At 32.1% G+C, this 59,856-nt stretch overlaps 8 protein-coding genes across 10 annotated transcripts; 4 read left to right on the forward strand and 4 right to left on the reverse strand.

Annotated features, from left to right (window-relative positions):
• Window positions 1-5,693: 5,693 nt before the first annotated feature.
• Window positions 5,694-6,842, reverse strand: LOC137815106 (abscisic acid receptor PYL4-like). The gene has a single exon (XM_068618147.1). The coding sequence runs from the start codon at window positions 6,556-6,558 to the stop codon at window positions 5,938-5,940; it is 621 nt and encodes a 206-aa protein (XP_068474248.1). The 5' UTR covers window positions 6,559-6,842; the 3' UTR covers window positions 5,694-5,937.
• Window positions 6,843-10,609: 3,767 nt separating this feature from the next.
• LOC137816117 (SNF2 domain-containing protein CLASSY 1-like) lies at window positions 10,610-15,559 on the reverse strand. The gene is made up of 5 exons (XM_068619208.1): window positions 15,508-15,559; window positions 15,036-15,289; window positions 13,563-14,738; window positions 13,100-13,255; window positions 10,610-12,543 (listed from the first exon to the last, which is right to left on the reverse strand). The coding sequence occupies exons 1-5, from the start codon at window positions 15,557-15,559 to the stop codon at window positions 10,648-10,650; spliced, it is 3,534 nt and encodes a 1,177-aa protein (XP_068475309.1). The 3' UTR covers window positions 10,610-10,647.
• A 2,237-nt stretch (window positions 15,560-17,796) lies between these two features.
• Window positions 17,797-20,882, forward strand: LOC137815109 (cation/H(+) antiporter 15-like). The gene is made up of 3 exons (XM_068618153.1): window positions 17,797-18,246; window positions 18,554-19,552; window positions 19,636-20,882. Exons 1-3 carry the CDS (start codon window positions 18,007-18,009, stop codon window positions 20,866-20,868), a joined length of 2,472 nt encoding a protein of 823 aa, XP_068474254.1. The 5' UTR covers window positions 17,797-18,006; the 3' UTR covers window positions 20,869-20,882.
• Window positions 20,883-22,953: 2,071 nt separating this feature from the next.
• Window positions 22,954-25,998, forward strand: LOC137816261 (cation/H(+) antiporter 15-like). The gene is made up of 3 exons (XM_068619339.1): window positions 22,954-23,187; window positions 23,474-24,340; window positions 24,715-25,998. Exons 1-3 carry the CDS (start codon window positions 22,954-22,956, stop codon window positions 25,885-25,887), a joined length of 2,274 nt encoding a protein of 757 aa, XP_068475440.1. The 3' UTR covers window positions 25,888-25,998.
• A 2,349-nt stretch (window positions 25,999-28,347) lies between these two features.
• On the reverse strand, window positions 28,348-31,907 carry LOC137815110 (laccase-12-like). Its single transcript, XM_068618154.1, has 7 exons — window positions 31,756-31,907; window positions 31,514-31,665; window positions 31,162-31,406; window positions 30,930-31,058; window positions 29,938-30,479; window positions 28,913-29,354; window positions 28,348-28,777 (listed from the first exon to the last, which is right to left on the reverse strand). The coding sequence occupies exons 1-7, from the start codon at window positions 31,855-31,857 to the stop codon at window positions 28,647-28,649; spliced, it is 1,743 nt and encodes a 580-aa protein (XP_068474255.1). The 5' UTR covers window positions 31,858-31,907; the 3' UTR covers window positions 28,348-28,646.
• Window positions 31,908-37,288: 5,381 nt separating this feature from the next.
• LOC137815111 (probable leucine-rich repeat receptor-like protein kinase IMK3) lies at window positions 37,289-40,365 on the reverse strand. The gene is made up of 2 exons (XM_068618155.1): window positions 38,205-40,365; window positions 37,289-38,094 (listed from the first exon to the last, which is right to left on the reverse strand). Exons 1-2 carry the CDS (start codon window positions 40,156-40,158, stop codon window positions 37,493-37,495), a joined length of 2,556 nt encoding a protein of 851 aa, XP_068474256.1. The 5' UTR covers window positions 40,159-40,365; the 3' UTR covers window positions 37,289-37,492.
• A 7,121-nt stretch (window positions 40,366-47,486) lies between these two features.
• On the forward strand, window positions 47,487-50,070 carry LOC137815112 (uncharacterized). The gene is made up of 2 exons (XM_068618156.1): window positions 47,487-48,597; window positions 49,345-50,070. The coding sequence occupies exons 1-2, from the start codon at window positions 47,705-47,707 to the stop codon at window positions 49,982-49,984; spliced, it is 1,533 nt and encodes a 510-aa protein (XP_068474257.1). The 5' UTR covers window positions 47,487-47,704; the 3' UTR covers window positions 49,985-50,070.
• A 788-nt stretch (window positions 50,071-50,858) lies between these two features.
• LOC137815113 (uncharacterized) lies at window positions 50,859-58,068 on the forward strand. 3 transcript variants are annotated; one of them, XM_068618158.1, is made up of 9 exons: window positions 50,859-51,131; window positions 52,224-52,436; window positions 54,047-54,123; window positions 54,310-54,363; window positions 54,817-55,074; window positions 55,178-55,240; window positions 55,760-55,828; window positions 55,908-55,953; window positions 57,836-58,068. In XM_068618158.1, the coding sequence occupies exons 1-9, from the start codon at window positions 51,098-51,100 to the stop codon at window positions 57,889-57,891; spliced, it is 870 nt and encodes a 289-aa protein (XP_068474259.1). In that variant the 5' UTR covers window positions 50,859-51,097; the 3' UTR covers window positions 57,892-58,068. The 3 variants fall into 3 exon arrangements, with proteins under 3 accessions (XP_068474259.1, XP_068474258.1, XP_068474260.1); XM_068618157.1 differs by having other exon boundaries at window positions 50,907-51,131; window positions 54,038-54,123; XM_068618159.1 differs by having other exon boundaries at window positions 50,907-51,131; window positions 54,056-54,123.
• The last annotated feature ends 1,788 nt before the right edge of the window (window positions 58,069-59,856 follow it).

The raw sequence follows: 59,856 nt of genomic DNA on the forward strand, positions 1-59,856 counted from the left end.
TAGGCTTAAAGTCCATTATTTCGTAATATGGTATCAGAGCCATTTCGAGCCTATCCTAGCGAGTAATTGTTGGGCTTATCAGGCCACCCGCTATCGGGCCGCTATCGGACCATCCAAAATATATAGTCCCACGCACGAGCTTCTATCTATCACTCTCGGCGTGAGGGGGTGTGTTGGAGAGAGCCTTTCATAGTATATAAGTGGGTGCAAACCTCACTCTATTGAGCCGGTTTTATGGGGTTGAGTTAGGCTTAAAGTCTACTCTTTCGTAATAGTACTAGTGACATTTGTTCGTCACATTTTAGTTAAAACACTTTTTTTTATAAGAATTTTAAAAAATTCAATTTATTTTATTTATTTTTTGTTGATAAAAGAAAAAAAATCGTCTAATTCATTTGTTTATATATTATCTACAGAAAATCATGAAATGAAAACCAATTTTTAGAGACCAAAATAATTAGTTGCAATAGTAACTAAATTAGAGACCATTTTAGAAACTAAACAAAAAAATTGGTTTCTAAATTAGTTTATATTATTGTTAAGTAGTTTCTAAATTGGTATCTAATTAGCAAGCAAGGTTTTAACTAACAATTATTTAGTTTCTAAATTTGGTCTCTCAAACCTTGGTTGCTAATTAAATACCAATTTAGAAACTATTTAACAATAATAGAAACTAATTTAGAAACCAAAATTTTGTTTAGTTTCTAAAATGTCTCTAATTAATTATTTTGGTCTCTAAAAATTAGTTTCTATTTCATGATTTTCTTGTAGTGCTAGTTAGTTAATGTCTGATCTTATTTGTTAGTTAATTTTTTCATATACCTTCTTTGCCTCTTGTTCTCTCTCTTTTGTTGATAAAATATTAAGTAAGTGAGAATTTATGTATAAAGCAAATGGAAAGAGATTTAAGTACAAATTTCATAAATGACCTATCATATTACATGAGAGGTTATTCTCTCGTTATTAGTCGTAACCAACATTTCTACTTGAATTGCCCTAAGATACCTAAAAAGGCATGAAAATTAGTGGAAGATGTTGGTATATGGAAATAGTTAATAAGCACGTTCTCTTGATAAAGCTGAAATGTGGCTGAAGTAAAACCAACGAATTAAAAAAAAAAGACATCACAGGAATAAAACTGTAACTTTTGACCTCAGAATCTTTTGAATAGAACATAGTCTAAAAGAGACACAATGAAGGGTGAAAGCCGAAAGAGGAATCTTTTCATCAGTAAATGAAACAGTTCATAACATTGGAGATTTGACCAAGTCTTAGGGTAATAAAATGTGTAAAAAAGAGTGATTGATGGTGTTGTAGCAGAAAGGTACATAGAAGGAATAATGTTTTAGAATTCCCACTTGCAACCCAAGTTGCAATTCCTTCCATCCCTTCCAACCTACAACTTACACTTCTATAATCATATCAATGAGAGAGGATAATACCTCTGCTATGCTAAACAACAACAACTTGACATGCATTCTGTCAAACAACTTGAGTTCATCCATGCCAACTTGCACTTCACACCTTCATTCTACAATTTCTTAATATTATATACGTCCATTCCTATCTTCATAAATCACTTCTTTCATTTATTTAAAACTACGACATTGATTTGAGATCATTTGGAATCATTTTATCTATACAAATTTGTGATGAAATGCATGAAAAAGTTTTGAAAAATAAAATAAAATGTGAAAAAAATAGAGAATGATGGATGAGTGACTGTTTGATAAATTACTAATTTACTTTTTTATAATTTTTATTAAAAATTAATAAATAACATTTTTAAATAGTTAATATCTTAAAGAATTAATTTCTTTTTTTTATATATACACCATATCATATTAAGTCAATGTGGGATATCCAACACAGCCCCTCACGCCGAGACTACCAACTCATTTGTGGAACTATAAACTTTTAAGTTTAACTCAATCTCATAAAACCGGTTCATAGAGTTAGGATTGAGGTTTGCATTCACTTATATATAATGAATTGTCTTCATCTCTAGTCGATGTGAGATCTCCAACAATTTTTTAAAAAATATTATATTTTAAAAATGTATTTTAGGATAAAAAATATATAGAAAGAAAGGATAAAAGAAGTTTGATAGCAAGTTGTAAATGCCCATGCCCACCGTTTCACACCGATTTCCACGCTCACAAAAGATTAAATCATAGCTTCTCTTTCTTTCCTCATTTGATTAGGCTAATTTATTTTTAATTAGTATAATTTAGGAAAATGTTCGGTTGGTGTTTACACCCATAAAGAAAAAAAAATGAGTTTGTACTATTAAAATGTCAAAAATATAAAATAAATTGTATATTCAAGGTTTTTAGAATAATAATAATAATATATCGAAATCAATTTTTTTATATAATTACATTACAATTTTAATATTTTTTTATATCATTTAATTAAAATTTTATTTTTTATTATATATATTTATTTTTAAACTGAGTGGTAAAACAGTTTATCTTGCTTCTGATAAAGTATGTCACTGTAACTTAACCTGCAGTCTTTCCCAGAAAACAGTAACGCAGTGAGTGTAACAGTGATAAGTTTGAATAATTCGCGTTAACCATGACACAAATACACGTTAACATGACATACTTATAGAAAAATTATGAGAATGCTTTTTTATTTCTTTAAAATTTAAAAACTGTGAGATTGATAATTATAAAATTTAACTGAGTATACGAGATAATAATTAATTTAAAATATAGTTGAAATTATGATATGCATAAAAAAATCAATAATATATGTAGAAGAAGGTGACCTAAGACAAAAACAACAACTCAGTCTATTAACTAAACTAAATACTTTATTTTAGAGACATCTTTCTTACTTACAATAAAAATATACAAGATAAACAAAAGATGAAAATAAACGAGTGAATTTAAATTGAAGTGATAAATTTTTGAAGATGTATATATTTTTTTTTATTAGTGTTAATATATTTAATTTTCTATTTTAAACTATTGGACTTTGTTTGTTTAGCCCAACTTTTCTGTTCTGTTTCAGCTAGGTCTTGATATTTTTCTTATATATACATCATGTATTTTACTCTCTGATATACAAGTGAATAAAAGTTTCTTTTATATTTATTTTTCTCTACGGTTAGGGTTCATCAAAACCTCTCTTCCTTCGTTACGATTACGTGATACACTACATTAAAACATCACATCAGACAAGTGAGTGCAAACCTCAACTCTATAAGCCGGTTTTATGAGATTAAGTTAGACTTAAAGTCCATTTTATAATAATCAATAATAATAAATAAATTAAATATTTAGATTCCTCCCGTCCATATACGAAATTTATATACACCGGTTACAGAAGAAAAATGTTAGTTTTATATCGAGTATTTAAAAAATATATATAAACAAAATTGTTTGTTATAAAAATAGTGAGAGATGAAAGCCAAAAATTTGAAAAGTTTGTATGAACTAAAACACTATCCGTTTTATAATATAATAATATGTCCACGCCTGCATTTTATTATAATCTTGGTATTTGATTTTTAATTAACATTTTTAATAAGTACGTATTTTGTTGACTTTAAAAATGAAAGTATACACGGTTTCTTAAAGCACAAGTCCCATTGCTGGAGAAGTTAATTAAATTCAATAAGGGCATATTTATTCTTAAAATGTTTAATAAGTCAAAACTATGATACGGTTTACATTAAATGAAAATAAATACATTGTCCACTTGAAATAAATTCAATTTGCATGTGAGTTTTATTATAAAAAAAGATTAAAAAAAAAGCTAAATTCAAATGGTGGGTGGTTGGTAGCCATTTTAAAGTAGAAAAAATAAAGCTTTGAGGCAAAGATGATCATGGTGGATTTGATGGGTTTATAAACATTGTGTTAAAACAATAATAGAGTTCTCTTCAAATTGATAAGAACACTAACTTCACACTTTACCTCCTCACTTTGTTGGTGAACTATATTTCAGCAAACTTTTCAGTGACTTATATCCATAGTCTTCTTTAGCTCTTTATATTCTAATGTATTCATTCTCACTAATGGCAAATGCTTCACTTTTTAATATAATAGATTTTTGAAATTTATTACGGTGAATATTTGTTAAACTTAATTTAATTCACTATATGACTATGTTATTAGGCTGATATCTAGTTAATTGATGTTTTTTTTTTGATTTATCATTTTGTTGTTTGTTGGATGTTTATCGGAACTTTGTTAATTTTTTGTTGAATTTTTTTTGTACTGTTAAAAAGAGGCTAAGATTTTTTTAAATATATTTATATAAAGATTAGACCATTCTTGAAGTATTTTATATTAATTTTTTTTTTATAAAAAAAATTAGACTGTGTTATTAGACTATTTATAAATGTAATTTTATATAAATAAGTGCAAAGGAGCAAAATCAAAATTTATAAAATTAACTTAAATTTAAAGTTCACTTCTTACTTACTAATTACTAATGTACGCACTACAATCTAAATAAGAATTAAGATTAAAAAATATATATTTGTGATAAATAAAAACTAGAAAAAAGATATTTTTACAAATCATAAATAATAATAATAATAACTCTTTTACATGTTTTATTATGTGATCCTTCTTAGCAATATATTTTCAATACTCTTTTTGATATTTTTTTTTTAAACTCATGCAAAAGTCAAATCCAGAAATAAATAAACAAATAGTATTCGAAATATTATATTACTATAAATCTTTCATATATATTATACCTTTCGTACATTTCTTTTAAACTTTGGTGATCACTAGGGGTCGATTTGGGTGCCAACATTTACATTGGAGGCAATTATTTTATTCTCCTAATCACTTTTTTTTTTTTAGATACATAGTAGTTTACTTTCAGTTAACTTATTAAATAAGTTTTTTAATTACTTGGAATTTCTGAAACAGAAAAAAAAAATTGAGTCTTGTATCATGTAATTTAAAAAAAAAGAAATAAATCGTAATTTTCTTGTTTTGAATAAAAATATAGTGTTGAAATGTGTCAGTAGTCTGTGTAGGACCTGTCGGAATCCCCAGTCTTGGTTTAACCTGTGTCAGCTACGCTCATCAATTTTGCATACACGGACAAAATATATCTAATAAACACCAAAACAAACTATCTGAAAGCATATAAAAAAAACAAATAATCAGGTACATTAATAATCAGGTTTCCATTTATAATATTTGCAGTAACAATGAATTGTTTTAATTTTTGTTTGATGTGAGATTTATAATAATATTAAAATTAAAATATACTTGTATATATAAATATTTATCTTATGTATTTTTCTCTTGTATAAGTATTAATGTTATAAAGTGAACTTTAAATTTAACTCAATTCCATAAAATCGATTCATAAGATAAGGTTTACACTTATTTATATATAATGAAATGTCATAATCTCTAATCGATGTGGGATCTTCAACACATCCCTCATGTCGAGAGTGACAACTCATGTGACAACATATTATGAATGGTTCGATAACGGTCTAATAACGAATCACATGATAAGTCCAATAAACACACATTAGAATATATTCGAAAATAACTATGATTAAGAGATGGAGGGACCGGATATTATGCATTCTTTATCCCAAATCAAGCATATCCCATTCCTTTAATGCCCCATTCAGGTTACAAGCTAGCATTCAACAATTAGTGTTAGTGATACATAGATATATGAGAACACGGGGAAGAAATCTAGCGTAAAATGAGAAAATTAAGCAAAGAAGAAGTAGATGATGTGATCATTGATGTGAACCATTGTGCATATACAATATATTTTGATTGATTCAGCCATTGGCGTCCGAAAAACCCTACTGATCTACCCATCCATGCATGAAGCATGTGAATTCCAAATACGGGTTTGAATCAAAGTTCCAACCCGAATACGAAACAAAAAATGGGAAGAAAACAAAATAAAAGAGAGAGATGAAATGAATGGTGATCAACAGTTATGGTGTTGAGAGATTGGGGTCCTATTTTCAGCGATCTGAGCCAGCGACTGCAAATTACAACGCACGATGGTCTCCACGAACACGCACGTTTCCTCCTTCGTGTTACCCTGCGGAACGTCCACCACGTACGACTCCATAACAACCGTCCCGTTCCCGCTCGCGTGGAGCGTCGTCACCGACCGGTAATTCCTCAGCCGGTGCTCGCCGCCCACCACGCTGAAGCTCATCACGTGCCGCTCCTCGTCCAGGATCTCCAGACGCTCGGTGCTCCACTCCGCGGGGAGTCCCGACACCACCCGCACCTCGCGGACGGCGCCCACGCTAATGCCGTCGCCGGTGATGACGTGGCAGCTCTTCACGAAGTTTTTGTACCCCTGCGGGTGGTCGAAGCGCCGCACCACCGCCCACACGGCGGAGACGGGCGCGCTGATCGCCTGGATCACCACGGAGCAGCACTGGTTCTGCCCCGCCACGTGGGCGTGGTGCCGCGCCACCGCGTCGAGGAGAGAGGGAGGCGGCGGTTGAGAGTGTTTGTGGCAGTTTAGGCCGTTGGCGATGGCGGCGGAGGAGGCGGTGCGATTGAAGGTATCGAAGTGAAGGGAAGAAGGCATGGGTTGTTATTGTTATTATTATTATTTAATTCATAAGAATAATAATAATAATTAGAAAAGGGGAAAATATCTGTGGCAGTGTGTGATGAGTGAAGGAAAGGATATATACAGAGGGAAAGGGAGAAGAGGGGTTAGTGTTAATAATTTTGTAGTACAAGTTGGTATTTGGAAATGAGTGTTGTTATTTTCTCTTTTGTTTTGGAGATGGGAATGAGTAGAGAGAGGGTTGTTGTTATTATTGTTTGTGATTATTCTCTTAAACTCTGCATGCAAGTGGATCATCAACTTGTATTTCTATTCTATAACTTCGACTTCCCTTTTTCTTTATTTCAAACTCCAACCATCCCTCTTTTTATTCTATTCTTTTTTTCTAAACAACTATCATTATTTAATTCCTCTCTCCATCCATATGCTACTTTTTTTCTTTCTTCTTATATTTTCTTACAATTCAATACCTCCTTTAAACACAAATAATCTATATCATACATAAATAGTTTCAGATTCAAATTAGTTAATATATAATCACATGATTGCTTCAAATAAACCATGTATTGATTTTGGTAGTCTATCCATTAGACATCCATTTTTCAAAAAAATTAATGTTCAACTTAGAAGATAATAATGTATAAAGTATTTTATTCACTTCTTTATTCTCATTTTTAATTCACTATCTTGTTGGTTAATTAATTTTTCATTTAAATGATTATGATTAACAATATACTATATTTTTCTTCTTTCAATCTCTTTATCATAGACTTTAATATTTAGGAGACTGCGTCGGAATGTGAGGGTGGTAAAAATCCAATCGAATGGATATAACTTTAATTTCATAAAAAATAATTGGTCCAATCGAAACTAGTAACTACAATTAATGACTTTCATAAATTTTATGGGTGGCATATAGATTAATCCTACCTTTTTTTTTATCCTAATTCCGAAAAGTATAATTCCACAAGAGTCAAAGGAATATAGGTCAATTTCCTAGTAGGTAACATCTATAATATTTTTCTCTAAACTACTAGCAAATAGGTTGAATAAAATATTACCAAAAGTTATAGATAAAACACAATTAGCACTCATTGAAGGAAGAAACATGCTTGATAGTGTACTAGTTGCAAATGAGATAGTAAATAACATAAAAGCTAGAAAAAAATGTGTTTAATTATGAAAGTGGATTTTGAAAAAGCCTAAACTTCAATATGATGGAACTTCATATATTATATGCTAGAAAAAATAGGCTTTTGTAAGAGATGAACCTCCTAGGTTAGAAATTGCTTAAGTTCAACATCCATTTCAATATTAGTTCATGGAAGTCCCACACAAGAGTTTAGCCACTCAAAAGGAAATAGACAAGGCGATACATTGACACATTTTCATTTCATAATGGAAAAGGGCTAGCAAACATCACAAAAATGACTAAAATGTTTGGATACCCAAAATGGATGAAAATAGGAAAAGAAAACTTAAAAATAGAAATTACAATATATTGTTTACTATTTTCATATATTATGCAAAATATCATAACATTGAAAGTTCTATCAAAATGTTTTGAAATAACATCTGACGTGAACTTTTCACTAATACAAAATATCAAAACCACAACTCCATATAAAGATGGTTAGTAGAAAACTGTCGTAAAAAAGTTGTGTTTTAATGATAATTTTAAAAGAAATCTTTGTTAAAAACTGTTTTTGGAGAAATATAAAAATGATTGCGGAAAGGTATAAAGAAACTGTTTTAAATTATTTTTTTATTGATAAAAAATATAAAGTTATCAAAATTCTAAAGTAAGGTGAAACTCTCTAAATATATTTATCTAGACTGAAAGGTATCAAAACACACTTTTATTGCAGCAACTATAAATTAAACCTTTTGGTTAGAAAAGTGATAAAAACATGCATAATAATTGAAATGTGCAGCTTTAAATCTTTCATTAAATATAATAAGTTTTCAAACAGAAGAGAGTTTTAAACTAAAAATAAACAGAGATGAGAAGGAAAGATAAACACCATTTAAAATTATAGCAAGAAATACATAAATTGGGCAATGAACGTCACCTGAAATATTCCGTTGATATGCATAATAATATAATAATATGATTATAGTTAGTAGCAATTGAATGAAATGGATAAAGCTATTATAACCAAATCGCTTTGCCTAACACAAAAGAGACAGGCCAAAAGTGGTTTTAGAAATTGTCCCATAATAAAATTATTAGAAGCACGTGAAGGGTAATGCAGAACTGAAATTTAAATATCCTTAATTACTTCACCTAATAATCCATAATCCATCCAATTATAATAATATGTTTGTGTTTTATTGTAATCTCCAAATTCTTATTATTTTTAATCAACATTAGGTGAAAAAAAAAATTGGTCAATCATCGTAGTTTTGGATTTTTCTAATGTAAATGTTAAAGTTAAAGATATGCTCTAATCTATCTCCAACACACCCCTCACGCTCGTGCGTGTGTAACTCTGATACCATATTACGAAATGGACTTTAAGTCTAACTCAACCTCATACCCCTCACGCTCGTGCGTGTGTAACTCTGATACCATATTACGAAATGGACTTTAAGTCTAACTCAACCTCATAAAACCGATTCATTAAGTTGAGGTTTGCACCCACTTATATAGTATGAAATTTTTTTATCTCTAGTTAGGATCTCCAACAAACACTAAAGATAAAAATATTTATAATATAAAAAAATTAGAGAAAACACCGTATTTTTTAAAGAAAAAATACATTAAATTATAACTATTATTTTCTTAAAAATTATTTATTATAAATTTAGAAATTGTTAAATTTAATGGGAGTCAAACATGAAAACCAGTAACAAACCTGTGTATTTCTCCACAGTTTCATTCATATATTTTATTTGCTAAATGTCATTTTTTTTATCTTCTTACCTTTGGTTTTGGTTAACTCTTCCAACTTTTCCAATGATTCCTTCTCTAATGAACTTTCTTTTTGGTCCTCCTTTCATATCTTTTCCCCACAATGCTCACCAACTTCATTTTCTTTCTCTTCTTAACCTAATAATTAACCTTCATCCTTTCAAAATTAACAGAAAGCACAAGGCCAAAACAATAAAATAATCTCCCATGATAACACCTACTACTTTCATCTTTATTCATTAAACGCTTTTAACTAACCAACAAAAATTTTAAGAAAATAATTGAAACTTGTCGTATAACTTTTTCATTTTTTTTATATAATTATATAACTTGTGGAAATAAAATTAATAATTACATAGTTTATCTTTATAATTTATAGTTAGTCATCTTACTCAATCTTAATAAGCCCAAAAAAAGAATCTTTTATATATATTTTTTTTCTGAAAAACTATCAGATAGTAATGATATTTTTAATGAAAAATTGAATAAAAACAAGTTGAAAAAAAGTCTATAAATTAAAATAATTATAAAATTTCTTATATTGAAACATATGTTAGAGACTCATTTTATCAACGATAAAAAATAATACATAACAAAATATTTGGATACTCTATCTATATACAAAATTTAATAAAATAATAGTAATAAAATGTTTGAATACTCCAAATCTATATATAAAATTCAAGTTATATATATATATAAAGATAATAAACTTAAAAAAATATAAAACTAAAAATAAGTTAGAAACTATTTTATAAATTAAAAAAATATTATATCTATATTAATTTTATTATTAATAAAAATTTATAAAATAATTTTTAAATTAGTCTTTAATATTAATTAGTCTTTAATATTAATTATTAAGATTTTAATTATTAACTACTTTAAATTTTAAATTAAAAATGACTATTTAAAAATAATATCTAACTAATGATTAATTATTTTTATTTTAAAATTAGTTAATATTTAATTATTTTATTTGTTATAAATTAGTGTCAATTAATATTTTTAATTATAGAATATATTTTGTAATGAATTTTATTATCATATTGAATAAATAATTAAAAAATATTTCTTAGTAGAAATTATATAAGAACATGTTAGAATTTGGAAAGGTCAGCATTTTATTATTCTAATACTTGTTCACAAGATAAAGATAGTAAAAACAGGGTATTCATATTTACGTAAGTTCAGTTTGTGGAAGCCTTTTCATTCTTGAGTATCATGTGAATTGATTTGGATTTGTCCTCTTCAACCATTTCCCTCAGTATGTCATCTTCAATCATCTTTGCTTGTGAATGTGAAGTGTTCTCCTGAAATGCCTCACTGAAAATCATGCTAGAAACCCACTCTTTCCAAGTGGTTCTTCTGTACTTATCTTCCTCTAATGTGCCTCTTGCCAAAAGCTGATATGCATAAACCATCTTTTGCTGACCAGGACGAAAGGCCCTTGCAATAGCTTGCTTTGTCTTCGATGGATTCCACTCTGAGTCCAGAAAAATCACTCTTGAAGCTGATGTCAAACTAATACCTTCACCACAAGCTTTGATTGAAGCAAGGAGCACCTTTGATGCTCCTCTAGGTTCTTCAAACTTATCTATCACTTTTCCACGTTCAAAGAGGTCTTGTTCCCCATTAAGCAACAAAATTTCTCTACCCTTTTCCCATTTGAACACCATCTCAAATAACTCTACCAATAACTTCACAGGTGCATGATTGTGACAGAATATAAGTACTTTCTCCTTCTCCATAACATGGAGAACAAGGCTCATAACAAATTTTACTTTTGACCCTGCCTTCAAGTCTAACTTGCATTTCTCTAGCTGCTGCAGTTGGTCCAAAGCCATAAACTTATTTGCATATGAGGCTGTTTTAACCAGCCATGGATGTATTGATCCAAGGGTTATCAAAAGCTCTAACTCCAGAGGGTACCCTGTGCACTCAGCCATTCTCTTGTGCAGTTTCATCAAAACTTCACTCTGCAGGTCAGTTGTATTCATTAGCAACGTAAACATTTTCAAGCCAGGAACACTGTTAAAACTTGCACTTTCATAAATATCTATGAAACCATTTGTGATTTCTCTCAACATGTTTAGACCTTGCATCCTCTCATGTCGATTACTTGAGTCAATCTTCTTGGTAATGTTGTCTAAGAACAATTTTCTAGCTTGAGACTCTAGCAAATGACGTGACTTCTCTGTTGTTTTGCCTTTTCTTCTGCCATTCGTGTCTAACTCTTTCAGCACTTCGTAAATAAACTTTGGTCTTGCCAAACAAAGTGTGTTAAAGTATTCACTGAAGTTGTTCTGAAACAATGTACCAGAAAGTAGTATTCTTATATCTGTTTGTACTTTCATCAACACTTTCCTCAACCTTGATTTAGTGCTTCTAGGATTGTGACCTTCATCAAGTATCAGGATCCCGGATCTTTCCCTCAATGCTTTAGCCATATACTTTCTGGGTGTAAACTCTGAACCCTCTCTCATTAATGCTAAAAATGAGGTATAACTCATGACCAGAACACCTGGGTGTGTTTGCCACTTTTTTATCTTGTCCAAGCAGTTCAAAATATGCTTGACATTTTTATTTGGATTTCGAAAATGAGGAAGAACAGTTGAATTTTGCATATCATCTTTCTGAGGTTCACTGCGCCCATGAATCAGATACACTGGCACAGAAATATCCCATTTGATGAATTCTTTGTGCCAAGTGTGAAGAGTGGTTGTTGGAGCAAGGACAAGAGGCTTCATCCCTGGGAATAGCTTTAAATAGCTAATGAGAAATGCAATGATGAGAAAAGTTTTACCAGATCCAGGAGAATGAGATATGACACAACCCCCTCTTCTTTTGGATTCTGCATCCATTAGTGTTGGATCCATAGACCCACTAATATTTTGCCAAAGAAATTCGAAAGCTTTCTTTTGGTGGACATGCATCTTTTCTCTAAGTTCAGGGATCAACTTCCAAACGTTGTCATGTTCCATAGAAATTAGTTCATCACGACTTGATAACTGATGGAAATCATCATCTTTATCATCCTCTTTTCCACTGCATTGCTTCTCCTCTTGTTGCCTCACTTGATAATACTTTTTCATCTGTAAATGTTTTGAACAAATCATGAGGTTATACTGGTTTTGACTATATACATGCCTTGCATCACAAACTGCAACAACAAAGGGATAACTGCTACCACATAACAACATTATACATAGTGGGAAAATAAAACAACTACTTAACTTTCTAAAAATAAGCAACAAACAAAACACTTAAAATAAACCTCACAATTCCTCCCTGAATGATATTAGATTATCAGTTTAGACCAATTCAGTTTCAGAACATATTCCTACAATTCCCAAATGCTACACTCACAAAAGCTGCTACCAAATGTTAGGAAGACTAAAACATAGAAAGAAGGAAATTAGCTATAATATTAAACAATATTGGTTTGGCTATATATATATATGCCTTACATCACAAACTGCAAAGACAAAAGGATAACTGCTGTCACATAAGAGCACTGTACATAGTGGAGAAATAAAACAACTCAATACTTAGCTTTCTAAAAATAAGCCACTTAAAATAAACCTGACATTTTGAAATCATCATTAAAGAAAAAAAAAACATACATTTCAAGTTTTGAACTTGACTTACAAAGGGTGGCGTGACATATTTTATCTCGGTTTTCACAAAGCCACATTTGAAGCAATATATTCCAATTTCTTCATACAGTCTGTAGTCATGTTGACAAGTGTGATTAGATTCTTCCGAATTCTCAGCAAAATTGGCACCAATTGAACCCTGATGTGAATGTTAAACCGATCAACCTAAGAATATAAGGTAAAAAAACCAGACTATACAGAGACAAATCAAAGGACTAAATTCAGTTGCAATTTCTTAAGTATAATTGGTGATGTTTTCTTATTAGAAAACAAATTTTATCTCAATAATATGTGTTGACATTTAATGAAAACTTTTATTACACAAATTAGTGGGTGAATTCCAACTCTAATTATAGAATAACATGAATAGTACTTCTTCAGAAACTGCATTTAAGTTGTGTTAAAGAAATGCAACATAGAAAAGGGAAACAATTGTTATAAATTACTTCTTCAATATGAGATGATGTCAATGCCATTTCCATTTCTCTCCACAGCATATCCATCTCAGAGATTTGTTCCTCTTCCTCTCTTTGAGGTATTTCTGCTTCCTTCTTTTTCTCCAATTTCGTTATTTCCTTCCACAGGTCCATTACAGTTGGTTCTTCTTTTGTAGGAGTTCTATTAATATCCTTTAAGTATGAATCAATTATTTCCTTGTAGTCAGTTGCATTTAAGCTTCTATAATTTCTGTTGGACTTTAAATTGGAATTTAAGTCTTCCCATCCAGGATCAGAATCTAAAAATCTCTTCCTCTTATGCTTATGGTTGCTGTAATTTGCATTACTACTAGTACCTTTGTCATTGAGGTCATGATGCTCAAGGGCTAATGAATCTCTCTCTTCAAGAAGAGGAACACTAGCAAGTCGAGTTTGATTTTCATTTTGGTTGGCCTCACCAGACTTTAATTCCTTTTTTCTCCTCCTACTGTACACTAAAATCTGCCGGCAAGAACACACATCATCATCATCTTTCCTTTTCATGATCTTGTATGGCCAAGTTCGAACATTGCCAACCTTTATTTCAGAAACATTACCACAACCTAAGTAACGTTCAGGTTGTATGTTCATACGTTTGGATCGTCTTAAGCCCTCAACATCATAAGATGGTGACACTTCATCATAATGGGAATCATGTGTATTGGTGTCAGATACATCAACTTGAGTAACAATGGGCTTCATCGTGCCATCGTTCACTTCAAAATTAGCAACACGCATACTAGAATGCATGTTTAATGAAGAGCCGGTGGCATCACTACCTAAAATTTGATACACAATCTTGTTTTCCACAGATCTTGCATAGAATGAAACCTTCTTTAAAGCAGATGTAACAACTAACCATGAAAGGTCAGATAAAAATTTTCCTAGTACCAATTTAGTATGCAATACTTGGGAGCAATCTTCAGATGATTCCCATCGATAGTGTTGGTCTTCACAAGTATTACGTTCAAGCTTTTGGAGGATGGCAATTTCATTTATTCCAATTACCTTAACCTCCTTACTGAGAGTTCTTATCTCTCTACCAAGTGAACCTTGATTAACATAGAGGTTTACATAATACAGACATGAGCACCCTGAATTATGGTGTTTTCTCTGTATAGAATTTATTTTAGCATCAAGCCACACCTACAAGTAAATTGATAAAGAGAAACTAGATTAGACTTTTAATGTCCTCAAGACTATATTGTAATTCTTAAATTAAAGACCAGAATGAACTCAGTTATACTGGTGCTAAAATCATTCCCTCATAACTGCATACAAATACCAATCCTTTAGATCAACAAAACAGGAGAGAAAATGATAATTTTCAGTCAATTTCAATCAATAATAAAATTGTGTAAAAAAGTGCATTTAAAAATATATTCCTGACATATTGAAGAATCTAATTTAACAGAGATCCAAAACTAAAAAACCTTAACTTACATTGTCAGCACAAAATCTATCAGAATTAGTATCACCACTCTGAGAGGCTGAGAGAACACAAATGTCAATCCCACGTCTTAAAAAGTTGGAGCAATCAGATAAAGTGGCTTTCCTTGATCTTATTCTAAGGTCTGACAAAAGGCCCTTCTCCGTGGTCCTATGGTGATTATCTATGCATTGCAGACTCGTAGTTCCTGCCTCAATTTTTATGAACTCTACAGCTTGCCATGAACCAGACAACAATGTCTCAAAGGCTGTTAAAAATTATCAAAGGCTGTTACAAATAAAAGGAAAGAACTAGTAGTAAAAAATTCACTGTGAATTAAAGATGTTCTTCACCAGGATCAGGGAATTTACAACCTGTCCATTATCATAAAATCCATTCTCTAATAATCTATTGATATTTATTTCCCCTGTATTATTTATCATGCATGGTGATAATGGATTAACAAAAACATAAGGAAATACTTACGATAAGCATGGAATGGATGCTTTGATTGCCGTGAATTTCTTCTTATATGCATCATTCAGTTTAAGTTGACAGACTTGCCTGAACTCACTAATTCTTGATATAGAAGGATGAATATATATAATGAATATTTTTGAAAGATACAATGCAATAACCCTGTCAAGAAAACCAAACAAAATTTAAGATTTTACTCATCTAAACATGTTTCTGCAAAGTCTGAAAACATGGTGACTATATTACATATTGGTTTGTTTTTAGTAAATCAATTACTTCATGGTGACTATTATGATTTTAGTGTGTGTCAGTAACAAAAAAGAAAAAACCTTTACAGTCATCAAACAAGTGTGTCGTTCAACAGACATAAAAAACATTAATTCTGATTTAAGATTTTTTTTTTGTAAAGTATACATGAAATAGCATTGATAAAAAGAAAAACTATTGTTTTTAAGAAACTTGTGTTCATGGTGAATTCAAAATCCATTAGTATGTTTCTACAACATGTGAAAAAAGTGTGAAAAACTTCAAATGTTAACATGAATTCCAAACTTCAAATGCATAATCTAACATGATCTACCATGTAGCCTACCAGATTATTCCACCAAACTCCTATAAACATGTTGCACACACTAAACTGGAGTTAAACATACCTGAAATAAGCTTTTAAAAGATACTCTTAAAACTAAAGCTGCAACAAAGAATGCTCCCCAAAGAGAAGAGAGAAACATAAAAACTGTAATGTCCATATTCACTTGAGAGAGATTATGCACATTTGGAATTAAAATGCAAAATCAGATACTCCCAGAAAAATCAAATCAAATTAATAAGATAAATCAAATAATGAATGTTGAAAATATACTAATATTACCGCTCTTATAAATTTCATACCTGCTGTTATAAAAATTATATGACAATATTCATTTCTGACACAGTATGTTAGTTTTTTTTAAGAATTAAAATATTAGCTCTTTAAAGTATTAGTATTTTAAACAATTAGTCCCTAATTCTTTGTTGTCAATGAGAATATTACACTCTAACAGTAAGTAAAGATATGTGATCCGATTCTGTAATAATTATTTAAACAAAAAAGCAATATTGTACCAAAGTACAAACAAAATGTAATAATATTATATAAATTACTATTATATATGTCATATATTTCAAACTTATTTTTCACTAAAAATACGTCATCCCCCTTTTAATTAGTGTATTTTTATTCACTTTTTTCCTTATACCTTTTTTAATCTTTACAAAAAAAAAATTTATAAGTCCTTTGAGACATAATATTACTAATTTTGATATGCTATTATACTGAAAATGCATCACATCAGCACATTGGCGGTTTTACAAAAAAGTTGACGATAATAATTAAAAACGAAACTTGAAATGTTGAAATGATTTCCGAAAAAACACTTATAGGATTAAAATATAAGAATCACATAAAATTGAAGAGAAAAATTATGTCTTTTTTTCATTATGTTAAAACAAAAATCTGTTTTTTTTGCAACATTTTTTTTTGGTGTTGATGTGTAGCACATACACATACGAAACAAAAATACGTATAATCTCTAAAATGTAGGACACGGAGACACGATTTTATATATTATATAATTATGAATTATATAAATTGACAATAAAGATTTATGTGCACAAATGTGTTCCAGATTATTTTTTGGAGCAGAAAAATATTTTTCATGACTGGTTCAAAAAGATTTGTTTCTTATTTTTATAATCATAATAAAAATTTATACAATAAGTTTGAGATTTTAAAAAATTAATGTATTTTTCCTTTTTAAAATTGTGTTAGAAACGTACTAGAATTGTCAGAAATCTAACAAATACTTTTTGAATTAGACACTTCATGGATATGTGTCCTACAAGTGTCATACGAGTGTCAGTGTTCAATACAAGTATCCGACATCAACACATCATTTAAGATAAGTGTTCGAGCTTCATACCTTATACTCACAGACAAAAGGTTCTGCTCAATGGGATTGCATCACGGGAATATTTCATGCATACACCTATAGACATTAAAGTAATAAAATAACGTAGTTAAAAGTTGACTTACTGTTGATTTCGTAGGAGAATAATTTTAGTGGTAGATAAGTGGAAACTCTGAATCCATATATAGATAATATATTTTGCTAAAATAGAACTTTTTGAAGTAACATTGGTGGCTATGATATGTATAAGTTTAGTTTCGCCATGCATATGGCTACAATTAATCATATTTGGGCAAAAATATCAACATGCAATGCTATTATTATACTTTAGTGTTCTTCAACATGCAATGTGTAGGTCGATTTCCAAGCGCAAGTCTGAAGCCAGATTTTACGACATCTCCATTTCCCTATACCATCTGCATTAGTTTTTTCTCTGCTGCAGCAATTGTTGTTCACAGTTGCATTTTCTGTCCTTCTTGGGTTGCCTCATCGTGGAAACACGAACACATGAATCAGGAAATACTAATTCATTGGTTGCATATGTATATAGACATAGATAATGGAGAATCCAGCAAGCAATGTAACAATCACCAGTTATTGGGATCCGCATGCACATTGGGAAGTTTGTCTCCAAAAAGATAGATTTGTGGGGTCTTATGGCATTTTCATTGGGGATCGCCCATTCTCTTTTGTACTTCCTGTGACGTTGTTCCAACTCTTCACCTTCAACTTAATCTCTAGAACCATCTACTTTCTTCTCAGGCCTATAAGAACACCCAGATTCATCTGCAACCTTCTGGTAAGCTTCAACAATTTCCCTTCCAAATGATTTTTTTTTTTCTAGCAAGATATAATAAATCTAGCCCACACTAAAAAAGACTTGAAATTCAAAGATCAACCCGTCACCATAACACCATATCAGTAACTATTAATTAAATATATGTATACCAGGGGTTGTAGGCACAGAGAATAAAAAACATGTTAAAGACCTTTAACCAGATTTAAGATCAAACTTTAACAACTCGTTCTATACCTTAAAATCTCGTTAATAATCCAAATATTACACAGAAATTTTAAGCTCTTGGAAACGTGTGTTAAACGTGCAGGGTGGGATTATTTTGGGCCCCACATTTCTGGGACGCAACAAGGCGTATTGGAGAACTCTATTCCCAGAAAGACAATCAGCGGTGCTAGTGTTTTCAGCGTTAACAGGAACCCTATATTTCCTGTTCTTAGTGGCACTGAAAATGGACGTTCTGATGACTATTAGAGCCGCAAAAAGCACGTGGCGACTCGGAGTAATACCCCTCCTCGCTTCATTTGGAGTCATCATTGCATTCTTACGCGTCTTCTATACCCGTCCAGAGTTATCTGCTACACAAGATTTCGTTGCAAGCCTCTCAATAACCGTTGCAATGGCCATCAGCAACTTCCCCGTCATCTCTGATGCATTGATCGAACTCAATCTCATAGCCACAGAGCTCGGTCAGATCGCTCTCTCCTCCTCCATGATCAACGACATCATACTATGGCTCCTCATCATTTTCCACAGCTTCGCCTACGAATCTGATCTCAAAATTACGATGAACCTGTTGGGAAACTGGTCCCTATTCATGTGTTTCATGTATTTCGTGATGCGACCCACCATGAAGCTGATTTCAAGGATAACTCCGGTGGGGAAACCGGTGAACGAGGTGTACGTTGTGTTCATTCTTCTGATGGTACTGGTGATGTCGGCTGTGGGAGACATGATGGGAGTATCGTGTCTGATGGGGCCACTGGTTTTGGGGTTGGTGATACCGAGTGGACCACCCTTGGGCACAACACTTGTGGAGAAGAGTGAGGTTCTGGTCGCCCATGTTCTGCTACCCTTCTTCTTCATGTACGTCGGAATGAAAACGGATTTGTCTGCGCTCAGGGACTGGCGCTTGTTTTTGACTCTGCAGAGTGTCTTCTTCGCCGGAGACTTGGCCAAGTTGTTGACGTGTATTTTGGTTTCTCTAATGTACAACATTAAGCCTAGATATGGCACTTTGCTTGGCCTCACCTTGAACATCAAGGGAATAACTCAACTCATAGGTTTTGTTAGACTCATGAAAGTCCAGGTATATTCATATTCTTGGAGTTGTAATGTGGTTGGAAAAAAAATGATATATCTGAATTTGTGTTTTGATGAGGTTTTTTGTAGGTGTTGGATAATGAAACATTCAGTCAACTGGTGTTCTGTGTGGCGCTTATCACCGCGATCGTTACACCATTGATTAACTTACTGTACAAGCATCGACCTCGAATCCTACAGACAGCAAACTTATACAAAGGCCATGTGAGAACCATCCAAAGCACTCCAAGAAACACAGAGTTTCGCATCATTTGTTGCGTCCACAACGAAGACAATGTTCGTGGCGTCACTGCTTTGATAGAGGTGTGCAGCCCCGTGCTAGAGAGCCCCATAGCCATTTACGCCGTACACCTCATCGAGCTTCTAGGAAAAAGCACACCCATTCTCATTCCCATAAACAATGGACTAAAATCTCTCTCCGTTAACTATCCCAACACCAACCACATCATGCGAGCCTTCCAAAACTACTCCAACAACTCAAGTGGACCCGTCACGGTTTGCCCCTACGTCAACGTGGCATCCTACAAGAGCATGCACGATGCCATCATTACCCTCGCAGAAGAAAAGATGGTGCCTTTCATCCTCATCCCCTTCCCCGAAAACGACAACGTTAATCACGTGGGACACGTGGCAGCATCCATCCGCAAAATGACCGCGAGCTTTCAAGCGCATGTTCCGTGCACGTTGGGGATTCTGGTGGACAAGCACTCGCGGCTGGGCACGTTCAACAGCGACGTGGTTTTCAACGTGGCGGTGTTCTTCATAGGTGGGGCCGACGACAGGGAAGCGTTGGCGTTGGGGATGCGGATGTTGGAGCGCGAGAAAACGAGGGTGTCGCTGTTCCGGTTCGTGGTGAACAACAGAGAGTACGGTAACAAAATTGTTCTGACGAAAGAGGAACGTGAAGAGGAAGAGGAGGATATGCTGATGGACGAGGGGTTGATCGATGAGTTCAAGGGCATGAAATATGGGAGTGGTAATGTTTCTTGGTACGAGATTTTCGTGGAGGATGGGGTGGCGGTGTTGGACGCAGTGCATAGTTTGGAGGGAAACTATGACCTTGTGATGGTTGGAAGAAGGCACAACGATGGGTCTCTGGATTCAGAGGAAATGGCAACGTTCATAGAGAATGCTGCTGTGTTGGGAATATTGGGTGATATGCTCTCTTCAACGGAGTTTTGCATAGGGATGATTCCCGTTCTGGTGACACAGTGTGGAGGGGTCAAGCTAACTAGCAGTAACAAGCTCGATAAAATATCTTCAACTAATTTATCTCTAAAGAGTTTTTCTGACACTAAATAAGACTACATTTTGGATTCCTGTGCATAAATTATTTTAGGCATTAGAATTAGCAACTCAATTTTTCTGCAAAACCCTAGATATGTATCTCATTCTTTTTTCTATTTAGCAGAAGGAATGTTTGTTTATATTTATAGGAGATTATATTTCAGCACCCCTCCTATGGTTTTCAACCTTTAAACACAGTAGTACTCACTGCTCATATTCGATTGGAAAATAATCATCCATGCATTTTAGTAATATTTGAATTTAATAGCTATGAAGCACGACACGATATGGATACCAACATGAAAATACTTATAATTTCTAAAATGTAAGACACGAAGACACGGATTTATATATTATATAATTTTGAATTATATAAATTGAAAATAAATATTTATGTGCAAAAGTATGTTTCATATTCTTTTGGAAGCAGAAAGATATTTTTCATTACTGGTTCAACAGAATTTGTTCCTTATTTTTATAATCATAATAAAAATTTATACAATAAATTTGAGTTTTTAGAAAATTATTGTATTTATACATTTTAAAATTGTGTTAGAACCGTGTTAGAATTTTAAAAAATCCAACAAATATTTTTTGAATTGAACACTTCATCGATAAGTGTCATACGAGTGTCGATACCGATACGTGTGTCCGACACGGATACACCTATTTAAGAGAAGTAGCCTCATATTAATAATTAATAATTATATATACGTAAACATTGTATTTTTAAATTGATATTTTTATTAGTGTATACATCATTAAGAAGTTGTATTTTTGCATATTGAACCTTGAAAGAGTCTTAATACTATATTTTTTTTAAAAAAATGAGAAACTTGAATAGAGATTTTATTAAAAGAGGATATAAAATGAATAAAATAAACAGTAGAAAAACGATGTTAAAAATAATTAATATAATTACCAACTGCTTTTCTTTCATTATTTTTTTTAATTGTTGTTTTGCATAATCATTAATATATCTTGAGATAGAAATGAGAAAAGAAAGGGCTTTTTCTTTTGAAGAAATTTATCTATAATCCGGCCTCTTTACCTTAGAGTTTATTGAATGAATGAATCTGAAACACTAGAAACAGAGAATATATGAAAGAAGTACAAACAGGAAAAAAGCATAACAACTTAACAGAAAGAATAAAAGCCCATAAAGCCCAAATGATCGGCCTACAAGCCCATAACAACAAAACTAAAAGGTTATCAAAATTTTATCAAAAATATTTTTATTATTATAATAGATTGTCAAAATATTTTTATTATAATAGGTTCTGAAGTAGATCAATTTTTTTATTATTATAATAGGTTTTCAAAGTAAATGTAAATGTGATTTACTTTCTCAGTGTCAAATAATATTTTCCAAATAATAGTATAAGATATTTATGTTACATGTAATTAGATATTTATAAGTCACAAATAAGGAAATATCATATCAATCAAACATTTATTTTTGAGAAATTACAAGACTAAATTTTAATGCTTGGATTTTCATATTTTAATTTATATTTTGTCACCAAAATAATTCTCCAATAATAAGTCAGTTAATGATCAGTTAATTCTCCATTAACCATTAGCTGTTTACCGTGTGCCTTAGCTCTGTGACAGCACAACTTTCTTTACACGCCGAAATGCCATGAAACTCTTTTTTGACTAAACTGGTCAAGAAAAAAAAAAGTCTCTTGACTAAAGTTATATGCATGATAAATTTTTGAAAAAATATATTTTAAAATCCTTTTAAAAAAATTAACAACCATTCTAATAATATAATAACACATATTAATATTTAAGTTAAAAAATAAAAATATAATTAAAATACTAAAGTTTTTTTTTTATATTAAAGTAATTGAATGTGAAATGATTGTCTGTAATAACTAACACCATACCCGCAGCTCATAGTTCCCTAGATTTTCCAAGTCAATGTCTAAATATAAGTGTTTCATCTGCCAATCTAATTACAACATTTCAAAAGTTTATATATATGTTTTTCTCCTCTCTCTAATCTGCATCTCACGTGTTTGCGAAAACGCAAACACATGAGAAAAAAACCCTTTGTTTTTCTTGTCAACCAATTGGTTGGTAAACATAAATACAATGAAGGACAGTTCCATAACCACTGTGTATAATGACAGTAGAGCTGGTCATTTGGTGGTTTGTGTGAAGAATGATAGAACTGTAGGCTCTTTTGGCGTGTGGATTGGCGATAATCCATTGGATTTTGTGATTCCTATCACATTGTGTCAACTCATCGTACATGTTTTACTCTCAAAAGCGTTGCATTATGTCCTCAAGACAATTCATATACCCAAATTCATCTGCTCTATCGTCGTAAGTTTCTCCTACTTTTCTTTGCTAAATTTTAGTTACTGCTCATCAATGTTCATTCAAATAAATTATACATTCATGCGTGAGTTCAAATGCCACCTTTAACCCTGAATATATATGGAAAATGATAGTTTCACCAACTTAGAATTGTATAAATTTTTTGATGTAATAGGTTTAGAAATAAATAAAAGGTAAGTTTAGAATTAAATGATATAAAAATATAATGTACATGCATGCATGATGTTTGCGTGGTGGATTGATAGAGATTGACAAGAAAAAAAGTTTACAGGCGGGAGTTTTGTTGGGGCCAACATTCTTGGGGCGCAATGAAGCATTACTGGGGGCTTTGTTCCCGCTAAGACAAGCTTTGGTTATGAACACGTTGTCCAAAATAGGGACAGTTTATTGTGTGTTCCTCACAAGTCTGAAAATGGATGTAACGACAACATTAAAAGCAGCGAAACGATGTTGGCGATTCGGCGTGTTTCCCTTCTTCGCTTCCTTCTTTGTCACAGCGACCCTGTTCTCTCTGTATTCGCCCCATGCCGCTGACACAGACAAAAGTGAAATGTCGATATACAGCTTCCCCAACGTCTTCACCTTGAGCAGTTTCGCTGTCATCTCAGACACCCTCATGGAACTCAACCTAGTGGCCACGGAATTGGGGCAAATCGCTTTGTCTTCGGCCATGATCACCGAGATACTGCAATGGCTTACGATGGAGCTCCAGTTCAACACAGACATGAGCATAGAAGTTATACTTGTGTTCTTGGCAGGTGCATGCGTGTTCGGTGTGTTGTGTGTTGTTATTGTGAGACCACTGGTGAACGTTGCTGTTGAAAAAACTCTACCCGGGAAGCCAATGAAGGAAGCGTACGTTGTGATGCTTCTTCTGGGGCCACTTATTATGTCAGCTATTAGTGACAGCTTGGGGGTATTCTTCATTATGGGACCTCTTTTCTATGGTTTTATTCTGCCCAATGGACCCCCAGTGGCTACAACGATTATAGAGAGGAGTGAATTGATAGTCTCTGAGTTTTTTATGCCTTTCTTCTACATGTTTATTGGAAAAGGAACAGATTTGACTGGAATTCATGACCATTGGGAGGTGGTTCTAACAGTTTTGGCAATCTTGATTTTGGGATGCGTGGTCAAGGTGGTTGCATGTGCACTTATTTCTCCCTCCTACAAAATTAAGCCCAAACATGGCGTCGTGCTTGGCCTCATATTGAACGTCAAGGGTATAGTGGAACTCATCTTTTTCAATAGAATGAACAAACTCGGGGTAATATATTTTCTCTTCTTCTTATTGCCTTCAGTTTACTTCTTTTTTATCAGCAAGAGTCCATGAGTATCTAAATTACTTAATCCCAAAAGATCAATGCAACCTAAAACCTGACTAGTGTTATGTTACTAAAACTGACTCAGATCATGAATACAATAGATAATCCTTTATATATCTAACAGGAACTTCTTAAAGGCAATGAACATTAGCAGGATAAATGTAATGCATGAGGTTGGTTTTTGCAGGTAATTGATACAGAAGTATACAGTGTGGCGGTGATATATGTGGTGTTAATCACATCACTTTGCGTACCCTCGATCAAATTATTGTACAGGCACTGTCGCGTAAAGTCAAGCGTACAAGAAGGGCGTGTGAGAACAATCCAAAACATCAAACCAAACACAGACTTCAAAATCGTTTCGTGCCTCCACACGGATCAACACGTGCACAGCATGATTGCCCTAACAGAGGCATGCAACCCAACCACAGAAAGCCCCATCTACCTCCACGTCATCCATCTCATCGAGCTCTCCGGAAAAAGCACACCCATTCTTCTTCCCATGAACAAGAACAACAGAAAATCTTTGTCCGTCAACTACCCCAACACCAACCGCATTTTGCGTGCATACGAGAACTACTCCGAAAACTCAAGTGGTCCTGTGAATGTTCTTTCCTACGTCAACGTTGCCCCGTACAAAAGCATGCACGAAGCGGTTTGCAACCTCGCGGAAGATAACTCGGTGCATCTCCTCGTTATTCCGTTTCACGAAAATGATCAGAGTCTAGGAAGCCACGTGACCAGCACGTTCCGCGAGCTCAACGCAAATTTTGCTGCTAACTCGAAGGGCACGTTGGGGATTCTTGTGGATAGATTCTCGGTGCTGAGTACGAGTATCTCCGAGTTTTCCTTTCATGTGGGTATCTTCTTCATCGGTGGAAAAGACGATAGAGAAGCATTGGCGTTGGGAATTCGAATGGTGGAACGCGGCAACACGCGCGCGACCTTGTTCCGGTTTGTGATATATGGAGGTGTGGAAGACGAAGAGGATATGTTGGAGAAGACATTGGACGAGAGTTTAATAGATGAGTTTGTGGCGAAGAAGGATTATGGTAGTGATGTGGATAACGTTGTTTACAACGAGGTTGTGGTGGAAGATTCCATAAAAGTGTTGGAAGGTATTAGGGAAATAGAGAAGGAGTATGACCTAGTGATGGTGGGGAAGAGACATAGCATGGGGGATTTCAGGGAAGAAGAAATGTCAGTTTTGATGGATAATTGGGATGAGTTGGGAATTTTGGGGGATATGTTAGCATCGAATGAGTTTTGTGAAGGAAAAACTCCTGTGTTGGTGATGCAATGCGGTGAGAAGAAGGTAAAACAATTACAAAAGCTAGGCCCTCATCACTTCTTCACTTAGATAAATCTTTCACAAATGATACTTTGATAACATGAGAGATGAGAATTGTATACAAATTTTTGATTTTTTGATGTTTTGATGTTTTAAATATAAATATATATAATTGCAATGTGGTGGTGTAAAAAAATAATTTTTCAATATATTATTATCCTAAATCTTTCTTTGTTTGCAATTTTCTTTCTCATGGTTTCAGACAGATAATTCAACCATACAAGGACTTTCTATCTCTATCCTTTCCTCTTTCCTATCTCCTGTAAATTATATAGTGTCGATTTTAAAAATAACGTTTAGATATTTGATTATTTTTTTAATGATGAATTTTGAATAGTGAATTTTGTTTATGTAATTTAACAAAGCAAATCAAAATTCAAATAAATTATGGTAAGTATGTTAAATTGTATATTTTTTTTCCTAAAATAATGGTTAAGGGTAAATAATATTTTAAAACGTAAAAGAATTGAAATAATCATTACAATGAAGAATATTATGCATATTAAAATGATTTATTTCATTAATTAAAATTATTGATGTAATTTATTGAATTTAAAAATTAATTTAACACATGTATGTATTTATTGTTTTGCTATGTAAATTAAAAATGAAACAAAAAATTAAGATAAGTTGTAGTACAATGTAAATTAATTAACTCAAGATTGAAGGAAAGTAAAATGCTTATATATATATATATATATATATATATATATATATATATCACCTTCATTGTTTATATAGATCATTATTAAAATTATATAATTAATCTAGTCTAAACCCAATTTTTTAAGAAAATATTCAAAATTTATCATCTAAAAAACAACTATGTACATCTTAAAAATAATTAAATACCTAATTTTTAAATAATAATACTATTATACTTAAAATATATAAAAAAAATATAAGTTTTAACTAATAATATATATATTTATTAATAATTAATTTACTCAAAAAATATTAAAAAAATAGTCATTAAAATGATGACTTCTTAAAAAAGACATGGTAATTATTGAAATAACGACTCCTTGTATTAAAATGGTTATAATTTACTTAAAAATTCGTAATTTTTAAAAATTTTACCCCAAGTCAATAAATTGGTGCTAAAATGTTATTATTTTTCATAACAAGAAAAAATGTGATGTAAATGAATTTATTTTAGGGATATGAATGTTTATTCATTTCATATTAAACTTCAAATTATGATATGTAGTTTTTCTTTTAAAAAAATTCCTTTTAACAATTTTTTAAGGCTTAATAACTCCTTGTTATACATTATTACTGTGCACCAGATTGGATTGTAATGTTTGTGATGTACAGTGAACTGCTTGCCATTATATATTCCTTTTGACCTTAGGAAGATCCATAACACTCCAACCATCATATTAAACATCAAAATGAAGAATGTTTGGCAACACAACCTATATAATTTCATTCCTAGTTTCTTGTTTCAACACTTAGAAAACACAGCTTCATATTTGTAACAAAACGGGCTAAAGGCCCAAAGCAAAATCAACACCTGATGGACCCTTGTCAGCCCGAGTTCACATAAAAACGAGGAACCAGGATTGGTTCACAAATATCATATGTATTACCATCATTTAATAATCGTACATATTATTATTTTATTTTAAGATTTTATTTATTCTTATTATTTAAACATATTTTTTTATTATTAAAAGGTATTGTGAAAAAAAAGTGAGTGTAAGTTGATAATTTGCCAAAAAATAACTAAAGAGAAAAATAAAAAGGATGACCGTCTTTCTTGTTTCACTCTATATACTAGTTTAGGCACGTTATTAAAGATAATGATATATTAATAATTTACATTTTTTATATCATTTAATTATAAATTTACCTCTTTTATTATATATTTTTATATTTAAATTTATTGCATCAAGATTTGTGTATAACTTATCAATCCATCATTTTCCGTTGTTAAAAGTGTGAACATGAAAGAGAATTAAAAGAGAAAAAAATTTGTTGACACTGTAACATTAAATAACATACTTTTGACACTACATATAATAATATTTTTAAAATAAAAAATAAAATATTAATTTATTAAAGTGTGAAATGTATGTTTTTATTGTGGAGAATCAACACCTTTATGCGAGAGTATATGTTTTTAGGACAATATACATGGACAACTCTAATTTTTTATACAACCACGTTACAACTCTCAATACTATTATTTTAATACTTTTTATATCATTTAATTACAAATTTATCTTTTATTATATATATTTATTTCTAAATCTATCACATTATATACCATTTCAAAAGTTGTTAACGGATCATTTCCATGTTTTTATCCGAGAGTATATGTTGACATTGATGAGAGCTTTTAATGACTGATACACTATACTGTGTTAGTTGATGTGAACATTTATGAGTTTAGTCATTAAAATTTCAATAGCTGGGTAGCTTTTTTAAACTGAGTAGTTTCAATAAAGAGCAAAAGGCAAAGACTTGTAACAAAAAAAATTCCAGAGCTTATATTATCTTCAAAACTAGCAATCTGGTTGTAACATGAAGTATTGACTAGCGGGGCCTGTGACTATTCAGATGCTATATGCGTTGAAACCGCATCACCACCATCTCTCCCCCTAAGTTCCAACCCAAAAGAACGTTCCATAAATGCAAAACAAAGTAATGAAAACAAAACAAAAAAAGCCTCCCCAAATGCAGGGAAACATTATCCAAACTTTGAAAGTAACAAAAACTGGTATCACTCGGTTCTTTAACAGATGATTATTTTGAAAATGATCCTAACAAAGAGGCAGATCCAGTGGAGGAGGCTCTATGGATTGCAATTTCCCAACACCGTTCTCCACTAACAACACCGTCGCCAAACCCCACCCTATGTGGACGTCCAAGTGACAGTGCATAAGCCACGCACCTACAATTGTAATAAATACACACATTATTACAATTCATTCCTCTTTTTTCTTCATCTTCTTGCATAATTCAAACTATAAAAATCATGTTTTGATTGTTAGTACTATAAATATGCTATTTTGTCGAGTTTACGTACCTGGATTATCAGCAACAAATCGAATAACTGCCCATCCATTTACAGGCACAGCCACTGTGTTCCTCAAAGGAGGATCAACAAGGTTGAATTTGGCCCTATCTTTCTTGGGGTCGAAGTTGCCGAACCCCTCTGCAACAATGTAGAAATCATAGCCATGAAGATGGATAGGGTGGTTCTCAGGAGTAACAATGCTAGTATCCTGCAACACAATCTCAACCCTTGACCCGAACTTCAACTTGTGAGCCTTAGTCCCAGGAATAGGTTGCCACAACGAACGGCTCACGTTGCCGGTGTAGTCGAACTTCACCGGCGGCTTCCCCGGAAAATCGGTGGTGAACACTCCCGGGGTTCTGTGGTAGTGAGCCTGCAAGATAGAAACGTTGTTGGGGAGCACGAAAGACACGTTGTTCATGCTTGCAGTGAACCTCGTCCCATTGGGTCCCTGCCATAGAAAGTGCTACAAAAATTAATACCATGTTTAGATTTCACTTATGTTCATGTTTAACATCTTCTAGGTTATGAATGGTTAGAATGTTGGAGTATTATGATATCTTTTCTTTAGTTCAATTGAATGTTTAATATTAGATTATTTCTAAATTTTCTTTTGTTTGTTTCTTTAGTTCTGATTGGATTCTGATTCCTTTAATTTGTCTTTTCACTTTAGTTTGTTTATGGTTGTGATTTTTTACAGGATTAATTTTAAGTAGTCGACTGTAAGGCATTGTGTTGTAAAGTCGATTTATTTATAAGGATTGACTCTGAAATAATTTATATATATATATATATTATTTCTTAGTGATAAAAAATGTAAACATGTTAAAAAACTTATCTTTTTTAAGATAATAGATGTTACATGTAGTGACAATTTTTTATACATAAACTCTTATGTAATGCATATAAGTTTCTAAAGATAAGCGATTAGAAGCACCTTACAAAATTATAAGAAAAGTTAGTTTTACAGATTTCAAGAAAAACTGTTTTTGTTTTATGGCATTGATAAGTGAATTAGGTTAATAGTGCAATACCTGACACCTATTTGCTTTGAAGTTTTTGGGGCACTTGTTGAGTCCTAAGCCCACAGTGAAGAAAAGGCTTTGATCGATTTCAGCGGGGACCTCCACTTTTCTGGGGCTTCTGAAGCTTTTGCTGAAAGCAGTGACGGTGTTTGTGTCGTTGTAAGCAGGGAGTGGAGGCATTATGGGTTTCGTTTTGTTCTTCACACCTTTAGAATGATGATGTTTAGAATGGTTGCCATGGTGAAGTGATTTGTATTCCAATATTGCGGTGGTGGTGGTGTTGTCAAACGCAGCGTTTTGAGCAGATTGGTATGCACGCGCCGCCATGTAGTAGCGAGATGGTGGTTGGTCGCCGGTAATGAGGACATCGGTGGTTTGGCCGGGTCCCAACATGAGGACTTTGGTGGTGAAGGGTTTGAGGTAGGAGGCATCGGCGCCAACCACCGTAAGTTTGTGGTTTGCGACGGTAAAGAAGAGAGGCTGATTGAGTGCAGCATTGATGACACGTAGAAGGTTTGTTTCTCCACCATGAATTGGAACAATGCTAGTATCTGTATTTCCAGTCATATAAGAGGGCAAAAAAAGTCACATTCCTAAAACCAAAGAATAAAACAATGTAATGCATTGTATTTGATTTTGAGTAAAATATAAAAAAAGTCATATTATCTTTTAACTTTTGGTTGATCAAATTAGAGTTTTTGAACCATTTTAATTTAAAAATCTTGTGTCTTTGTTTTTGGTTGGGGGAGACACTTTGTCGTTGAACGAGAACAAAAAGTAAAAAGGGCATCAAGTAGAGGTTGTACCAAAAGAACCATATTGTTGACTTGGTTCTTAAATAATAGACATCTTTAATAATTTCATATCATACGTCATTGTCTTAAAAGGCTTATCTTTTGGTTCCTGTTTTAACTGTTAAATCTTTTGAAAAGTGAAATTATTAAACAAGACAAGACATGTGACATGTTGAATGTAATCAAACATTAAGAAGTGAATAGAACCTTTGGTAGAGCACTTGTAAAGATCACCAGGTTGACCATTGATGGTGTAAGCATCAGACACGTTAGGAGCTCCTCCAGTTCTTCTAGCCTCCCTCACCACATCAATAGGGTTTGCGTCCCACCATTCCCCTGATCACCATCATCACTTTCACCCTTCAATCTTTGCCCCAAAGCAAAACAACAGCAAAAAAACACCACAATCTCTGTAAATTTAAAAGGGAGAATTGATTACCAAGAAGAATGGGTGTCTCGTGGTTTGGCTTGGGGAAAGGGTAGAGTTCTCCTTCCCTAGGGCGAATGATTAAAGCACCATAAACGGTGGCTCTCAGCCATGAGCTATGAGCGTGCCACCAAAGTGTGCCTTCTTGTCCTTGAACAGTAAAACGGTAGGTGTAACTTCCTCCAGGACGAATGGGGCACTGAGTCACAAATTCTGGTCCATCTGCCCATCCTGTTCTCATTTGCCTAACACCGTGCCTGAAAACACAACCACCAACAAAAACCACTCTCAATAATGCATGTTCCTTGCCAGAAAGAGAAACGAGAGAATAAATATATTAAGAAGTGGTAGCATGATATGATACCAATGAATTGTGACATTGTAACGAGCTTTGTTGGTGACTTTGACGACTAAAGTGTCTCCATTGTTGATTTCCAAGGTTGGGCCGGGGAATTGGCCATTCACAGTGATGGCATTGTGTGTTTTGCACAGCCTCTTCACTGGAGTTGCTTCAACCTAATCCATGACAACCAGCAAGGCAACTATTATATATATATATATATCTTACGAGAAAGTAGTAAAAAGAAAGTAAGAGAGCACACATACAAGAAACTCATGCGCGTGAATTTTGGCATATGCTGAAGACATGAATGGTGAAGTGAAGAGAAGGAAAATGGCTAAGAAGATGGAGTGGAGAATAGGTTCCATGTTTGGAGAGCTTAGAGTGAATATGAATGGTGTAAGCTAAGAGTGAAGGAGGTGGTTTTATAGGGTGGATTAGAGGGTAGAGAAAGAGATAAAGTTGAAATGATTAATTAGGTTAACTTGGTGGAGATCAGAATCCAAAGGGAAACTAAACTTGGTTCAAACCTATAGGAGTTGTTGTTGCACCCGCTACTTCATTAATTATGCTTACTTCACAAGTTAGAGGTTTTCTGAAACATAATTATATCCAGATCTTTGTTCCCAAATAAGATGGGTTAACTACAACTTTCTCTAAGCAAAACCCATATAACTGTTTTCAAAAATGTCTCACTATCATCTAATTCCTGCTATGAATTCAAGTTGCCAATTTTGTAATATATATTTGACTTATTACAAAAACAGGAATTTTAACAAACTCCATTTTACTAAATAATTATAATTATTACATATGATTAGGTTATGTTACATACTCATAATCTCAATCAAATTTCATTATAAAGAATCAAAATTTGTAATCTATAAAAAAAATAATAAGACTCACTAATTGGTAAAGACTATAGTGATCTTAAACTATATAATAATTTCTCCCTTTTACCATCCATCCATTCCATTCTTCGTAAAAGTATAACCTTTCAAAAAGGCCAAAACAAAAAGCATTTTTACTTTTTTTTCTTTGCTCTGTTGATCGATCAAATTCTTGCAAATTACCTGCAGATAACTACATATAGTTTAGTGTAAACTGCCTAAAGTGCACTTTCTTTTCATCTAAAGAATGCTTGCGATTTGTTTTATTGCTCAAGAAATTGGTTAAGTAACAAATACTCAATTACATATCCAAATTTACATTATTATTATTATTATTATTATTATTATTATTATTATCATTATCATTATTATAATTATTATTATTATCATTATTATGCGATTGTGGGATAAAGCACCTAATTATTATATTTTAAACACTTTTAAATGTACATAAATAAAGTTATCAATTTTTAAAATATTTAACAACATATTAATAAAATTATATTAACATTAAAACACATTATTAAATATATTTTTTTAGTTAAACACATATTATTTCTAAAATTTAAAATCTACTTAGATATATTATGATCTTTCCCCTAGTAATATTAATGATGGTGTACCTATAAGAAAAGTAGGGAATAAAAACATACTTAATATTTTATTAAATTAAACTTATTTTTTTCTATATTTATAATAAATAGTTTGAAAAATAACTTAGTTTATAAATTACACTTATTTCTTTATTTTAAATCATATCTTGTTATTCACCAATTTTTATACCTTTTAGGGTACTGGTTTTGATGGATATAAAATAAAAGAAGTATATATAACTAACTAAAGTGATTTGAGTGCCTCTTCTAACAAGAACTTAGTTAGAAATAATTATGAAAAATGTATCTGAAGCCTTAATTGATAAATTAGGTGAGCAGTCACCCAACATGATCTGCCAAGAATAACACGCACAAGAATGTCATACTCAAAAAGAATGTACACTTCGTTTTTATTTTTGAGGAACATTGCCGTATACTGTCACATCTTCAACTAATCTCATAGCTCACAGTTTTTCAAATGTTTGACAATTCGCAGGAGAATTTGGTTTGTTACAGTTGATCATCTGTTTGTGGTTTCACTCCCTCAAATCATTCTTCATACCATGCATATGGATAACACCAATTCATACTTTCACACTTACAATACTTTAATACATTAGTTTTCTGAAGAATATAAAAGCTTAATATCTTAAACTGTGAATCAACTTTATTTCATATATAAGGGATACAAAATAAGTATTTTTGACATACATTTGAGTGCTGAAATTATATGAATTGTTTTGTCAAAAAAATAATATCAGAAAAAGACCATGATTTCTCACAATGTTTCTGCATATATATTGTATAGGTTCATAATGGTTCGGGGTGATAAAATTGGTTTTAAATTGTTATATACATAATTAAACTATAGAATTGATTTTAGTTACATGTTATAAATATACAGAGAAGATGGCTTTTGAAATAGTGTACACATTACAAGCTAATTGTTTATATTTGATATGGATGAGAGTTGGTAAAGATACAAGAATGAAAGTGTAGACAACGGTTTTTTTTAAAGATGTTTATTTTTTTAAAAGAATATGCATAACTAACAACGTGTTTGATGTAATAAGGTTAAAGTATTTTGTGTCTTTAACTCTTTGATTTGTCTATTCTTGATTTTGTTTATGTCAATGTTAGTTTGATGAAATTTGATCTCAGTAGTTTGGAAGATTTTGTGTTATTTGATAGTTTTGAATTTGTTTATAAGAGTTTTATTCTTGTTGCTGATAAAAAAAAATGTTAATATATTTCTAAAATATTTAACATTTATTTATTAATTTTTTTTTTTTTTGAAGATTTCACATCGACCAAAGATTAGAGTCTTTCAAAGTATATAAGTGGATGCAAATCTCACTTTATTGAGTCGATTTTGTAAGGTTGAATTAGGCTTAAAATTCATTCTGTAACATTGTTTTTTAATTAAAGAAAAGAAGGAAATAGAGGTAGTGTGTGTGTGGAGGGTGGTGAGTGTGTGAGGATGTTGTAGAGTAAAGGGTGGTGGAAAGGAGAGAAAGTTGGACTGGTTGATATTTAGTGTTCCTATGGCATCATGTAATATAAAATATATAAATCTTAAATTGCAAGGAATGATGTATAATCTGAATGTTGTGTGAAAAATGGCATAAAATGGGTTGATTGATGAATGATGGGAACAGGTATAGAAATCTTTTAGTTTTTGGTTGGTTGTGCGACAAACCGTTAGAGCGAGAGAAGAAAAGATGAGGGTGATTCGTAGACTTTTGAAGATAAAGAGATGGAGAGACCAAATTGAGATTTGATAGGTGAACAACAAATCATGATACTTCATTATACAAGTTGGTAGAGTTTTTTACTGACTCGTCACATTAAGAAAGGCAAAAATAGGAACTACACCTTCTGTCCTTTGCGATAACGTACCCACGTCCAAATTGTAAATATATGCCTCGTGTTATGTATAATTTCTCTCTTCTTTTTCATGGTTACTTATAAAATGGGTACCAAATTTGTTGATTATCTGGGAACCTACACCACATTTTCACCCATCATATTCTTCTCTTCCAAAGTGGGACCTTCTTAAACACTAGGCTAGTTTAATTAATTTTTTTTATAACAAGTCATCTCTTTTTAGGATCCAGACTCATCTAACTAGTTTTTGAATCTTTGTTACCTTTAGTTAGGACACGTATATGTCTGTCAATCTCATCATGAAAAATATCTGGATTGTATTGGTAAGCGAGATTTAGAGACATAGGAATAATTACATTTAAAGTAGAGTGATTGACTATTATGAAATTTTCTCTTTGACACAATTAAAGATTTGGTCTTTGATCACATCAAAAACTCTCTTTTATGGGCTTCTCCTTCTCAAATTGGAGCCTAGAATCTTATACAAGGTTTAGTTTGGTTAGATGCTTTTTTTGTCTTTGAGGAGAACTAACTCTTGTGGTAGCATTGTATGTTAGATTGTTTATGGTTTATACGGTGTATAAGGGTTGAACCACTCCTTAAATAGATTACATTTATTTATTTTTCTTTTATTTTTCTTTGTCGATAAAAAAAAAAAAATAGATGAAGGTATGATAGGTAGCTAGGTATGATAGGTAGTTAGGTTTGAGTGATAGTGTTCACTTAGAGGGTGAATAGAGGAGGTGGTGTGTCGCTATAATGGTGTAGAAACTTTTGGTGAGCCATTTGAGTTTCCATAGTGGGTTTCAGTGATAGTCTTCACAATGGTCGAAAGTCACTATAATGGTTTACAAAGTTTTGGTACCACAAAGGACCAAAAGGTTGCCTAATTAATTGGTACCACAAAGGGTTGCAAAGTGAACTAGGCCTTCACCCAGCTTTGCCATATAGACTCAACTCAACACCTTTCTAATTTATATATACCAATAGCCAAGTCAATTAAGCTAAACAAAAATCTTAACTACTACAAGTTAAATTCAAATCTGGTTACTAAACATTAGTTATAATAAAAACTAAAATTTGTTTGGACGAATTTTAACGCTTTAACAATATAACCCTACAAAAAAAAGTTAGATCGGAAAATAATCCTAAACAATCCATAATACAATCTGGATCGGGCCAAATAAATTATTATATAAATTGAGTCGAATATTTTTTTCGATCTATTTAGCTTGTCATTTAATTGAGCTTAATTAGGTTAGACTGATTAGATTGACTCGTGGGTTTATAAGTAATTTAATTTTACAAAACAGTAATTATGTTTTTAGAAAAAAATATTTTAAAACATAGTCTCATGATTTGTCTCTTATCACTGTATATTCTTTTATCTTCGTATTATCGATGGCATCTTTAGAAGTGTTTGTAAGTGAATTTGGTTGGTACTATAAGGCTCTCATTTTTTTATTTTGTTTTTGCTAAAAGTATTCTTCATTTTATAGTGCCATTGTTTTGACCTATCAATTGGGTTTAACCCACCCTAGTCCACATGGATCGGGGCCAAAAAAAAAATGTCCCTATGACCAAAAAGTCCATATAAAAAAAGTCCATAGGACTAAAATATCACCAAGAGTCTCATAGATGAGTTTTTAAAGTAAAAAGTTTATTTAAAAAATTAAATGAAAAAATACTTTAAAAAATCTTTTAGATCTGAAAAATATTTTATAGAATTTACATTTTGAAATATATTAATACGTTTTATGGGATTGAGTTAGACTTAAAGTACACTTCGTAATAGATTGTATAATATGGTATATTTTTTTAGAATTGAAAATACCTTTCGGGATGAACAATCTAAAATGTATTAAGGCATTATAGGTCACATATTTTGGTATGTATTTTCATATTTGAAATGTATTTTTTTATTAGGGTAATAGATTGTAATATGTTTCTAGAATGCATTTTTTATTTTATATTCTAAATTTTGTATAAAAAAATTGTATTGTAAAAATGTAGAATCCAAAATATAAAACAAAAATATATAACAAAATTTATAATTCAAAATATAATTCGGTACTGAGCAGTAGACAATTTATTTTCCTTCCTATCATATATATTGTGACGAAGAATTGTTTAAATCAAAGGTGCTTAAAAATGTAAAAAGATTAGTTCCTTATAAAATATAATAGTGAATTAAATTATGACTACGATTAAATTACTTAAAATGGGACAAGAAACAAACAAAAAATGTGCTTTTAACGTCGTAATTATTGGAGATGTTCGAAGTTGTATCTCCAATCACTTGGTATAGTTTTAAAACATGTCGCTGTGTATATAAGAAATGAACATTGAAATATTCGAAAAAAACAGCAGTTACGTTTCTATATAACGCATTTATGGGCAGGGGATAGAAAATAGCAGCTGAGAGAATCTTGCAGAAGAAACAATGATGCTCTCTATTACGTGCCTTGGGAGGAAACATAATTACACACAACTTGGGGCAGAGGGAAGCCACCTTATTGTAGTATGTAGTACGTGCAAACTCCACCATTTTCAAACGGCCAAAATTAATATAAGAATGAAAGAATTGTAGAACATTTAATATTGAAGGCAAAAAAATGAATGCAAAATTTGTCCTATATTATAGAATCATCCCCAGGACTTGCTGTCACTGATCTCTCTGCTCTAATCTCTTCCAGCTGCTGCAGCACTTGATGAACTTCTGGTCGTGCTGATGGAGAAGGATCAACACAGTGCAAAGCGAGCTTCAATGTATTTAGCAACTCATCGCCAACTGTTGAAGCATCTCTCATTAAGTCTGCATCAAAAACCTCATTTGTCCACTCCTCTTTCACAATAGAGGCAACCCACTGAGGTAAATCTACTCCATTCATAGACACCCCAGGTGACTTCCTCGTTAGGAGTTCTAACAAGATCACACCTAGACTATAGATATCGGTTTTGGAGTTGGCTTTCTTCAGCTTTGAGAGTTCTGGTGCCCTGTATCCCAATGCTCCTGCAGTAGCTATCACGTTGGTGTTAGCAGCAGCTGTCATCAGCCTAGAAAGACCAAAATCTGCTATTTTAGCATTTGTATTCTCGTCAAGCAATACATTGCTGGATGTGAGGTTTCCATGTATAATGTTCTCCTGGGAATGGAGGTACAACAATCCACGAGCCATGTCCTGTGCTATTTTCATCCTTGTTTGCCAATCAATGGATGTTTCAGTTCCACTACCTGCAAATGTTTGACTTATTGTAAGCTATATCAATGAAAAAAATATGATCATAATAAGAGAAAAACACACAAAAAATGTAGTTTTCCCCTATTTGAAATACCAAACTTACCGTGTAGGAAAGAAGCAACACTTCCTTTAGGCATGTAATCAAAAACCAGAAGCTTCTCCCCTTTGGGTCCCAAGTAATACGCCCTCAGAGCCAAAACATTGGGGTGTCTAATTTTTCCTAGAACACTGACTTCTGATTCAAATTCTCTCGGACCTTTAGCAATCTTTTCCCTCAATCTCTTTACTGCAACTTGACTTCCATCCTCCAATATAGCCTTATACACAGTTCCATAGGTGCTCTTTCCCATTATCTCAGCTGTTGCACACAATAAATCGTCAGCTGTAAAAGCTATCGGTCCATCAAAATGGACTAGTTTCCCTCCAGCCTCCCCACCTGCTTCAATATCACCAGCAGCAACAGGAGGGATTCCTTTTTCTGTCCTCATTGTGCCAGTTCTCCCTGCACCTCTGCCCTTCTCGGTCTTTGATGTTGATCTCTTTCTGATCAGACAGAAGAGAAGGACGCAACAAAGTACGATGAGGACTATGAGAAGAAGTCCTGCTACAATGAGAATAATGTCTTTGGTACTTAGCTTCCTATGATGGTGGTGTTTTGACATTTCATGAGGTGGAGCAATGACTCCTTCTGATGGAGCTTGTGAAGGACATGGTGTTGAGGGGCTGTATCCACATAGTTGAATATTTCCCACAAATGAGCTTGAGTTGAATTTCCTGGCAAGTAGAAGGGGAACAGAACCTGAGAGGCTGTTGTAAGAAACATTGAAGAGATCAAGACTACGTTGACTGTTAAAGGAGACTGGAATTTCTCCACTGAGATTATTCAGTGAAAAATCAAGCTGCCGAAGAGTGGAAATGCTTGCAATACTTGAAGGAATATGCCCTGTAAATTGGTTTCTACTCAAAATTAGAACAGAAAGATTGTGCAAACTCCCTAAAGTTCCAGGGATTTGATTTTCAATGAGGTTGTTCTCAACATTCAGAAGTGTAAGCGAGGATAAATTAGAGAGGGTAGCGGGCAAGCTCCCATTCAAGGCATTATTTGAAATGTCTAGTGTCTTAAGCTGAGAAAGAGTTCCTATTTCATTCGGTATAGCTCCACTAAACCTATTATTACTAAGGGAAATTTCATTCAGTTCTCTTAAGCCACCCAAAGAAGAAGGAACGTTTCCAGTGAAAAAGTTATGATCTAGGATCAAATTTCGAAGCCTAAAGAACTCATCATTCTTGGAACTCCCACCACCCCAAGAGTTAGGAAGGGGACCAGATAGATTATTATGTTGAAGAGAAAGGAATGTGAGGGAAAGTGAGTGAGTTAGGCTAGCTGGTAAGGGACCAGAAAAGGAGTTAAAACTCAAGTTAAGCCAATAAAGTTTGGTGGAATTGGCAAGACTATAAGGGATTGGTCCTGTGAGGAAGTTGTTGCTGAGGTCAAGAGACTGAAGCAAAGGGCAGTAACCTAAGGAAGAAGGGATGGAACCTGTTAGCCTATTGTTGAATAACTGAACACCTCTAAGGTTAGGAAGAAGTCCAAAAGTGGAAGGGATTGAACCACCAATTTGATTATCATGAAGACTGAGCTTCCTAAGACCTTGAAGCTGGCCAATTTTATCAGTGATACGCCCCTTCAATCCCTTCCACGGAAGCTGGATCACAATAACCTCTCCCTTAGCACACTTGATACCAACCCAACCTCCGGAACAAGCTCCAAAGCCACTGTCATTCCAGCTCCGCAAGAACCCTTCAGGATCAACTAACTCCTGCTTGAACGCTTCAAGTGCTAACAAGTTTGATGCTGTCACAACCACTCCATCCCAGCCCTCATCTTCACACAAAACTGGTTTGAAACATGTGGAGAGAAGCAGAGTCCACACCCAGAAGAGAAACAAAAAACAACTCGAAGGAGTCTTCTTCCATCTTTCTTTCTTCTTGTCAGAAACATGGTCTTCATGTTGTGAAAACTGACAAGAGTTAAGGTTGGTTTTCTCCACTACCATAACGAAAAGAGATGTTTTTGAATGAGTGGAAGTGAAAGAGAGTGTGTTGGAAGTGATGTGGAGATAGAGAGGAACAGTTGAAGGATGGTTTTTGTAGTGAGGAGAGAGAGAAAGAGAGAGAAGGATCACGTGACGACATAAAGAAGTGTAGGTGCCGCGGGGGTTGAGAGCGTGAGAGAGAGAGAGAGAATGAATGCTAAGTTCAGAGATGGTGTTTGTTTGCAAGAAACAGTGAGTAACGGCTAGTTTTCCTTGTAAGTTGAAACCATTGAGGAGCATTAGTATTAGTAAAGTGGTGATTGGATTTGTTGAAAGGGTTAAGTTAAGATGATGGCGCGCTATTCTTTTATTGCAGAACCCGCGCCCCTCCACCTCCAACGGCTCCATCATCCTCCTCATCCTCCCATGCTTTCATGCTTCCATTGAAAATGTTAAAAAAATATTAACCTTAGATTTGTAAAAACTAAGGTAGTTTCAGACCAATTACTTGATGCATATTAATTTATTATAAGTTATAAAATATAAGAGTGATAATATTTTATAATCTTTAATACATTGAACTCGGTAATAAACAATGTTAAAAATGATTAATATATTAAGAGGCATATAGTTAATAGTTCTCTCTGCATACAATAAACATTATCTTATATTCATTTTATAATACACTATTTAACTTATTTTGTTAATTTTATAATTTCTAATAATTCATTATTGTGATCTGTATATTATATTAATATTTATATTAAGTATACAAGATTTAATATAGAGAAAGTGATATCAGAAACCAGTCATTATTACTAGGAGATATAGTAATTGAGATACAATTACTGTTATACTTCATATAAATTAATAATAATTCATATTTGTTTCATTTTGAAAGAAAGAAAAAAGGTAATCTAGTAAGAAAGAGTCATAAAATCAACAAATTTCACTATATACGTCTTATCGATTTATATGGATGGAAGTATTCCTTAAACTATATTCATTATTTATCATAATGTGTTTTAATACTCATGTGTATAGGTGAAATTAAAATATCAGCTTAAGAATATAAAAAAAAAAACAAAAAAAAAAAACTTGCTATTATTAAAAAATATTAAAATAACTTGTTTAGGAAATATTAAAAGAAATTATAATAATTAAGTTGTGTGTGACTAAATATATGGTCCTATTTATCAGTTATTAGATTTCATTCTTAAAAAACTATAAGATGGATTATGTTAAAAGTGTGTTGGTAACCCTGTTTGTGCCTTAATGGATATCTATGAGAAAATGTTATTATTACTATTTTATTACTGAATCTGAAGCCTTGGCTGACATGAACCTGCTGCTGGTGGCATCTCCAAGTTTGACTGAAGTGTCACGTGGTGATGGGGGAAGAGAAGATATCAGAAAAATATCATAACATCGAGTGATTCTGGGATTTTGATAAGAGCACGTTCAAAACACCAATTTATGATTGTAACTTTTTAATATAATTTAAAAAAATTCATTTTCAATAAAAAAAAATGTTTTTTTCAGTTGTAATATGCTTTCCCTCACAATTTTCTCTTTAGAAAGTATTTCAATGAAATATGAGGATGGAGAAATATATAAATTATTGTTGATCTTAATTTTTAATCGAAATAATTAGGTTCTATATGAAAAAATATATAAATTGTTTTTTTTTCTGAATAATTGATATAATCTGAGACTATATATTAATGGTATCGAAATAATTAGATTAAAAAAAGAAAGAAAAATGTTTTATGATGAGTTGGTAAGGTGGGTAGTGTAGTCGCAATTCATATCATGGATGGCGGTCCCAAAACACATAACAGTGGTCTTCATCATCATCTTGATGGTACTTATGGGTCCACCAATGTTGATTTCAGTGAGAAGTATATTATATTCTCTTATAAGGAGAGTGACAAGTGTAAGGCTCAGACCGTTATTAAAGGTCTTGTTCTCACATTTTTCAAAATCAATTCAACACATATAATGCCTCTATTATAATCAATATATGTAGTATGGAGATATTTACCATATAACACCAACTCATATTCTATGTTCTAATTTGCAATATTCATAATATATGTACATCTCTTGTTACCATGTTCATCCATTTTTACTAACTGCAACTCACCTTTATACTTTATTTTATATATTTGCAATTATATTATCAGTAAGCAATAGTATTTCTTGCACTTTTTTAAATTGATATTTTTAATGCATATTATTTCTACAAGAAATAAATAAATACGGAATAAATTTTTTGGAAAACAGAAATCAAATGAAAAAATTTGGAATTACTCCAAACTTGAAAATCTTGTAGTTTTCACAGAAAATTATAAAGATGGTTATCTTGTTTCTATTATATTCAAACAAAAAAATTAAATGGAGCGGATTTGGAGAATTAGAACATAAAAAAATAGTATTTTTTACAATATTTTTTTAAATATTTATTGACCTACTTTTTCTACATTTTTTAATATTTATTAAGATACTTTTTCTAATTTTTTATCATTTATTTGGTTGTTTTAAGTACAAAATTTTACAATTATACAAGTAAAGTTTAAATAAAAATAATATTTTTATTAAAAGTAAATTGCAATTTATATATTAGTTGTTCATCAAAATTAATGTATAAAGTAACACACTACATTGAATATGAACACGAAACATATAACAATAATGTAAAGAGTCAATCGAATAGTTTTTTTTTAATGTAAATGGTTGTAAGGTTTCGTACAACAATCATTTCATCTCTAAGTTTTATAGAGTTATTTATGACCTTAAACAAGTAACAACATTTTGATTTCAAAAGTTAAGTATAATTCTATTAGTTCTTCACACACAAAATGATTCCTCTTTATTCATCAAATTTGAAAAATTATACTATTTTAATTGTACAATATTAAAAAAAATTGTTTAAGAGTCGTTTTTTTTTATAAATCTTGAACAATCATGAAATCTTCACTTATCTCAAACAAAATACATCAAATATATTTTTACAGAAAGCAAACATAATATCACATAATATAGGATATGATTTTCCTCTAAAATTAATGTAAATTATGTATATATATAATTCAATAAATACATTAGCAAATATATTTACCTTCATGCTTCTTATGGGCAACTTGTATCCATATATTTTATCATCTTCACAAGTGCAGAACTAATAACTTGGTCCAACATCTTTATATCTGTCATCAATTAGGAAGACAACATAATAATCTGCCAATATTATCATTTGGATTATAACTTTATAAATGAAAAGAAAGGAAAAAAATTAAATATTAAATATAAATAAAGAAAAGTATATAGAAAAAAGGTATTGTTTACATTGAAGAAAAAAAATGAAAAAAGTAAGGAATTTGTTTTCACTTTTATGGAGGAGTGAAAAGAAATAGATAAGTTATATGAAAAATATTATTATACTTACTAAAATAATTTTATTGTATTTTTTTATCACAACTCTATATTGTCTTAAATTTATGCTATAAAAATATTAGAAAAAGTTAATGAGAGATAATTTATCCAAGACAGTGAATCCCTGACTCATTTTCTTTTCTTTCTTTCTTTTTGATCTTTGTTTTTATTTTTAATTTTTTTTTCTCCCGCATTCTTCTAACTATCTGTTTCACTTGTCATTATCTCATATTTTGTTTTATTTCAATTTTCACGTTTCTCAAATTAGATCTTATTGTGTAATAGATAACTTATTTTGAATTATTTCTGTCCAAACATATTTTGATTTAAAGTAAGTTTATTTTCATTCTAAAAATCTCTTAATTTTTTTAGTGTTTAAATTCTTTGTTGATTTGGTCAGGTTATAAAAAATGATTTTGTTAACTAGTTTAACAAGTAAGTGAAGTCTTATTGATAAGTTATGTTTCAGTAAGTTTTTAAGATTTTGGTTTCACTTTGTTTTAATTACTTTGACTATAAATAACTCTAAAGTAAGGCAAATTATGTTATGCTGTAATTTATTTATTAATTTGTGTATAAGTGTGGTTATTGTTGAATTGAAGAGTTTGAAATTTATATTGATTTTGAAATTTGAGATTTGCTTGTAGATTAAAAAAGTGAGATATTACTATGTGATTAGACATACTCAATCCAAATATTTTGAAAGATGTATATAAAAAGGATATAAGTCTTTTGTTTGTAGTTTTGGATTGTATTTGTATAGATTATGTTTGTTTTGAATTTAAGAATGTAATTTTGGAAGATGTTTACAAATTTTGTGTTTCAAATAATTTAAATCAATTTAATTTATGAAACTATTTTCCATTTCTCAAATGATGATAGGGTATTTATGTTTCAAAATATAGAAAGAAAATAGAAAATTTGATGTGTGAAAAAAAAAATCTGATGCAAATCCAACACATCCATTATCTCTTCTTTCCCAATTGAGTATTTTCTTTTCCTCAAAGACAAGTCTCCAAAATTTGTACAGTCCATAGGCCAGGGTTGGAGCTGAATGCTTGTAATTTTTATTTTATTTTATTAAAAAATAAATTTTAAATTTAATTAAACCAAATAAAATTGGTGTGAGTGTCATGTTACCAACTCGTGCATTGGAGGTTCGATAAAAGCCCGATAACAAGTAGCATGATATCAGCTAATTTCTCATTCTCTGATTGGTGTCTTGAACCCTTGGTATGTATGTATTCTGTTTAGTTTTTATGTAAAAGGTTATTTTTTGGGTTTCTTTTATTATTGATTGAGATGGGAAAGAGAGTATGAGGTCTTTTGGTTGATATGTAGATGGAAAGGCTCTTTGAGAAAATCTGTTTTGTTGTACAAGGGTTGGACCACCCCTGAAGTGGTCTTATTTAATTTCATTGCTATTTGCTGATAAAAAAAAAAAGTAGCATGATAACTTCAACAAACAATCCCTCTTGATAGATTCAAAATGACCATATATAATACCATATTAAGAAGTGAATTTTAAATTCAACTCAATTTTATTAAACTGACTTATAAGGTGAGGTTTACACTCACTAATCACTAAAAAAAATCATTAAATAAAAATCAATTTTAAAAACAATAAATAATTAGTTGTTATATTGACTAAATTAGAGATATCTTAAATACGAAAAAAAATTATTGATTTCTAAATTAGTTTCTATAATTGATAAATAATTTCCAAATTAGTATCTAATTAACTATTAAGATTTTAATTACCAATTATTTAGTATTTTAATTTATAGTTATGAAATTTCCAAAACAGAATTATTTTTTTCTCTCTAAACTGTGTCAGGTAAGGGATGGTAGGTGTGAGTTATGGTCACAAGGTCAATGAAAAAGACATAGTTATGACTGAAACTAAATAAAATAACAGTGGAGAAGGAGATGGTATATATATGTGTGTGGTAAAATGGGAGAAGGTTGAGGTGTGTACACTACAAATAACCCAAATGGGAACACTAATAATTGGGGACGGAATATATATAATGGTTACTAATATAGAAGGATGAGGAAAATGCCTTCAAGATAACACCACCACAAAACAAACTTAATCGCTTTTTTATGCCAAGTTTATGTAGGCGTAACTCATTTAATAATTTATCTCGAAATCTCATAAACCTTCAATTGGAAACATTTCTTTCAAATGACAACAAACTTTAATTGGAAACATTTGCTTCAACTGTTTTAGATATGCCTACCTTCCTACCTTCAAAGAATTCCTAAAGAGCTTTTCTTGCTTATTAATATCTCCAAAACATTATTTTTTTGGTTACTTGTTTTTATAAACTTTTTTTTTATCGACAATAAAAAATAAATAAATGGGAACCACTTCAGGGTGGTTCAACCCTTATACATAAAGAGCAAAACACCTTACCATACTCCTACCACGAAACACCTACCTGAATATCTAAGGAACAACCAAACTAACTATAGGAAAACATTAAATTATCATCCTCATATAATCCACTGGGTTCAAAACCCAATTAGAGTACCCGAAGGAAGCACAATGAGACTTTGCGTAAATCTACGACCAAAGCGAATACTTTGAGCGCATCTACCACCCCCTATCAAAGGACACACAATTCCTATGATTCCAAATACCACTCACAACTCCAACCCAAATTGTACCCCAAACGTCATTAACCGAATCTGAAGCCTGACTTAACCTGAACTGTAGAAAGTTTGTCAAAGGATCCTTATGAATAACGAAGGATACGCCTAGCCACTTAAAACAAAGACACCAAACACGCCAAGCGAAATTAATATTTGGTTACTTATTTATAAAAATGTTTCACACCTTGCAAATTATTACTTTTTATCACCAATGCCATAAAGTTTTAATCTCTTTAGACTAAAAGGTAAGTATTAACCGGAAGATAAATAAATTGTAATTAACATCAAATTCAAAGCGTGTGCCTAATTCGATCTTAGATATGCATCACTATAATTAAACCTTTCACGTAACTCAAATTAAACTCCAACACTGTATTTTAAATGAACTCATATATTCAACCTGACTCTTATAGTCTTATCAAGATCCCAAACTCTTCTCACAAATGAAACTAGAATAATATGGACAGAATTTTCTTTGAAAGAGACGACCATAAATTACTTTTAAACTTAATTTTAGGTGGCGTAAACATTACACTAACTCACAATGCAACTCATTGGTTTATAATTCAGACTTGTTTTTTTCAATGCTAAAAAGAAGTTTTCTTACATAACTTGTTTTTCAAAAGGAAGTTTTTTTTTTCTTTTCCTTTGCAAGATTCTGTTTGTAATATTGAACAGTTAATTATATATAATTCAGCAAGGAATCTGGATATTTTTCTCTTTCTTTTATTTAATCAGTATCTTATTATGCACAAAGGCACGTGATTAATGTAATATTATACTGCTATTTTAAAAGAGTACCAAAATCCATACTTTTTTTTAACGATAATTAACGAAACGAGACAAGACTTGAGCTGTTGAAATTAACAAAATTTGGGAGTATCCCAGTTTTAGTAATTTCAGAATTTTGTCTTTACGTGCATGTAATTATCTTTTCTTAAACAATGAGAATCTGAATTGATACTTTTCTTAATCATAATTGCCTGTGTAAAGAGCTTTTCTCGATTTGTTATCACTATCCTTGTCTATCACTCTGTCCTCGGTAGGGTGGTCAGTGTCAATGCCATCAAACATGTCAAAATAAGGTAAAATTTGATGCAATGATGAAGTTACCATCTACCTCTAATAATAACAAACATTTTATCATACACGAATCTTCATCTGTAACAGACCACCTTATTCATCAAGCATCACCCTACTACGATATATGTTGGTCAATGTATATATATATATATATACGCACTTTGTTTTTTTTCAGATAAACAGAGTATAAAAATTATGTAGAATACTATCTATTACGTACAGAATGTTTGAGATTTGATTGGTGGTCTATCTAGTTAATCTTGCTTTTTTCCAAGGAGCTAATTAATGATCAAGATCCTTTCTTTTTCATTGTTATTCCTTCACCACTTGCGTTACGTTGCGTTGGCTACAATCATGGAAGAGTCTACAAATACGTGAAGCCCCAACCTGCATGCACCCGAACAAGAGAGAGAGTTACAAGTTTGCTTCATTCATGGCTTACACTTTTCCTGATGTGTTTTGCTGGATTCAGAAGCTTCCACCAATCTCAGAATGGGAAACAAATTCCATTTCTCTAAACATATGTTCTTCAAGCTCTTGCCAACCGTCTCTCACTCTCACCATAACCAAAAACCATCATTCTTCAAAACTCTACTTTGTCATTTCAGCAGACTGTAACACTCCTATCCATCTTTGGGCCTCAAAACCTTTCAAGCATGCAAAGTCCAAAACCGCCATGTTAATAGATGATGAAACCATTTCCAATTTCTTTGTTAATTTCAACCAGGCCATCCTCCTTTATGGCTCCAACAAGAACGCTCCCTTACTCAGGTTTCCAAAACTTGTCTCAACTCCCAACCTTTCAGACGTTTTCAATCTTTCTTTCTTCACTCTCTTGTTCCTAGTTTGTATATACGAAGCTCCTGCTGCAGATTTTCGTTCTAGGTGTATTAGCAACCTGAAAGACCACTTGACAGGTTTTGAGTCAAGAAAAGCATCAAACATACTGATGAAACTCTTGGGGTCTAACGTGGAAGAGTTGTGGATGCGTTCTGTGAACCTTGCAGTTACTAACTGGGTCGGGGAACAAGAAGCACATAGCAACCCCTTCAAAACACCTTGTCCTTTGTTTTCTTATGCATTTTCAGCATCTGGGTTGTGGAAAGTGCAGTTGTATTGTCCCCTCATAGTCATGGATGTTGAGAATTCAAAAAGTAATCCAGCTAGTGAGAGACTTCAATTCTCCCTCAAGTATCACCATGTGGAAGCTGTTCTTCAGTTCAATCACAAAGTCTTAATAAAAAAGGAGTGGGTTGAAATCATGGTGGACATTGACAACATAAGGTATGGTAACCACCAAAATATTAACTCATGATCAAGAGATCATGTAAGAACAATACATAACCATTCTTAACAATTAGCCATTTATTTAGCTTGTGCTTAGTTGTAATTGGAAATTCAGGGAATAACAAGAGTCACCATTTGTATACTTCTGATAAGATTTTATATTTTTGAAGTTTTCAGTTATTTGGAGAGTTAAAAAAAGCAAATAAATATTTTAATATATATTTTTAAAAAATGAGTATTGTTCTTGAATGGGAAGTTGGAACCAAGAAAACAATTGATCTTCTTCTTAGGAAGTCGTTTTGTTCCTCCTTTCTCGGTGTGAACTCTCTGTACTCTTTTTTGCTCTCTACTTCTCCTCTTTCTGAACTTCAAACTTAGATGATACTTATAAAAGGTACTCCGACGTTCAAGTGAGACCTCGTTATTCGGCACTCGGTGTATTTAGTGTATAATGATGAGGTACATGATTCTTGGAATGTGTGTCTATTTATATAATTATCATAAACCCTTTATTATTAATTAAGTCGAATTAAGAATATGAACTGTAATACATATTATCTAATGTTTAGTTATTATTAATCTTGTTAATTTTTTTAAGATGTGGTGGTGTCGGTGAGTCTTGATAGGGGATTAGACTTTTATTTGGTAATTAGATCTTACCGTAGACGTATTTTATAAAGGAAGTTATGACACATGGTACTTATTATGTTGTTTTTTTTATTATAATACACTCCTTGTGAGCAGGTGTGATGTTATCAAATTGGTGAATGAATCTCTTATGAAGGAACGAGGGGCTGATGCAGGTGAAAAACATTTTCCTTCGAGAATATGTTTACAACTTACACCTATTGTCCAAAACCAAGTGTTGAGCCTATCGGTTGGGAAATCCTCGGAGAACCCACGAAAAGAATTCGGAGTTGACAAAAGTGTAGAAGCTTCGTTTGAGCCATCATCCATTCCTGTGGGACTTAGAGTGTCAGCTGGAGAGTCCACAACAGTGAGTTTGAAGCCTTGGAAATTTGAAGAATCTGTTTATGGGTACAGTGCAAATTTGAATTGGTTTCTTCATGACAGTGTGGATGGCAAAGAAGTTTTCTCATCAAAGCCTTCAAAGTGTGCTATGATTAACCCAAAGTCGTGGTTCAAAAATCGCTACTCAAGTGCTTTGCGACCTTTCACCAGGCAAGGAGGAGTTATTTTCGCAGGTGATGAATATGGGGAAAAAGTGTGGTGGAAAGTGGACAAAGAAGCCATAGGAAAAACAATAGAAATAGAGATTAGGGGTTGGATATGGTTAACATATTGGCCTAACAAGCGCATAACATTCCACACAGAAACTAGGAGATTAGAGTTTCGTGAAATAGTATATGTTCATGTTGTTTAGCCTTCTCTCTAAGAACAAGGAGTGATCTGCAAGTCACTGCTCTTAAAGCTGTAATTCCTTAAAATAAAAGTGAACCTTTTCTACTACTTTCATGATCTTTTTACACTTTATTTTATAAATACTTATTTATATATATAGCATTTTAAGTGTTATCACGTAACTTAAAACAAAACAAAAAAAGTTTATAATGGTGTTTTTAGTGTTACTCATCTGACAATAATATTATCTCAACATTTTTTAAACATGTCTTTTTATCATTATTCATACTTTGTCAAAAATAACATTATCTCAAAATGTTGAAACACCACTTCTTATATTATTTCATATTTTATAAAAAATAATCATGAAAAAATCTTGATATTTTGTTACAAATTGTTTTTATCACATAATAGTGTTTTTTATAATACAAATACACAATTATACAATACACAATTATATCGTGAGAATGAGAAGTTATTTAAAATAGTTTCTAATTTTAATCAAATTTTATTATTATTATTATTCATTGAGTTTTTTTAATTATCAACTCAAAAAAATGTAATGTTTTTCATGATTTTTTGTACGACCTTAAAAAAACTTTTATGCCTAAATTTTCTGATTTTTTAAAATTTTTTAAATATATTTAACCTATCATTTAGCTTTTTTTTTTTGGAAATGTTAATTAGGTTATTAAATTAAAAATGTAATTAAGTTATCAATTTATAATATTTTTGTAAGTAGATTCCTGAATTATTGCATGACAACGTAAATTGTCTGAAAAAAAAATTCAATTATTTAATTAAAAATATAATAGAATAAAATTTAATTATATAGTTTTGAATTTAAAGACTTGATTAGAAAAGTTTAAATAATGTACATAGAATTTATTGTCCAAGACACCAACTGTCCACGTAAGAGGGACAGTCACACCATGGCGCACATTAGCGAGGAAAGTTTCCTAGATTGGAACGGAGAGGGTGATTAGAGGGGCGGAAATTTCAAAGAGACACAGAGTGCAACTAATTTATCCACCTCTTTCCTTGTTCGCTTAACTTCACAGTTTCTCCCATTCATCGTTTTTCCCTCCCATTACTCCATTTCCCTGTCTTCCATCCTTCTCCAGCTCTCTCTCCCATGGAATCCTCCGCTGCCATTCGATCCTTTCACTGTATCTCTCTCTTTCTCTCTCTCAATCTGTATCTGCATTTTTGTTATGAACGTGCTCTGGTTTTGTGTTTACGATTTTCTGTTTTATTTACTTTAATTTATGCGATGTGTGACGGAAACTGGAAACGATTACATACGCAGTTTGATTTTTGGGAAACGAATTCGGTACATCTGGATTAGGTATATGATTTTCTAGTTAGAAAGAAAAGTAACTGCGAAGGAGCTCGCTAGATTTGTCATTGTGTTGCAAACATTTGATTTAGGCACGTTTCGCATTGCTGCTTTCTTTAAATATCATTAGTTATATCACATGTTATTTTCGTTTTGAATTAAATGCTGAACATAGGACGAGTTTCTGCTGCTGTGATTTATTTATTCAATTTTATTGCTAGGAAATCAAAACACGGTTATGCCGAGGATCGTAGATATATATATATATATATATATATATTTTTAATTTGCAACGAACCTTTGAAACGTTTCATCCCGAAGTAACTAGTTGTATTAGCTTGCGTGACTTGTTCCTTATTGCTGTGATATGTGAAGCTTAATTTAACCTTAGAAATGAACTTGAAAATTAGGTTGCAGTGACAAAGTTATTTTATGGTATTGATTAGTATCGTTTGTTTACAGGAATCACGGCACGAGCATAACAATTTTCATTAAGTTAGATGAATGTCATTAATTAGGTGATTAGAATTATTTTTTGCTACTGATTAGGTATAGTTTTTCATGTTTCTACAAATAACCAAACGATGGTCTGCAATCACCTTATAGCCTGTAATTGACCATCTATTAGGTCCTATAGGATAACACAAGATAACTAGTGACTGTGTCCTTTTTAATAACTTTAGTGGCACCCATATGTTGTGTTCTGTTGCTTATTTTATTCTTTTGTTGATATATTCTGTTAAATAGAAAATGTGTTCCTTTTTTCCTATGTCTTTTTGAAATAGGCTTAATTCCTTTTGGAAAGGGTCTCAATACCTTCTTAAATGGTTGAATTTCAATATATAATAATATTTTAGCACTATAATGTTTTTAATATGATTTTGTTACGGTCAGATGCTTAATCATGACTCTTGGATTTCAGATCCCATGGGCACTATGTCCCATATGCGGCCTTCCTATGATAAACAAGTTGTAGTTCCCATCCACAATGTGCGATGGAACTCTAAAAGTAGACTTTTCATTCAGCATCTGGCATATGATCGGAAGCACATTAATTCCCACATGAAGGGGAGCACCACACTAGTTTCATGTGCAAAAACAGCTGAACCTATCAACACATCCAACTCTGATGATGGTGGGTTATATTGATTGTGAAATGAATTACGTCTTTATCCTTTGTCTATGTTACTTTGTTTGAATGAGAAAAGTCTGCTAATCTTATTTAGTCTAAGTGTAATTATCTTTTGAAGTGGTTGTTTCTATTTGTTGAAGAGCACACATCCACTTGAGATATGATCAAATTATAAGTTATATGTGGGTGCAAACCTTATCTTAAGAAGTCGATTTTTGTGAGAATAAGGTAGACTTAAATTCCACTTTTTAAAGATGGTATCAAAGTCATTCAAGAGTCTATCCTAGTAAGTTTGTTGGATCTATTGTGTCTCTCGCTATCGAGTTCCTTCTGGTCCCACACTCGAGATGTCTAGTCCTTGATATGAGAGGATATATTGAAAATCTCACATCGACTAGAAATATGACCAAATTATATTATATAGTTTGGTGCAAATCTTTGGTTTTGTGGGGTTAATTTAGGTTGAAATTCATTTTCAATAGATGATATTAGAGTGTATCCTAGTTAAGTTTGTTGGGCCTTATGTTACTCGCTATCGGGTTCCCATTTAGTTCCACACTTGAGATGTCCACTCATTGGTGTGAAGTGGTGTATTGAAGAGCTCACATCGACTAGAGCTATGACCAAATTATAATATATGGCTGAATGCAAATCTCACCTTACTATGCCAACTTTGTGAGGTTGAATTAGACATAAGTTTCACTTTTTAAATATGGTATCAGAGTCATTTAAGAGTCCTAGTTAAGTTTGTTGGGTCTATTATATCAGTTGCTATAGGATTCATCCCCAATCCCATGCTCGCTCGATAGTCCACTCCTTGGTGTGAAGTAGTGTATTGGAGAACTCACATTGACTAGAGATATGATCAAATTATAATATATGGGTAAATGCAAATCTCACCTTACAAAGCCAACTTTGTGAGGTTGAATTAACTTAAGTTTCACTTTTTAAAGATGGTATCATATTCATTTAAGAGTTCTATTTAAGCTTGTTGGGTTTATTATGTCATTCGCTACGATATTCACCCCTAGTCCCACGCTTGAGATGTTCAGTCTTTGGCGTAAAGGGGTGTGTTGAAGATCCTATATGAATTAGAGATATGACCAAGTTATATTTTTTAGGTGAATGCAAACCTCACCTTATAAGCTGGTTCTACAGGATTGAGGTAGACTTAAAATCACCTTCTTAAGACTATTGATAAGATGTTGAGATACGTTAATCAATTGCAAAAATTTTGGGCTGCAATTTTATATTTTTGTGTGATCCAAGATAATCTTTTGGAACTCTTCTATACTTATTGGAAAGAGAGAAGATAGGAAAAAAAAAAAATCTTACAAATTACAAACAAAAGATGTGATTTTATTTACTTATTTACTTTTAAGGTAAAGTTATAAAGTTATTTACATGGGTAAGTAATAGTAGGAAATCTTCTACTTCTGTTGCTCAATATTATTGTGGTAATTGAGAAAGTCTGTTTGAGGATTATATATATATATATATATATATATAAAATATAACTGTGTTAGAGTTGGCGGTTAGAATAGCTTCCCTTTAATATTTTTTTTTATTTATATTCAAATTCCTTGACCTCGCAATTATTTAAGATGCTGCAGCTTCTCCAGGTAGTACTCCACAAGGCTCATTGGAGAAAAAGCCTTTGCAAGCTGCTACTTTTCCTAATGGATTTGAGGTCTATAGCTATTCTTCCCTTATTTACCTGTTAAGGATATTTTTATTAGTGAAAAATGATAATTTGGTGGAAATTAGCCCTAGTTTGCTGGCTTTTATCCAATACTGCATAATTGCATTACTAATTTCCCTGTTTGAATGTGAATCTGATGAAATTAGTCATTATATCTTTTTTGCTTATGATCAGGATTTGGTATTAGAGGTGTGTGATGAGACTGAAATTGCTGAACTGAAAGTAAAGGTGATCTTCTGTCTTATTTTTTGCTTTTGTAAAATTGGAAGTTCAATGTTTTAAATTTAATAGCGAGGATGAAAAGAAACTTCAGTGAATGTTATATGGTTTCTTCATACGTCTATAGCTCTGTCATATACTGTGTGTTGAACTTCTGTCAAAGTATGCTTGAATTTACTCAAGATATCACGCTTATAGAAAATGAGGTAATAGTATTGATGCTTTTTTAATCAAAATTGCAGCATGTTGTAATTGCAACTTGAGATTGTGGTGCCTTTGTGCCTGGTGTCCTATCTCATTATAGTTCTTTCTTTGTAATTCAAATTTGATCATAAAATTTTTAATCATCTCAGCGTTGTTTTTATACAACGTTGTCTGTTATATCTGTCTAGTTCATCAAAAGAAGCATGCTTTTAGCTGGATGACCTTGTACTCGACCTTATTTGACTGGTATTGTTATAGGTTGGAGATTTTGAAATGCATATTAAGCGAAACATTGGAGCAACAACGGTTCCATTGTCTAACATTTCACCAACGACTCCTCCACCTATCCCATCTAAACCTATGGATTCAGCACCTGGTACCCTGCCACCATCACCTCCAAAATCATCTCCAGAAAAGAAAAATCCAATTATAGATGCTTCCAGAAAGAAATCACCAATATTGACAGCATTGGAGGCTTCTGAGAGTGGTACTTACGTCTTGATACCATCTCCCACGGTATGTCAGCCATCAACAATTTAAGTTTTAACTTCTGCTTTCACTAGTTATATTTGCTTGAGCTATGTAGAGTTTGCTATCACTAATCTTTCTTTCTCATTAGGTTGGCTTCTTCCGTAGAGGTAGAACAGTGAAAGGAAAGAGACAACCTCCTATCTGTAAAGAGGTACGTGTGATGTGCTTGTCAATACCCATCAATTTGTTATGACCAAGATCACATTCACTTGATATTGCGTCGGGCTTTCTCGTTGTGAACCCCACCTTTAAATTTTGCTCCACATGTGTTTGTTATTAAGATTTGCAGTGATGAAACTAATTGTTTCTGCTTTAGGGACCCAACTGCTAGCACTGTGAGCTGCCCCCACGTAACACTGCAGACATAATAGTCGCAGTCTATCTATCAGCCTGTTTGCTTGTCAGCCTAGTCTCCTGATGTGACCTTGTTAACATGCATATGTTGGCTTTCGGAATAAGTTTAAAGTCTTTTACTAAAAAAAAAGGAAAAAAAACTGATTATAATCAACAGTGATTGTTTCATATACAAATAAATATTCTTTGGTACTCACTTATTGTTATTAGTATACTTTGTATTGTACAGTTACTTCATCAAGGTCTTTGAGAACCTCATTTTCATTGACCTGACTAAAATGATTCTCAATGTATTTATTTCCTAATTGAATTTTAGGGGGATTTTGTCCAAGAAGGGCAAGTCATAGGGTATTTGGATCAGCTTGGCTCTGGAAATCCGGTTAAGGTGATCTGTCTCAGTTTTTGTAATTGTGGTTCCTTAATATCTACTACTTCTAACTAGTTTTATTTTTGAAATCTTGCAGACTGATGTGACTGGACAAGTGTTGAAGCTACTTGTTGAGGATGGAGGTATAAAGATGTGTATAACCCTTATATAAAAAAATGCGTAGATTTATTGACATGTCATTAATGCAATACAGGGCTTTTGAGGAAAGAGAGCAGTGCTAATTGAATAGTTAAGCAATAGTGTACCTCCAGTAATAGAATATGGTCAAAATGATTTGGAAATCCTAATAATTATGAATTCTATTAGTCTCGATTGCAAGTATTTTGAAACTTAGTTGCAAGGAAGAAACAAATTACTGTCAAGAGATAAGCATTGAATTTTTTTTGGGGGAACGGGTTGGCCAGAATACTTGTGAGTCCATCCATTGTATTCAAGACATTTTTTAAGAGTGAATTTAACCATTTGAACACTTAGAGGGTATGTTTGGATAAACTTCTCCATGAATACTTACAGAAGATAAATATAGGAAGAAAAGTTTAAATTAGCTTTTTCGATAAGTTAAAATTAGTTTGTGCATAAGCTAATTTCTATTTTTTTTTAATTTGTGCATAAGTTAATTTTAGGCAAGAAGATTATTTCATTTCTTCTTCTCTTTCTTTGTAGAAGTGATAATGGAGAAGTTTGTCCAAAATATGTATTTAGTACCTAACATTTTCTAACCTATATGTAGGGATGAAAATAGGCTAGTCCACCAGTCAGGGGCTTTTGACATAGTCTGTCAAAGGCCTGGTGTAAGCTTTTAGGCTTTAAAAGAAGCCTACCAAGTGTAACAAGGTGGCCTGTTTATATAATAATTTTATATATAATACATATTAAATAAATATATATAATTATTAATGTTAATAACAAGTTTAATAATAAAAAAATAATGTTATTTTTACTTTTAAAGCTCTGGTTCATATTTACACCTCTACTTTTATATAATAATAAAATTATTAGTTTATTCAATATAAATATTATACTTCCTAGCGGAAACATAAATGCAATAGTGCATGTATGTTCGCATTTTATCTATTTAGTTAAAAGTTACTATTTACTATTTACAATTTATATTAATTTTAATTTCATGTATTATTATGTTTTATATTTTATATGTAATCAATACTTTGAATGTAAACAATGTTGAAGAAACATTACATATTGTAGATTTGCATGAAAAAGGAAAAAAACGTAATTGTATTGGGGAGTAATGGTGTGTACCACTTATTTTAAGTGGATGAGTAGTTTATCTCCACTATTTTTTTTTTTCTTAATTGTTGTATAGGTAACAATAATAGTTGAGGTTTAAAATATGAAATCTCAAAATTTTAAAAATTCTGTTTATAGCATGTTCACACGGAAAATAGTATATTCGTTCGGAACTGTTACTTTTGTTATGAATCATATATACAAATTAGTGGAAAAAAATAATTTCTGTTAACAAATATTGTGCATGTAAAGTAAGCATGTCTCTGTTGTGAGTGTTTGTCTTAATCAAGCTGCATTGTATTGCAAGAAATGAAAATGGAAAATGTTTTGTCAAGCTATTAGAATCTGGATCCATAATCTTATTTTATTATCACGCCAAACTGTGGTGATTTCGAATCTTGTATAATTTTTCGATCAGTCACTGGATATACTTGATAGGTTACTTTAATTCATTGAAATTTATAGGTCACTTTAATTCATTGTAGTTTACAGTGTATAGCTAGTTGTGCTGTTAGTTTTCATAGGTTTTCTAGTTAGTGTTGACTATTGACAGAATGGAAAAACATTGTTTAGCTGTCAAAGGTCTTGATTTCTGCTATGGCTTTTTGTGATTTATTGATGGCCTAGTCCGTTGTTTTGCAATATTCAGATTTTACTGTCAGTGCAGCCAAATTAACCATATCTAAACCTATTTTGCTACTTGCACTCATCCATAGCTGTGATGAGTTTCTAACTGTTTTTGTTTGTGATTTACAGAGCCTGTTGGTTATGGAGACCCCCTTATTGCTGTCTTCCCATTAGACCTCAAGTGAGCTAGCCTTTTCCTGTTATTCTGACTTATCATGAGGCTTTTTTTTTTTAATTAGGGAGCTAGTCGCATATGGGCAAAAGTTTTTAATAGGTTACGAATAATTAAAAATCATACTTTGTACACCGACTGCTTAAATTGTACTGGATAAAAGTTATTATGAGACGACCTTCTTTATGTATCTTAGTTGTTGAAGTTTGATCGCTAGCTACCCTTTATTTAGTTTCTCCCAAAATAATTGTGCAGAACTTGTTTTTTAGATTCTGGACCAGAAATAGAAATACAGTAATGGGATATATATATATATATATATATATATATATATATATATATATATAAATATTGCATTCACATTAAAATTCTGACCTAACAATAGCTAAAACTCTAGCAAAATTCTAACCGTCACAAATTACGAGGATTGTCAAAAAGTTGATGAGGCTAGCATAATTATTTTAATAGTAATTTAGTAATAAGGATAAACAATACCTAAAATTTGGATAACAAAATTAAAATTAAAATAAATTACGAGATAAAGACTTGACATATGTTAAAAAAGTTACTGATTATACAATTTAGGTCGAGCAAAATGTGATTAAAAGAAGTTATGTTTATTGAAGGTTTTTCAATTACAGCGTTATGTATGTATATTGTCTGAAGTATATTAGTTTGTATCTAGTAACTGTGTAATTCTGAAAATACAAATCCGTAGTCATGTATAGTAACTTGCAGTCATGCATATAGCAAGATATATCAATTAAAAAGAGGCCAACACAATTGGAATGAATGTTATAGGAAAAAGTTGCAGTATAAATAAATCAATGCAATACGTTAACAATTTTTTTAAACCGTAAATAAAGCACAAAGAAAAGAGTATTGTGATATAATTTATAATTTATAAGAATTTTTTACTTTTATTGCCACACATTTGTGTATCTTATTGTGCTCTCTTACTTTTTGAAGGCAAGAAGAATGAAGAATCTAAATAATTCAGTACATGTTTATCTTTTTGTCCCAGTACTCTAATAAGAGTATTTAATCTTTAAGCGTGGGAAGAAAAGCAGGACGTTTTGTTTTTCGAAAACCGGTTTTGTTCATTCTTGGTCTGGGACTTACTGTGCCTTACTCCTTGGGTATTTTGGTATGAAATTTTTACCAGACATTCGTCATTGTGTCTATTGAGTTTTGGCTGAGATTTAAGTCTTAGACTCGTCCCACAAGATTCGCAATAAATTTTTTATTCATCACTGCCCAGGATGAAAGGAAGGTTCGTTTGTGAGTGAAACTGTTTGATTTTTTTCCTGGGTGAATACTCATCCGTTTAACCTGAAATCTATTGCGTTTTGTCCCAAACTCAGTGGAGATTCTTACACGAAATTTCAGGAAAAAACCATTTCGAGAGAACTTTTCGGAAGTTTTGTGCAAACCAAGGCTATCCTCTAGCAAAACTTGTGAAATTTTGCCCTACTTTCTGCAATTTTTTTCCGGGTCTGTATTGTCCTGAAAAAATTCACACAAGTAATTTAGTATGTTGTTTGCACCCAGGTAAGGAGGCACGTCCATAAACAAATCACAGAAAGAAGATACGGGGAAGAAAAGCCAGGACGTTTTGTTTTCGGAAAACCGATTTTGTTCACTCTCGGTCTGTGACTTATTGCCCCTTACTCCTTGTGTATTTTGTTATGAAATTTTTACCAGACATTCGTCATTGTGTCTATTGAGTTTTGGCTGAGATTTTAGCTCCAGACTCGTCCCACAAGATTCGCAATAAATTTTTTATTCATCACTGCCCGGGTTGAAAGAAAGGTTCGTTTGTGTGTGAAACTGTTTAATTTTTTTTCCTGGGTGCATACTTATTCGTTTGACCTGAAATCTGTCGCATTTTGTCCCAAACTCAGTAGAGATTCTTACGCGAAATTTCAGAAAAAAAAACCATTTCGGACTAATCTTTCGAAAGTTTTGTGCAAACCAA

Source organism: Phaseolus vulgaris, chromosome 1 (assembly GCF_000499845.2).
Source record: "Phaseolus vulgaris cultivar G19833 chromosome 1, P. vulgaris v2.0, whole genome shotgun sequence".
Taxonomy (NCBI): Eukaryota; Viridiplantae; Streptophyta; class Magnoliopsida; order Fabales; family Fabaceae; genus Phaseolus; species Phaseolus vulgaris.

What these genes read in the sequence shown, in the direction of transcription:
- LOC137815106 (XM_068618147.1), bottom strand. Translation starts at nt 6,558, where the DNA reads ATGCCTTCTTCCCTTCACTTCGATACCTTCAATCGCACCGCCTCCTCC.
- LOC137816117 (XM_068619208.1), bottom strand. Translation starts at nt 15,559, where the DNA reads ATGCATATAAGAAGAAATTCACGGCAATCAAAGCATCCATTCCATGCT. An exon ending in ATAGATTTTGTGCTGACAAT is followed by an intron (nt 14,739 to 15,035) that starts GTAAGTTAAGGT and finishes ATTTACTTGTAG; the next exon opens with GTGTGGCTTGATGCTAAAAT. An exon ending in CATCATCTCATATTGAAGAA is followed by an intron (nt 13,256 to 13,562) that starts GTAATTTATAAC and finishes CATTCACATCAG; the next exon opens with GGTTCAATTGGTGCCAATTT.
- LOC137815109 (XM_068618153.1), top strand. Translation starts at nt 18,007, where the DNA reads ATGGAGAATCCAGCAAGCAATGTAACAATCACCAGTTATTGGGATCCG. An exon ending in GATTCATCTGCAACCTTCTG is followed by an intron (nt 18,247 to 18,553) that starts GTAAGCTTCAAC and finishes TTAAACGTGCAG; the next exon opens with GGTGGGATTATTTTGGGCCC. An exon ending in TTAGACTCATGAAAGTCCAG is followed by an intron (nt 19,553 to 19,635) that starts GTATATTCATAT and finishes GGTTTTTTGTAG; the next exon opens with GTGTTGGATAATGAAACATT.
- LOC137816261 (XM_068619339.1), top strand. Translation starts at nt 22,954, where the DNA reads ATGAAGGACAGTTCCATAACCACTGTGTATAATGACAGTAGAGCTGGT. An exon ending in AATTCATCTGCTCTATCGTC is followed by an intron (nt 23,188 to 23,473) that starts GTAAGTTTCTCC and finishes AAAAGTTTACAG; the next exon opens with GCGGGAGTTTTGTTGGGGCC. An exon ending in TTTTGGGATGCGTGGTCAAG is followed by an intron (nt 24,341 to 24,714) that starts GTGGTTGCATGT and finishes TGGTTTTTGCAG; the next exon opens with GTAATTGATACAGAAGTATA.
- LOC137815110 (XM_068618154.1), bottom strand. Translation starts at nt 31,857, where the DNA reads ATGGAACCTATTCTCCACTCCATCTTCTTAGCCATTTTCCTTCTCTTC. An exon ending in TACAATGTCACAATTCATTG is followed by an intron (nt 31,407 to 31,513) that starts GTATCATATCAT and finishes TTGTGTTTTCAG; the next exon opens with GCACGGTGTTAGGCAAATGA. An exon ending in TTACAAGTGCTCTACCAAAG is followed by an intron (nt 30,480 to 30,929) that starts GTTCTATTCACT and finishes CTGGAAATACAG; the next exon opens with ATACTAGCATTGTTCCAATT.
- LOC137815111 (XM_068618155.1), bottom strand. Translation starts at nt 40,158, where the DNA reads ATGGTAGTGGAGAAAACCAACCTTAACTCTTGTCAGTTTTCACAACAT. An exon ending in TGTTGCTTCTTTCCTACACG is followed by an intron (nt 38,095 to 38,204) that starts GTAAGTTTGGTA and finishes AAACATTTGCAG; the next exon opens with GTAGTGGAACTGAAACATCC.
- LOC137815112 (XM_068618156.1), top strand. Translation starts at nt 47,705, where the DNA reads ATGCACCCGAACAAGAGAGAGAGTTACAAGTTTGCTTCATTCATGGCT. An exon ending in GTGGACATTGACAACATAAG is followed by an intron (nt 48,598 to 49,344) that starts GTATGGTAACCA and finishes CCTTGTGAGCAG; the next exon opens with GTGTGATGTTATCAAATTGG.
- LOC137815113 (XM_068618157.1), top strand. Translation starts at nt 51,098, where the DNA reads ATGGAATCCTCCGCTGCCATTCGATCCTTTCACT. An exon ending in GCTCTGGAAATCCGGTTAAG is followed by an intron (nt 55,829 to 55,907) that starts GTGATCTGTCTC and finishes GAAATCTTGCAG; the next exon opens with ACTGATGTGACTGGACAAGT. An exon ending in GCTACTTGTTGAGGATGGAG is followed by an intron (nt 55,954 to 57,835) that starts GTATAAAGATGT and finishes TGTGATTTACAG; the next exon opens with AGCCTGTTGGTTATGGAGAC.